At 37.6% G+C, this 72089-nt stretch overlaps 1 long non-coding RNA gene across 1 annotated transcript; it reads right to left on the reverse strand.

Moving 5' to 3' along the window:
- Window positions 1–31768: 31768 nt before the first annotated feature.
- LOC307129470 lies at window positions 31769–40688 on the reverse strand. The gene is made up of 3 exons (XR_013816905.1): window positions 40586–40688; window positions 36093–36178; window positions 31769–34915 (listed from the first exon to the last, which is right to left on the reverse strand). It is a non-coding gene; the product is annotated as an uncharacterized lncRNA (long non-coding RNA).
- Window positions 40689–72089: the final 31401 nt, after the last annotated feature.

Below are 72089 nucleotides of genomic sequence, written 5' to 3' on the forward strand. Positions count from 1 at the left end.
GTCATCATATGGGACAATGTTAGTTTCCATAGGGCTGCTTTGGTCCGCAACTGGTTTACAGATCACCCACTCTTCACTGTACTCACCTCCCCCCAAACTCTCCATTCTTGAATCCAATTGAAGAGTTCTTCTCTGCCTGGCGCTGGTCTATGACCGTCATCCCCATCAACGCATAGCCCTTTTACAGGCAATGGAGGAGGCATGTGGGGATATTGACCAGGCATCATGTCAGGCCTGGATACGGCATTCCAGAAGATATTTTCCCCGGTGCCTTGGACTAGAAGACATTGCACGTGATGTAGACTCAATTTTGTGGCCACACCCAGAGAGACGACACGATGTAGACTGAATTTTTTTTTTTTTTTTTTTTTATGTGAAATTACTATTTTGACTTGGAAAAAAATACTTGTGTTGTTTTGATGTGTGTAAATAAACACCAGTACTTGGAAGTTTGGATCCCTGTATGTTTACAGATCTATAACAAAAGTATGACCTCAAACTGACATCGCCTATGCCTTGTGCACAGAGAAACCAAAAGCCAGATGTGTTTTTTATTCATACCATCAGTGTGTAGTTGGCGCATTGTGTGCTTATTAATGTGATGGCTTGTGTTAACTGTTTAATACGAAAATACCATTTTTACGAAGGTTTGAAGAGTTAAGCCAGGTTTATTAGCTTTTGCAAGAGAACTACAATGTTTTGCTGATTCGGTTAAGTGTTTTCTTATTTGTGTGTAGAGTTTTGCAAAATTAGCCAATAGTTACAAAAAAATGTGCTTAAGCCATCAGAAAAATCTGTAACATCAATTTAAAGTGTTAAGTATTCTTTGAGGATTTGGATTAACATTACTGTTTTAATCACTAGTGTAGCTAGCACATTGACAGCTTGCCCATCCTGTCAGATACAGGGAAATAATTTTTTTTTAATAAAACGTTTAACAATTCTTCAATTATTGTTTTAAATGTGATTTATTTTGTCATGCATTAGAACTCTATTCTAATATTAATAAAAATATGCTAATTCGTCTCCAGTTACATCACGCCAGTAGTAATGTTATGTTCGCGGCAATAAGCGGATTCGAATCCAACTAGCAGCGCATTTTTTGTCATTAAAAAAATGGCTAACTGTCAGTTTAAGAAAGAAACAAAGATGACAGGACACCATAACACTTTTGTCGTTTGAAAGTGAACTAAATGATAAGTGATATTATCAACATCTTCAATTCAAAACCCAGCCAACTCCGACTTGTTTAGAACAGACATCAGCCATACAAGGTAAGCTATGGGTAGGTTTTTATTCTGGCCCGCCGTGGCATGGCAATCATATATTTGCATGTAATATTTGTGAACACGTTTATAAATGGCAGGTTGTCGATACAGGACATTGTGATTTCTCTTCGTGATATAGTTATCAGGTTAGAGCGTTACACGTTATAGCCGTACACACTTTGATTGATCGCACGGAGCTTAGTGCTTATAGTATCTAGTTTCTGCGACACTAGTAGCACTAGAGGAATTTTAAAGCAACCTTGCAAACAGTCCATCCACGCGTCGTGCTCAAACATTAAAAACACAGCTCGTACGGGGGCTTGAGAAGGCATCAACATGTAGAAGTTAACTATATTAAAAGACAATAGACAATAAAAGGTCCAACATATAGGCTACGGAATACTTAAAGCTATGTTTCAGTTTGATTTTTCTTCCAAATTAAGGGGGTAATGCAAATTATTCCGGCCCACCCACACTATTGGAGACCCACCCATAATCAACTTTCTGCCTACACCACTGGTTTTAATAAGCATTGTTTTTTTGTTCTGTTAAATTGACAAACTGGTTTATTACACATTTTGGAGTTCAGAGTGTTTGGCTGTCCACATGCTGAGGTTAATTCAACTTTGGGAAAACATTTTCTGGACACTTTTTTTTCTTCTTCAGATTAGGTTAATGGCTGGTGGCATTGCTAACATCTAAGAAACTACTTTAAAGTAAGTTAACTAAATGGATACACTTCTGTGGTGAAAATTATCCTTTTATCATAAGTGTAAAAGTTGAATTTCACTTTTGTCACATTTTAGTTCTTGACTTGGAGGAAACAACTTGTGGGCCTTTGTGACACCAAAGAAAATGGTAAAATTATCTATTTCAAAAGTTTATTAATTAATTAATTTATATTTTACTTTTAAAGATATATCTTTTTTGCCATATCTGCGTTGCTGAACTGCAGCAGTAGGGATCAACAGGAAACTGTGTAAAGAGACCAGGATTGCAGCACCAGGCCTTGCATGGAATTGAACTTTGGTTGCTGCAATATGTCTTGTGTTCTACCAGGTGAGCCATTTGTGAGGCAAAGCTTGTTTGTTTTTCACTGAATTTACAAACTGTGCATTTAGAAGATTGAAAGACACACTTGAAACAAATTTGTCTTATTTAGGAATATATTTCTGACATTGAATTTTATTTTAATCTTCTCTTTCTTATGTCTACAAGAGGTTGTACATGGACCTCATCAATCTCTTTTTCCTGCGAGTCTCCTTTTGGATTAGATGCCTTTAGAGTATAATTAGCAGTAAGTTGTATTATTCAGCATACATTAATGACTTCCTTACCAAACAGTTTTTAAATAATACTAAAACATTTAACCCTTTTCTTAATATGGCATGGAAGTAAAATGCAGTGCTGCCAACTTTGCAGAAATTGGGGATGGTCAAGTCTCAGATTTTTCGTAAGCTTCTCAGGCGGGGCAGGAGAATGATTTAGTAATGACTGAAGTATTCAGCAAATTTACTGTGGCAGCTTCCACCTGAGATCAATTGCCCATTGAGAAAAAGAGGGACTGGGCATCCTGCTTACCACAGGTGCTGTTTTGCTATAATACCACTCCCCTCCAGGCTACCGGTGAGTCGCCCTAATTTTTTATGTTGGGCAAGAACCAAGGTTGCCTATAGATTTCTTGCTTGGCCAGATACAAGAGCTTGTGGCAGGTCGAGTACATAGGTGGATTGAGGAGCATGAGGCGCGGCTGCAGGTTGCCGTCGAGGGTGCTCGAGTACGGCTACAGGTTGTGGCAAGCCATCGTAAGGCAGGACATGATCAACGGGTGAAGGAACTACCATTGAGTGAGGGCCTATTGGTCTACCTGCGAGACTATGGGGTCCGGGGTCGCCAAAACTATAGTTCCACTATATATCAGGTAACTATCTATATATATCAGGAATACGACTGGCGGCTCGGTGTATACAGTGGCCCCGGTAAGTGACCTGAATCAAGTGCGGTATATCCACCGTTCAGCATTGAACCCTCTAGCCCAGTGGTCGAGAACCTATGGCTCGCGAGCCACACCTGGCTCTTTGACAAAAATAATGTGGCTCAGGTCTCTCACCCTTTACCAACAAATTATCGATAAAAAAAATTAGACGCATCAACTGAGATCCGCTCTCTGCAGAAAAAAGCAGCCAGTTACAATTCCCTTGTACAGCCTACCGAAGTTAATGAAACATATGATAATAGCTAATATTCAAGTTGTACCGGCCGTGCGCGTTCAGTGCTGTTCACGAGTGTCACGAGTCGCGACAGCAATCAATAACCACTTGCGTTTCTGTGGTAACAGCTTCTGCACTGGGATTCAAGCAGCTGTTGCTTGTTAAAGGTAACTGAAAACCATTTTTAGAACAGCAGCGAAAATGTAAAAGTAGGCTATATAAACGTTAATATATCCTTTTATTGAAACTGGTGCTCTGCTGTGGAAGAGACATTTCGAAACATCACCCGCGGGTACTTTCGCTTTTGCCGCAGAGACCCTTGTGATAAATAAATGTGTATTTATGATAATCCACGCAGATTTCAGTTGACGAAAACAAATGATAAAAGCGTGATAAGTCACGAAAGACAACTGAATTACTGACAGGATGCTGTGCACGCGCTCCGAGCGCAACACGGACAAGCACAGCTTTGTCCTCGGCTGCATGTCAAATTAATAGGCTACAGAAATATATCAAAATGATATGTCGAGTATTCACGTTAACACAGTAGATGTAAGCACTGTGTGCGTTCACAAACACGAAGAGGATTTATAACTCAACCTCACAAAGCCCTGCACAATTAATTCCATATTGCAACTTATTTATTGTTTGCTGCATATGTGTTTTTTTTAGTTATGGACCTAATAATTACTATTGTTGAAATTTTATTGGGAAAAAAAGCTTGTTTTTTAATAATAATTTAATATTATTTTTTCTGTGGCTCTTTTGGAAAAATGCATTAACCAAAAATAAAAAAAATGGCTCTTTGGTCCAAAAAGGTTCCCGACCCCTGCTCTAGCCCAAGGGAAGGCAGTATCGGTTGACCTCCCAGTCGCCGGTGCCCCTGGAGACAGAGGTAGAACTGGAAGATGGGGATCGGGTCTATGTGGTGTCAGAGGCTCCTCCGCTTGCTTGGGAAGGGACCACCGTAAGCACGTCTCCATTGGGAGTAGTACTTCCTACTGCCTCTCTTGAAAATGATCCTGAGGTAGTATCAACAGCAGAGGCATGTCCCGGTTTATTACCTTCGATAGGGCCATCTTTCCCAGGACTGTCTAACCCTTCTCTGGTGGTCCCACGGAGTTTCATTTTCGTCATAATTTTCGTCAACAACCTTTTTTCACTGACGAAAACGAGACGATAACTAAATAAAAACAAGTGTTGGATGACAAAAACTATAACGAAAATAAACTGTCATTTTCGTCAACAAATAAAAACGAGACGAAAATGTTATTTTCAGCTGGTTTATAATTAAAAGTCATGCATTATACTGTATATTCGTTTTTGCTTACACAATAAACTGTATTTAATTTCATTCCCATTTAATTCATAGTCAGGAGGAAAGACCAGTATTTGACACATATTCAATAAAGTATAATAGTTAACTAAAACCATTTAAAAAAATCTTTGTTACTTGAAATTAAATAAATATTAACTGAAATTAAAAAAATAAATAAACAAACTTATTTGAAGCTTTAGCTTAACATGATATACTAACTAAAACAGAAATACAAAGTTATAAAAACTATATAGATGTTTTTAAAAACAAACAAAAAAGTGAAAATAGTCATAGATAATTCTGACTAAAATAAGACTAAAATGCTCAGACTTTTAGTCGACTAAAACTTGACTAGACTAAAAAGAGTATGATTATGACTAAAACTAATAAAAACTAAAATGACAGCTTGACACAAAGACTAGACTAAAACTAAAATTAAAACAGGCCGCCAAAAACAACACTAGGGGTGACCTTCCCAGGCAACTAAGCTGCTGTCGAATCACAACACGGGAACCGCTGGCACAATCAGAACTCGTTACGTATTTCTGAAGGAGGGACTTCATAGAACGAGGAAATTCTCAGGCCGTTTTGAGGACAGTGAAAACAGCGGTATACAGATAAGTAAATTGTGTGAAAAATACAGTTTTTTTTACACATGAAACATGAACATATGATATATTGCACACTGTAAACACAATCAAAGCTAAAAAAAAACACGAAAAACGGGACCTTTAATTACCCTCCTGGTTTGGTAGCATATGAGTGGCCGTAATTACACTATGTGTGTGCGTCTTCTCCATGTTAGTGAGTACTTCCGGCGGGGTATATGCATGTCTGTGAGGGTAGACTGAGGAGCTTTGTGGGATGCCTTCAGCATAGCCGTTCCAATGGAAATGTGTTTAACATGCATCAGTTTCTGCGCTATATGAGTCGCCAAACAACAGGTTTGGGCCAACGTGCAGGGGATGTTGAGGTGGGCTTGGGGTCTTATTCAAACAGTTGTTTGGATGCCTAACTTAGCGTGTCTGCTTCATTTACATCATTGCTTGGGAATCAAACTGCTACAGTGACTTCTCCTGTTCCTGAGAGATGAGGGTTATGGGAGTGTGCACAATTCACATTTACAAAATCTGATTCGTAAATTCAAAACACAATTCATAAATACACAAGTTGTTATTAAGTTGTTACGGCCCTGGACGTAAGTTTTCTTGTTGTGTATTCTTATTGTTATGTTGTGATGTGTATTGCGTGCATCTCTCTCTCGGCCCCGTTCACACCGCAAGTCTTAATGCTCAATTCTGATTTGTTGCTCAGATCCGATTTTTTTATTTGACTGTTCACATTACCTTTTAAAATGTGGCCTATATCTGATTCCAGTGTGAACTGTTTGAGGTTTCAAACTAACCCGCATGCGCAAAAGAAAAATAACAATGACATCAGACGCAGCATGCTGTTGCACTAACGTTCGGGAGGTTATGGAGGAAGCAAGCATTTTCGCTTTTATTTCAAAATCTTTGTGTAATGGAAGCCGTAACATTAATGAGCAGGTGCTGAAGAGGACAAGAACGAAGAGAAAGAGAGCAAAATTGGTTATTTTGGCCTTTTGCAGGTTTAACGGCTGACAGCTGGGTTTATCGCCCATAACACGGCTAATCTCGTTATAAAATTGGGCAGGTGATGCGACCACGACCGCTTCGGTTGTTAGAATCATTTGCTTCTTTAAATTAACCTTTAAGACTCTTTACCTTCCTTTGGCACTGAAGCCACGTTCTTCTGTGTCCCTGTTCTTCCATTTCGTGTGCTATTTTTTTTTTTTTAAACGGAGCGATTACGGTAGGATCCTTCTAGTTTAGCTTGAATTGAAGTATCTCCCTATATACTAATTAGGTCTAACACCTCACTCTCCCTCCATTGACTCGCTCCATCGCTGTTATCCATATCTAGTAAAGTTATTAATGTTACTGTCTGTGTCTGTTGTGTCTAGGGCTAACTCGCCGGCGCATAATTGTGACAAATGTCGACGTAGATTGACTTAAAAGTCGCATCAAATCCGCCTTGGTTGTTCACACTGCGGCCGCATTGAAAAAAATCAGATCTGGGTCTGATTCAGGACCACATATGTATGTGGTCTAAATCTGATTTGAAAAAATCAGATCTGGGCAAGATTTGAGTGTTCACACTACCTCTGAAGAAGTCTGACCTGGTCACTTGACCCCAAAAATTTGGGCCACTTTTGCCTGCAGTGTGAACGGGCCCTAACTCCATCTTCCTCTGTGCAGTGCGTAATTGGGCTCAGCTGCAGCGGATTATGTTGATGAGCGGGAGTGCTGAAAGGCTGAGAAAGATGGCAGAAGGTAGTGATGGCCAAATGAGGCTTTCTGAACCACTGAGGCTTTCCAGCCCATTGGTTCACCAAAAGGTTCATTTAGCCGAAGCCTCATGAAACAGTGTGCTCCCTAGTGACACCTGCTGTGCAAAGCAATGTATTGCACACAAATCTATTCATCCTGAGCAACCAAATTGTCATAGTGTGGGCACACCCTTTTTCTATTGCCTGTGTATTAAATAAAGTATTTTACTCTGCTTGTATTAACCTATGCACACACAACTCACACAAACACACAACTTTGTGTTAAACTATTCAGTAGTTCTTTGGGTTAGTGATGACAGTGAATGGCCCAAATGATTGTAAAGAAATTATTGTGTGTGCAGTGCTGATTGGGAGTGCAATAGTGCATGGAACTGGGAGGCTATACAATAATAAATTATATATATATATATATATATATATATATATATATATATATATATATATATATATATATATATATATATATATATATATATATATTCTATCTGTATTGTCTTTATTGTTTGATGAAACTTTTATCTTTTGTGTGAACTTTGTAAGGTGTCCTTGAGTGTCATGAAAGGCGCCTATAAATAAAATGAATAATATATATGTATATATATATATATATATATATATATATATATATATATATATATATATATATATATATATATATATACGTATTATAGGTATTACAACTAGATATAGGCTAATTTACTCTAATAATCTACTGAACTAATTTACTCTAATAATCTACTAAACTAAGTATAATGTAATATAATATATAATACAAGCTATGATATATAATGATAACTATGCTACTACAAACACGCTACTACTCGCTACTACGTACAACCAACACCTCAACACCAATGCAAACGCCTACTGCAAACCCCACAAGAGGCGCGAGGTTTCGAACCACTTTTATCCGGAAGCGATACTCAGAATGAAGCAATGACATATTCAACAGAAACCGAGGCCTCGTTTGTCATCGTCACGTGATTTTCACGGAAACGATACAAGCCTCGAATCGGGGCTTCATCTGGAACGCCCCTTTTTGCTCGACACAAGCTCCGGAGCCTCGCTTCAGATGTCCCATCACTAGCAGAAGGAGAGCTCTGTACACGTGTGGAGTTTCACTGGGTGGACGTTGTGCTGTTCCGTGTCTCCTGCCCCAGACAGCTCTTTAATGCGGCAGTGGTTGGTGTGCTGTTGTTTGAGGGTGAGTGTTTCGTTGTGTCGTGAGATGGTCCTTCTTGTGATGAGACTTCTCATTCCCTTTTGTTTATATTATTTTTGTGAGTTAAGATACGTACTATTTGAATGTAAATTATATTTCTTATTGGAAGTCGTAGGGAGGAGGTTGCCATTTTTCTTTATAAATTGTTTTCTCAGCTACAGAAAAGCACAGGCTAAATGAGTGAAGTACGAAACAGAAATCGCTGTGTAGTTAGTAAAACTGTAAACTCTTTGTTCAGACAAAGAAGTTTATTAATGGTGGTTCTTACAAAGTTTCTAGACTCTCTGCATAACTTCATCCATCTGTTCTGACCCTTTTCCCTCCAACCACTTTAACCTTACCTCTTGTCATGTATGTATTGTGTTATGTATGTTGCATGTTAGTTTTAGTCTTGTCCACGCTTTAGTTAATAAAAATTTGTGCACAAAATATGTTGGTCCTGACTCCATGGCTGCAAACAAATTGTCCCTTAAATGATCGATCTTGTTATGTGCTCTAGGCGAGTACATAAATTCAAAGATTTTTTTTTTCCTGTGACCATGAAAAATATCCTTTTCTAAGAATTAATTAATAGTCAGTACTGAACATCTATTTCTTGAGTAAACTATTTACTTTGATTTGACACTCGTCTGTGGTGTTTATGTGAGCTGGGACAGGAGAAGGAGACAGACGGTAACTTTATTTTCGGTACTATTTTTGTTTGTCACTGGCATTTCCCAACCTTAGACTGGGGAGGTTGTGACAAAAATGCTTAAATATTTCCCCAAATCCTCACACAAATGTATCTTACCTAAATAAATTTAAAATCTTTACACAAATGCGTATATATATATCAAGTTCTTAGATTAATTTCCATCACACATTTATGAATGTTGTTACATGTATTTATGGATCGTTGAATCTGCATTTGCAAATCGTTACACGTGCGTGGCCTGCTTTGAATTTGTGTGTGGTATTTTTGAGACCTTCCAGGGGTCCGTTCTTTGTAATTAAACAGGATTAGATTGCATATTTTTTATATAATTGATACTTTGCATTGATACTTAAAATGTGTCCCAACCACTGCTACTTTATTACAAGAGTTCCTTACTGAACCAGGTGCAATAATAATTTGAAATAATAATAATATTAAAACATTTGAAAATAATATTATAATGTTGTATACTATAGACACCGCCACTTGAATGAGAGATTTATTTGTGACAGAATAATTACTTTATAATGTTATTGCAGTCGTACACACATGCTGAGCAGTTAATCTGAGCCATGCATTAATTTCAGTAATGACGGATATTATGGGATGGCTTGATGCAGGGCAGGAGAAGCAAATAACTTGATCTTGACCCTTAAGAAACTTTAATACTGTCACATTACAAATCTGCTTCAAACTGAATAAAAAATTAAATGAATTGCTAATTACAACATTGAAATAAAAATGTAACGGGTGTACAAATACTATAAAATCGTGAATATAAATAATTGGGAATCATGTTGGGGGGAAAAAACTGTGCACATTTAATTTATCTATTATAACTTTTATGTTGGTTTGGTCATTTCCTTATAAAGGTCCAGAAATTTGTGTTTTTTTTTATTTGTCAAGATTTTTGCCAGGTGGCTTTTTTAATTATATGATGTCATTATGTTGCTGTCTTGCCACCAGCCAATTGCTGCATTACTGATCGTAGTTTCGAGTATTGATCATCTGCCCTCTTCAGGGAACACAAGAATGTGCAGTAATCTTAGATAACTTAATCCAGATATTTTAATCCAATTCGCAAATTTATTTGAAGAACCAAATTAGCTAGAGATCAGTTATCACGATTAGAAGATCTGGGATCTGTCAAATCATCTCAGATGTATTAAGCGAGGTACAAAAAACAGACCCCTGGCAGGTTAAGATTCATAAATATCTCAACAGGGATCCTCTGTTTAGCCAATCATGATGAGCTTTTAATCCACCAATCAAAACGCCCCTTTAACATATACTTAAAATAGATTGCATGGTTATTTGAAATAACGCAATGATGTCTTGTATGACAGATTTTTTGAAATTCTCAACTTTTGAGATGAGATGTTTTGGAAAACAGAATATGGCAATAGTGTGGAAACAAAAATATTTTTCCATATTTATCCATACACTAAAATCAAAGTTCACACACTGCGTATAGGAACCCTGACAATATCACACTATTGAAATGTAACTGATGGACCTGAACATGAAACATTGCTCACTTAGACTCCTTCGGGCAATGATTTTTCTTATGTGTCTGTAGACTAGATAATTGGGAGAAACTCTTCCCACATGAAGAGCACTGGTACGGTTTCTCTCCAGTATGAACTCTCTCATGAGCTTTCAAGTATTCTGACTGAGAGAAACTCTTTCCACAGTGTGAGCACTTGTACGGTTTCTCTCCAGTATGAACTCTCTGGTGTTTTTCAAGGCACTGGATGTAGTGAAGGTATTCCCACAGTCGGAGCAAACATGAGGTCTCACTCCTGTATTAATACTCTCATGCTGTTTTAAATGTTGTATAAAACAATTTCCACAAAAAGTACAAACATGAGGCTTAAAACCAGTATGAACATTAAGGTGTGATTTTAAGCTTGATGCCAAAACAAATGTTTTATCGCACTGATCACAGCTGAATGATCTCACTCCAGAGTGACAGCGCAGATGATTGTTGAGAGCGCTTCTGAAAGTGAAACTTTTTCCACACTGCGTGCATGTGAACGTTTTTTCTCCAGTGTAAGATTTGATGTCTCTTAAGGTCCGATTTATGCATGTAAAACATGTCACACTCTGAGCAGGTGAAAAATCCTTTGAGTCCAGATTTTCCAGCTTGTTTTTGTGCGAAATTATCTTCAGTCTTTGAAATGACCGTATTTCCATCTTCATTTTTGAAATGATGAGGTTCTTGAAGTGGATGTTGTTTGTCTTCATTCACTTCCAGTGAGTCTAAAATCAACATATTAAATTCCCAAAATATAAATAGAGGACGACAAATATAAAAAAACATAAATATAGATGAACAAAGTTTTGTTGAATGTCCGTTTTCATCTTAATGTTTCTCATTAGAAAACACCATCCTGTTTGTTCCTCTGCATCTTCATCTTTTATTCTGTGGGATTCTTCCTCAAACTCCATCTTTAAAATAGCATGTCAGTAGTTTCTCCAGCTGCTGCTTCTTCTTCTGTGGGAAGATGGGAATATTCCCCAGCATTTAAACTCTCATGAATGGCTGTGGGAGCGGCTTCACTGACTGAAGGTGTGAAATGTGGTCGTTGTTGCTCATTTAGCAGATGCTCATCACACTTAGTCGCTCTGAATTATTCAGGTGAAAATGTTTGCTTAAATAGTCATTAGGAAACAAATCCACTCATTTAGCTGATTTGTATGTTGCTCTCACATGCAGAGGTCAGACATTACACACAAATAATTAAGTTCTTCCTTCCTGATCACAATACAAATTACATTCGATTCAATGGACACAATTTAAGCACTTAAGAGTTTATTGTGCAAAAACGGTACTCAAATTATAGGCTACTAGATGTTTTACACTAATCAAACCAATGATATTCAAATTCTGCATCCGGACCCCGGCATGTTTCCACCCGAACCGTGAGACAGAACGATAGCACCATTTTCCTGTTTCTAGTTGAAGTGAGCAGATTGTCAAAACCATCATCATCCATCGCAAAGTTTCACTGTAGACATCGTCTGATGCCAATTTGGGAGACATCGCCCAACCGCAGTTGATGCCGACTGTAGTTAACAACCCTCTACACACACCTTGGGCAATAGAATCGCCATTGGCTAGTGCCAGACTTATATACTATATTATTTATATTAGACAAAAGCTATTTTTTTCCATTTTCCATCTAACCACAGAACCAGGTCCCGTCTGAAGATCCAGTAGTGTCAGTTACTTTTCAAACGTTCTGTGGTTAGATGGAAAAAATAAACAGCTTTTTGTCAGCAAACACTCAAATTGGGTTTGGTGCACACAGGTATAAAAAAAGTACCCCATGTGTAAAATGAAATACTCTGCTGTATCTTTAATGTTGTGGCACTATCTTTCTTCCAGAGATCCTGGACATTTTGTTCAGATACATGGTATCATAGATTCTAGCAAATACCAACAGAAATTAAAGCTGCAAGCAGCATTTAGCGGGGTTCAAGCCTTTAAGGCCTTTAAGCACACAAGCATCAAAAGACATGAAGTTTTATTTAGCAAGATTTTAAACACTGAAATAATAGATGTTAAAGTCAATTTTCAGGCAATATAGGCTATTTACCATAAGAAACATATGGTTTTAAGTTCAAGTTCAAGTTCAAGTTTATTTATTTCTAAAGCACATTTACTACCGGCTTTTGGCCGACCAGAGTGCTGTATTTCATGCTTGAACCCCTAAAAATTAAAACCTGACTGTCCCAGCTAGAAATCATATAATGGGCCATGGTTGTATCTTCCAACAGGACAGTGATCCAAACAAACATCAAAATCAACACACAAATGTGTCACTGAGTACAAAACCAAGTTTCTGCCATGGCCGTCCCAGTCCCTGACCTTAACACTATAGAAGATGAGTGGGGTGAACTGAAGAGAAGAAGCACCAACATGGATCTGGGAATCTGAAGGATCTGGAGAGATTCTGTATGGAGGAATGATCTCTAATCTCTGGTCAGGTGTTCTCCAAACTCATCAGGCATTATAGAAGACGACTCAGAGCTGTTATCTCTGCAAAAAGAGTTTGCAAAAAGTATTGAATAAAAGGGTATGATTAATTGTGAGCAATGTGTATTAGAGAAAAACATTTATTTCATAATAAGATTTTCCCCCCATTTCAAATTCTTATTCTCCAATGAAAGGTTATAATTTTATACATTTTTTAAACAAAAGGACATTAACAAAGCAGATTTATTTTCACAGCCTTCTTTGGTCATATTTACCAAGGGTATGAGAAATTTCAGGCTTGACTGTGTATGTATGTATGTATGTATGTATGTATGTATGTATATATATATATATATATATATATATAGGGATGCAACAATACAGTTAGTCCACGGTTCAATACATACCTCGGTTTTTACCCACGGTTTTCGGTTCGGTTCGGTTCGGTTCTGATGGCTTGTCACGTAATTTTTTTGTTATTCTATTCTTAGGCCACAGGAACCGCAAGAGGTTAAAGAGAAAAAAGACTATTTTTTTATTCTTTCTTTATTTTACTTAAAAGAATTGAAAAACCTTACTTAAACTTAAAACTTTACTTAAAAAAACCCTTGTACACAGTCCCAGTGTATTGGATAATATAAAATAAATATATATAAAGATTTACACTGGCAGGTCAGAGCTGTACAGCAGCTTTTAAGTATGAAATTGAATGAATAAATGTAAAAATAAAACACTACATAGAATTCACTATAAAATATACACTGATTCTTATTAAAGCTACTGTATTAGTTTTTCAGTCAAGAGCAATGAGTGATTTTCTCTTTGTCTTTTGTTGTTGTATTAACATTAAAGGGATATTTCACTCAAAACTGAAAATTCTGTCATCGAGAAATTAATACAGGTTTGAAACAATATTAGAGTGAGTAAATAATGACATAATTTTAGAGGTGAACTGTCCCTTTAAGGACAGCGTGTTCACTGGCTGCGCTGCTGTCAGTTTAAGACCTCGCTCTACACATCTAATATACAGACACGATTGCGATTTTACTTTCACTATAGACATAACGGACTGTGTTTATGTTAACCTTGCGTGTATTTGACAGTATTAATGCAGTAAGACGACTACTTAGTTCAGTAATCACGTGTTTGACAGGCTTTTAGTGCGCGCGCTCTGAAAAGCGCATGTTAAAACCGCTCACGCGAATGAGCCGGCAAGGCTTTAAAACGCATGCAAATAATTAACTTAAGTGATTGTGAATAACTATAGTGTCCTGTGAGTATAATTCTACCACTGACCTGTGATGTGAATGTATGTCGCGTTGTTCAATATTGGGATGGAGGCAAATTATAGAATTTGTAGAAAAATAATTAATTAAATGCGAAACCGAAAAAAACGCAATTCACAAGCACGTATTGAACCGTGAATGCCGTACCGAACGGTTCAATATTATATTGAGAATTGTGGCATCCCTAATATATATATACTGTGTTATTTACTGTTATATACTATATACTGAACTGTGTTTACGTTAATACTCACCAAGATGGGCATTGAACAATTTTTGAGTGTATTTGACCATTAATAAGATGGAAAAAGGAGCTAATTTTTGCACTTGTATGTCAGAGGCGGCTTTATTGCGGTATGTGTGTGTGCGCTTCAGATGCGAGCACGAGAAAATGAGTGTCGTATCGTTTCAGATATTTCAGTATCGATACATAGCGAAATATGGATATTTTTGACAACACTAGTAGGCATACACACAGGTTCGAAGACTTGTTCTCTCGCCCCTACAGTGCAATTCTGCTAGGTATACATCCGCGCTAAAATATCAAGGTGAAAGTCATCATAGCTTGCGTAGTATAGACCCAGCTCCCAACCCAACCCAACCCAACCCAACTGAGAATAGATTAACAGCAATATTTTTTTTTATCGCCCGATAAGAGTCTCACGTTAACGCAGCACGTTAATGTCGATAACGGCCCACCACTAATATATATATACACACACACACACACACTTGATATTTTAACTTAACTTTGTGGTACTGACTGGTGGTGGTGCTTAAGATATTGTTGGTCATTCCGTGTTTCCGTAAAAAAATTATAATAGCAATAGATAATACTACTACTACTACTGCTAATTCTACTACTAATAACAATATACAATGCACTTGATGAGGATTGATAAGCTGCTGGGTTCGTGAAAATTAATCAAGTTGTCTGCGTTCGCTCAAACTGATTTGCTGAAATCAAAACAGTGACTATAGATGATAGATGAGCACCGAGATTAAATGAAATTGCCGTTTGCGCATTTGTCCCGCCCACTAACGCATATCTTCTGCTTTGGAGTAATTCCAAATGAACTCTGTTGTTTTTACAGGAAAATACAACAAAGAATATGGTTTACATATAGTGCGTTGATTCTGCATGGTATTTAAGACTCTCTCTTTTTGCATGCGTGAGAGAGAGAGAGAGAGAGAGAGAGAGAGAGAGAGAGAGAACAGCACTCTCGGCAAAGCGACGCCGAGTTGTGCACCTTCACACTATAGCTTACGGTACGTCAGATACAGATACTGTTGAGCTGAACTGGAATAGACCGATCGCTTGACGGAGAGCTAAACTGTGAGTGTTGAGTGAGTGAAAATATATCTATGCTAAACTTATTCTTAGCCTCTAACACACACTGGCGAGTAAAATCTAAGCATTTATTAGCCAATGGCTAATGATAGACATTATTTAGTTGCCCAGAGCGAACATTTACTCGCATATGCAAGTGTTTTACTCGCATTGTTGAGGGTTGGTTAAACAGTGTTCAGCCGTACATTGATTATGGGTCAATGACGTGACGCCTAAATGTTTGTGTCCAATTGCATTTTTCTCAGTTAAAAACTGGTTTAAATGCATAAAAAGATACCAAATATATGTTGTACCTCTCCCATTTATGTACACAAAATTTTCAAAATGTAATTTTTCAAAAAAAATATTAGGCAAGTTATTTGTAATTTTTCTGTTATTTAAACTGTCAAAATATCATGTGGTGCAACCGTCTGGCCATAACTTTTGTTTTGGAAACATCTTTGAAATTACTCTAAATTTATTCAAATTTATTTTCTATAGTATTTGGCATGAGTGTTGTGCAATTCCTGCACAAAATTGCAAGGCATTTGTTTTTTTATTTCTTTCAAAATATACAAACAATAGGAGTGTAACGGTACACATATTCGTATCGAACCGTTTCGGTACAGGGTATGGTTTCGGTTTGGTGCACACGTGTACCGAACGGTTTCCGAATGCAATCTTTAACAGTTAACAGTCGGCTTGTTTTAAGCGTGGATCACACTTCAATATGAGTTCCCACTGGAACATATTGAGTATTCAGTCCATTTTATCATGAAATTCAAACTATATTTTCAATTCCACATTGAATTGTTCTACCTTCATTGCAGGACATTTAATGAAAATGCAAACGCAAGTATCTTAACTGTGAGTGTAAATGCAATTAAGAAAAATAACATTTAATGATCATTTTGCTTCAATTTTTGCTTGAACATGTTAAACACATCTAATAATTTCTGTAATTCATTTTAATTTTGCAACTTATAAAGCATTAAAATGTTTAAATTATATGTTTAAAAATAGTGTAGGAAATAGCAAATGTAAATTATATTATTCAATTTGAATTATCATTTTGCTCTAAATGTTGAGAACATGGTAGGGAAAATGTAAATTTAAATATTAAAATGCATTGCCATTTTACATATTGCATTGTCATTTTGCATATTGCATTGCAAATTGAATATTGCTACTCATATGCTTCCATAAAAAACAAAAAACTAAATATTATTCAACATCCTAGCTCTTTACAGGAAATATTCAGATATTTAAGTATATACATTTAATTAAACATTTTTTCTCAGTTCAACAATTTTCCAAGGAATGTGGTCGGTCGAAAGTTTACTTGATAAAGTTATAAATATGAATATTTTTCTTACACAAACGCGTCGATTCGCTTCAGAAGGCCTTATTAACACCCCGGAGCCGTGTGGAGCACGTTATTTGACAGACAGATGCACTTTTTATGGAGCGACTATGAATCATTGTTCTAATGCTTGGATTAGCCTGGACTTTTGTAATATAACTCAGATTTTATTCGTCTGAAAGAAGAATGTCATTTACACCTGACTTGGGGGTGAGTAAATTATGGGCTAATTTTCATTTTTGGGTGAACTATCCCTTTAAAGTGAAAGTTGCTCATTTAAAGAGATGCCAAGATATTCTAGCCGATATTCTTGCATATTTAATAATTACACTTTCATGAAAACATTCACAACTGTTTTGTAAAAGGATTCTGAAGAGCAGTTTTGAAGCGTAAAGTAGGGTCAAGCTGGCCGTTGCCATCTTGGCAGTGCATCATCACACGTCACTCCTGGATAATAGAAATAGGCGGGATGTGGGTGGAGCTGAGGTGATGCGATGACTAACAGACAGCAGGCAAACGACAATCCACCTGTCACTCAAAGTGGCCACACCCTTAATTATGCAGAACTTTAAGGCTTTATATAATGCAAACGAATGAGTTATAAAAAAAAAATCAACCCCCTCACAGTTGTTATGAAGGGCATAATTAGCCGCATAAACCAAAACCACAATTTGTACTAGGCTGTAAACATGTTTTATTCTGCTGTAAAGTTGGGAATTTTAACATGTGGCTCAATTACCCCTTTTCCACCAAGGCAGTGCTGGTGCTAGTTCGGAGCCAGAGCCTAGTTTCAAATCGGTTCTTTGTCTTTCCACACCCAAAGCACCAACTCCGAACCAGGAAAAGTGGTTCTTAAGTAGCACCACGGGCGGATCTACAGGGGGGCAAGGGGGGGCAGGTGCCCCCCCACTCTAGAGCCTTGCCCCCCCAGCTGCCCCCCTAACTTTGATGATCCAAAAACTGTACTTGTAAAAACAACCCGCCAGTATGTCCAATACATTTACCAAAAGTAAACCATTTAATTTTTTATTTTAAATGTATTAAAATTAAAATACATAAAATACCCCTCCCCCGCCCCTCAAATACTTAGCTACGTCCCTGATTCAAGCGTGCAGAGCGGCGTTCGCTCAGTCTGCCTCACACACAGCGAGTCTGCTGCGGTGCGGTGGCCCTACAAACCGACTGGAGAGACTGAGCTGCCCCAGAGCCCCTGAAGGTGAAGTGAGTTTCCCCAGGTAGTTTAAACACACGTTTAACTTAAAATTACATTTGTAATGAATGTATTGTATGCTAAAGACGATTCAGCATCAGCAAAAACAGAGAGTCTATTACGTTAGCCGGGTCATTCTTACTATTCGGTGCCATTTCAGCTTGGTAACTTTCTATTCAAAAATGTAAAAATGTCTATGTGAATTTTTATCTGAAGAATGGCTTGTTACACTACAGTAAAAATATATTGGTCCAGCTCAGGATATTATTGTTTAATAATTTTGACCAAATTCTTCACACATGCAAAGGCCAAATGTCCACCCTGTTACCGGACATTCTCATCTCAATTAATACGTGTTTTAAATGCATAATTATTGTAATATTTACATATTCTAAGAGCTAAAATGTCCCTCACTCTACCCTGCAAATGTTTTAACAATGTGTTCATAAACAAGCATTATCTTGAGAAAAGTTTTTTTTTTAAGGCACAATGGTAATTTCAACATATTTCATTTAGAATAAAAATACATTTAATTGGAATTTTGTCCCCAACTTAAATAATTAAATTTTGCCATTTCATTTTCTACAAGTAACCACAAAGATATGCATGACATTTGTTGAACGTATTTTATTAACATAAAAAAAACAGAGGTAACAGGGTGGACAGGACATAACAGAGTGGACATCACGGCACTGAACAACAGGACATCACACCACAAATCAACTAATTTACCCTGCCACCCCCTTTTTTATTCCTTCCTCTCTGTCCTTTCTCCACCTCTCTTTCTCTTTATTATGGTATATCTGCCTTCTTTCTGGGTCTGCATCACGACGTTCCCTGTAGCGTCGCTGCTTTTCTGCAGCAGACAGCGGCGCCATTTCCTGACAAATACATGCATACTATTTAAGCTACTATTTCTTGAGATTATGTAAATTATTAAATTATTATTAAAATAAATTCCTTATAAATTGATTATAAATACAAATAAATGCTATAAACACTTATTTATCTAGGTATTATGTCCACTCTGTTACAATATGTCCACCCTGTTACTGCAAAAAAGTAACAGGGTGGACAGTAACAGGAGGGACATTTTATGCTAAAGTTAGCCATTGCTACTTATGTGATGAACAACAAGCTAGTGCGCAGTGATCACTGAGGAAGATTTTTAACATGTTTATTAACCATATTTTCAAAATTACAATCAATTATCAGTTTCCACTATAAATAAGCATAACAGGGTGGACATGTTATGCTTTACCACATGAATGAATTGTTGTAATACATTGAAAAAAAGTGTAAATTAAGGAGAGAGAATTACTTTGATTCTTGTAGATAGTTTGCCGCCAAAAGGTATTCTACTTCCTGAGAATCATGTGATTAGAGGAACAGTCAAGGGGTGTGTTCAGATGGATTTTCCATCAGAGTAACAGGGGGGACATTCAGTTCAGGGACACAACATATTTTACAGACTTTAAGCATTAAAAAAATTTTAATAACAAAAAATATATATTGGTGAGGAATATTATAAATAAGAATATACAACAATATTGAAAAATTTGGAATTTGTTTGATTTTTATTACTTATATTTGTGGCTGAAGTTAGGCAACCTTACTTGGGGACATGGCAGTTTAGAATACTTGCACTAAAATCAGAGTAATTATTTTTAATTAATTAATCCTGGGTACATATTATTGTGTTCTATGGTAAAGGGGGATTAACTCTGTAAGATGAGCCTTTAAATACAATTATTAGCCCATTTTTACTCAAAATATACCACATTATGTCATGGGGACTCAAATGGCACCGAATGCTAGGAATGACCCAGCCAAAATCAGCGGTTGTGATTCATAAGAGCACTCTTCCCTTTGATTAGCCTAATTTTGATTTTAGTAAAGACAAGAACAGCCTAATAAAAAATATTGTATCCATAACTGCCAACTCTCACGCATTGACACTTTTCACGCTGTCACGCCACACATACATTTTCTCACGCACAGAAAAATCGCGAAGCAAGAGGACACGGAGACCGACAGACTAGACAGAGCAGGTTACTTATGATATATATAACAAATCTCAGCTCTCAGATTCTGTCACTTTTATTACGAAATTCAAACAATAAATGCCGTTTTGGCGCTTGTAAATGTTACGTGACAGATCCCTAGCTGCACGTGCACCGATCATCTCTACTAGCTAATAGTAAAAAAGCACGAATGTACAATGTTGAAAGAAACAGTAGCCTACAACTTACCTAAATGTAGGCTATATTCCTCATACATAATATCGACCAATCAATCTAACAAAGGGGTCAATAAAACAACTGGAGAACAATTATGTCACATAACATTTACCTCAGGAAAGCCATTTAATGACCATAATAGGCTATAGCACATTAGTTGGCTGGAAAAAAGAGCTATAGAGAGTATTTTGCTAAATATGAATAGTGTAATATTACATATTTATTATATTTTTATTTATATCATTAAATAAAGTTGTTATTATAATAAAAAAAAACGCATTATATGTAATTTGAGTTATTTTAAACCTTAAATAACACTGCCAGCTGGCTCTCTGTATGTTTACAGCATTAGGTGAGTTGTTTTTTCTTGAGATTAGGTACATCTTGTGTGCCTAATATTTATCCAAATGAGTCAATATTAAATCAAATCACAATAATTTAATTGAATTGAAATAACAAAAAAGCGTAGCTTACCAGAAATTGTACCATGTAAACACTGTAACATGTTGTCACTAAACCTAATAAAATTCAGTTGTTACTAAAATGTTAGTGACAATCACAATACACTTATTGTGATGCAATTATTATTATTTTTTACATTTGATTTAGCTAAGCAGTCCTATTAAATCCAATTCCTCTCAGATATCACAGCAATGAAACCAGGTTACAACTGGGGAAATAACAAATACAATAGGATTAAGTAGTCTAAACATAACTGGTGTGTGCATGTGATAAATCTTTCTGATTTTATATTTGTTATATAGGCTACTTATTAGCTACATGGCCCTACAGTGTAATGTAATACAAGGATAACCAGAGGTTTTCAAATATTGACTTTTGCAGGCAAGAGTAGTTGAAGAAAGTAGCTGAAGTATACAGTAGTATACTGTTTTGTTTTGTTTGAACACTGGGCTTATTCCTGTTGTGAATTAAAAACCTTTGTAGTGTGTAAGGGCATGATTAAACAATAAGTACTGTAGTTTAAAAGTGGTTTTGTGTTTGTTTTGTTAAAGCAATTCACATATAGGGATTTCCATGTACCGTCTACCCCTGCCACCCTGCCAAGACCTCTTGCCACCCCTTTGCCCCCCCATGTAAAATTTTCTAGATCCGCCACTGAGTAGCACCAAAATATTGCTGGTCTAGAAGTAAGAACTGATTACGTCAGGCACTGGGGGCGGGGTCAACAAGACGAACACAAACTTGAGATCCGCCATTTTTGAAATAGCAGCTAATGGAGCTAACAGCTGCTGCTCGTTTGTAATCTCCGTCTATACAAATTACTGCGAACTGCATGAATGCGTTGGATTCGCTGTGTTTTCGTTGTGTTTTGATGCCGATGTTGTAAAGCCATGTGAATCAATAGTAACGCAACGTTTGCATTGTTGATGGATGGCTTGTTCGCAGCCGTGCTGTGCAGACCGATCGCCGTATGACAACGAGTCCAGCGAGAGCATATGCCTCCTTATGCTTTTGATTCACTCATGCGTTTTTTTTTATATCATAAGTGGATCGGTCTGCGCAGCGCCAATGCATCTCAAACAAGCCTGGTGTGTGTGTGTTTCCCGCTGCCTCGCTAGCGTTGCTGAGAAAGACGTGACGTATATACAGAGACGTAAGACCTGGCTCTGTTGTGGCTCTCAGCATGTGGAAAAGCAAACGGTTCTTAGAAGGCTCCTCAGTCGAACCAACTATGAACTGGGACTAGCACTGGCTCTGAACTAGCATCCGGTTCATTCTGGTGGAAAAGGGGTAAAAGAGATTCTGCTCCCTTCTGGAGCCAGTTGTTAGTGGCCAGGCGATGAATTGGAGTTTAAGTCACTTCCGTATTGGCTTCAAGAGAAACTGCGCAAGGTTGCCGCAGGGCTCTCAAGTTCAGAGATTGAGATTCTGGCGGTTCTGATCTGAAAAATGACAATTCGTACAAATAAAAACATTTTTAATTCAGCATTTCTTAGTGTGTGTGTGTGTGTAAGAAAGAGATAAATTTGAAAACCTTTGGCCTAGGCTATTTCATTATATTTTATCCAGATAATGCATAGTAGGCTATTATAGCATTTGTGTGTTTCAAAGATGTCAGAGAGGAGGCAAATGGCAAATTAATATTTCATAATAATTTTGAATATTTCATTTTTTCTTTCCTTCTGAATCCAATGCCTGTTTACATGCTTGTCATTCACTTGTCCGACTAAAACATTTGCTTGTCCAGAAAAAAAGATTTTGTGTGTGTGTGTGTGTGTGTGTGTGTGTGTTGTAAATATAATTTATTCTCAAGCAATATTCTCACCATTGTTCAATCAGCTTTGACATATTTAAATCTCCCTTTTATCTGCATAAAAGGGCATTTTCCATAATCTTGTTAAATATAGGCTATGCTTCAGCTTTCATTTTATATTCTTAAATTTGATGAATAAGACACTACTCTGTGCTCAAAGTGATGCTCGGAGCTCCAGTGGTTTTAAACGAGAATGATGGTGAACAATTCCAGGATATGCTCTTTTTTCATTGGTTGTTGCCTTAAATCTTACCCAGATACAATAGTGCCATTTTTTGATTTGCTATCTGTAGCCTCTTTCTTTTTTTTTGAATGGCTGAACTCCAGGGGAGACGCGCTTGATTCCTGCCCGGTTCCATAGAGAGAGCGGCGCGGCCAGATACATTTTTGGCGCTGCGGCATATTAAATATATGATAAATAATTTTTCTGCGTGAGAAATACGTGTGGCGGGAGTGCGTGACAAAAGACCGAAATGAGTGACTGTCACGCTCAATGCGTGACACTTGGGAGCCCTGTTGCCGCTTGGGCTACACGTTTGGGTTGTACTGCCGTTGCATTTACACTATTTTGACCAGTAGGTTTCGCCAACGAGCAGCATTTCGAAAGAGTGAATCATTTTGGAAAAGCTCAGTTTTTCTCAAATACATACACTCTCAGAAAAAAAAGGTACAAAAGCTGTCATTGGTAAGGTACCCTTTAGAAAGGTTCTAATATGTACCATTAAGGCACTACTATGTACACTTTTGGTACCACTATGTACTTTTGAGGTACTAATATGCACTCTTTAGGTACAAAGGTGTAACTTTTGAAACTGTACCACTGCAGTGACAGATTTTTTACCTTTTTTTCTGCGAGTGTATAAAATCTGGGGCTTGTAAGTGATTCAAATTTTGAATCTAATTACATGCTGTGCATGTAGTTTGGTTATCAACATTCTTAAGAATACACTATATTGACAAATTGGGACGCCTGCCTTTACATGCACATGAACTTTAATGACATCCCATATGGAGTTGGCCCACCCTTACTGTGCGTTCACACCGCCGCCGGCGAGAGCGTCAAAGTGGCCGGAAGTCATTCATTTTCAATGGGAGCCCGGCGGCGAGCTCCGGCGAGAGTGGCGCGGCGCATCTTGGACTATTTGGGCGTCGAGGAGAGTTGAAATCAGGTCAACTTTATGGTAATGAGCTCTGACGCGGTTCGGCGGCAACCAATGGGAATGTAGTAGTGCTCCGCTTGAGATGATTCTAGAGAACGCAGTGCTGTAAACTTTGGTTCCGACCACATTAGTTCCCAAGCAAAATAGAGGAGAGGTTGATCAATGCTGGTGCGGCGGGTTTTATAAGAAGACGCGCAACTTTATTTATACACCACACAAATGGCTTTTAATTGGTTCATTTCGTTAGCAAACATGTAACTATAATTGTTAAGTTCTTTCCATCGATCTGCTTTTTTTTTACTTTCACATTTAAATGATTTCATGAGGTTATATTATACGGTTATACCCTACCTGTGGTCAGTCTGCAAAAATGCAGATCAACATGATTGTTTGTTTGCAGCCCCTTTAAATGCAGTTTTAAAAAAGACCAAGCATTCGATCTACAACAGAGCGGCAGCGCGTCCACGAATCTTTCTACAGCGTCGATGGCAGGGCGGCCAGAGCGAAGTTTGATGCTCTCGCCGGCGGCGGTGTGAACGCAGTTTGAGTCTACAACAGCTTCAACTCTTCTGGGAAGGCTTTCCACAAGGTTTAGGAGTGTGTTTATGGGAATTTTGGATTCGTCACTCCAGAGAACACGTCTCCATTGCTCTAGAGTCCAGTGGCAGCGCACTTAGTTGTGTAAGGCTTGGATGCTGCTGCTCGGCCATGGAAACCTATTCCTTGAAGCTCAACGCGCTGATCTTGAGCTAATCTGAAGGCCACATGAAGTTTGGAGGTCTGTAGCTATTTGATTTTATACACCTTTGGCCATGGAAGTGATTGGAACCTAAATTCAATAAGTCAAGTCAAGTTTGAAGGAGAGTAAACGATGACAGAATTAAAATTTTTGGGTGAAATATCCCTTTACCACATTAATATGAAATATTAAATTATTTTTAATGAAATAATTTGTTAACGGAGCCATCAAGTCGGACGGTTTCTGCTTCCTGTAGTGACACTCATGCTCAGTTTCCATACATAATCACAGAAACTAAGTGGATGAGACGCAATATTTGTCAAATACAGACGTTTCTGACATTTTCACGAGGCAACCGAAACACTTTTCATGCTTAATAGCACGATCTGTACAAGAATAAAGTTCAACATAAGCCTACTATTTAAATCTAATAAAGTGGGTCTATATGTTTGTTTGTTTTTCATTGAAAATTTGTGAGCATTACCGGAACTGAAGGTGTCAGAATAAACACGAAACACATCATTGTCATCAGTGATTCGGCCAATCGTGGAGAAGCTGTGTCGTCATCAGAGCTTGTGCAGCCGCTCTGGAGAATCTCTCTTTATGAATGGGTCATTGAATCATTGCTCACCTGATTGATTCACTCAAAATGCGGATTCATTCAGAAATGAAACACAGCTGTGTGCTGCTCAGAGACGTACAACAGGGGCCCGTTCTTCGTACCTCGCTTAATACATCTAAGATGATTTGACAGATCCCAGATCTTTTAATCGTGATAACTGATCTCTGGCTAATTTGGTTCTTCAAACGAATTTGCGGATTGGATTAAAATACCTGGATTAAATGATCTAAGATTACTGAGCGTTCTTTTTTCCCCTGAAGAGGGCAGATGCATCGATACTCGAAACCACGATCAGCAATGCAGCGATTGGCTGGCGTCAAGACAGCAACGTAATGACATCGTATAATTAAAAAGCCACCTGGCAAAAAACTTGACAAATTACACAAAAAACCCCTACGAATTTCTGAACCTTTATAAGGAAACGACCAAACCAACATAAAAGTTATAATAGATAAATGATAAATGTTTTTAAAATGATTACCAATTATTTATATTCACGATTTTATACAGTATTTGTACACCCTTTACATTTTTATTTCAATGTTGTAATTTAATTTTTTATTCAATTTGAAGCAGATTTGTAACGTGACAGTATTTAAGTTTCTTATGGGTCAAGATCAAATTATCCTCTCTTGCGCTGCATCAAGCCACTCCCATAATATCCGTGATCACTTAATGCACGGCTCAGATTAACTGTACAACATGTGTGTAAACGAATAAAAACAAAATTATATTCCATCACAAATAAATCGCTCAATCAAGTGGCTGTGTCTATAGTATTATACATTCTCATATAGGCTACATATACAATATAACATTTTTATATTACTATTTAAAATTATTATTATTGCCCCTGGTTCAGTAATGAACTATTGTAATAAAGTAGCAGTGGCTGGGACAGATTTTAAGTATCACCTCAAGATGCATTCTAATCCTGTTTACATGAAATAAGCCTGCTCCCGAGCAGGTTTAAGCTTACAGACCTGTTACTATGACAGCAAATCCAGGATGAGCTTCGAAGAACCAAACAATCGGAGATCATGCCAAATCGTCAACAATCAAATCCAGCTAACTGAGTTAGCGAGGTACGAAGAACGGGCCCCAGTTCTGCTGGGTCTTAATAGGTAATATTTTCATTGGCAAAACGGAGCAAAAATATTAACACATTAGCACAATATTAACTTATTTATTGAGCTGTTGTATAAAACCACATTTGCACTTGTGCTATTCAGGACAAAACGGCACTCATGTGATGCTTATGTGATATTGCTTATAACTGAAAACTTTTTTCATGACTTTGTATATGAAAAAAATTAGCTCATGAAAAAAAAAAATCAACATGCAATGTAAGAATAGATATAATGAATGACATTAATGACAGTGCATCACCAGTACATCATCTCTTAAAAGCCATACTAAATGCATTTGTACAGAATAAGGATGGAGATCATTTGTCACTATATTTACTCCCTAAAATAAACATCAACAACAACAAAAAAAATCCATTTAAAATTGGAGGTGATATAAATTAATATAAATAGCCTATATAAATGTTCATCCAAATAAGCTTTAAAATCAATAAATAAAGCTATAAAAATTACTACATGTGAGCTTAAATGTTCAGTTCTCTCTATATATCAACTAAACTAACTTCATACCTTTTACTTGCACTGACGTAGTAAAATTTTTCTTAAAGTTGTCCTCTTTTATAGACAGCTCTTTTCTTCCTGTGTAAATTTGTTTAAAGGGGTGGTAAACAACGATTTCACTATTCTAACTTTAGCTAGCATGTAATGTTGCTGCTTGAGCATAAACAACATCTGCAAAGTTACAACGTTCAAAGTTTAAAGCAAAGGGAGATATTTGCTTTTAAAGAAATCAGTTTCTAAGAACTACAGCAAACGGCCAGCAGGCGACTACACACATTCCTCCAGGGTTGGTGACATCAACAGGCTCAATATTTACATAAACCCCTCCTCCGAGAATATTAAATAAGGGGGGGTGAGGCCATTTTGTATCGCGGCGCTGTTGTGGTATAGTTAGGCTGGAGTGTTGTTGCCGCGATGCCGAGGAAACGCTGTTATTTTCATCCGGATTGCAGGTCTGGGGTACTTGCTCTGTTCAGCCTTCATAGGGACAGGGGTGCGTTGCAGAGCGTTTAACATACAGCATGTTATATGCAAGTGTGTTTGAGACGGAGGTAAACAGGCGCGTGCGGGGCTCCAGCAGCACATCTAACAGAGGAAAACATCCACAATGTTCGCGAGTTCAATGCCAGATTTGCACAACGTCAGCTGCGTGAGACAAACGCGGCCAGTGCGTGAATGCACGACGCGCGCGGGGCTCCCTCCCGCAGCCCATTTCACGGAGGAAAGCTTTCACAATGTTCGCGAGTTCAATGCAGGAATCACACAACGGCTTGTCCTGAAAGCTGGATTTACAAACAGAAGCTGTTTACGGGCCACAACCTGTAAGTCTGATTTATAGTTCATCGATGTGTTTTCCTGTAATATGTTGTAGCAAGGAAGTAAACAGATGACAACACTGTTCTGCAAACCAGTCTGTTAAATGCTCATTCATACTTAACGTTATCCGATGAACACCTAACGTTACAAACACTAACGTTAAAATCTCAACAGCGAACTTGGCATTAGTGTAAATGATTCTTTGAGTAGAGCTTTTATGTATTGTTTATCTACAGGCATGCTAAACATGGTTCTGTGTGTGATTTGCCTAACTTACTAGTAAAGCCAGTGCTTAGTGTTCGTTTTGGGTTAATAGTTCTTGCGACAGATATTTGGCTATAATCGTTCTAAAAATACAAAAGTAACAGTGCCATTCAGTAGCGATCACTGTAGATCCGCAGTCTTTACTCTTGAGGAATGAACAGGTTGAACAGGTTCTGCTCGATCATCTTCACTAAAATGTTCTGGGTCTGATTTGGGCTCAGATTGGTATGTTTTTATTGACGCAATGGTTTAATACTGGCTAATACTGACCAAACCACAGTCTACCGGTAAAGGGCGTGGCGTTTCCGACAAACATGCACTGCGGTTAGCGAATCAGAACAAACTAGGCCAGCTAACCAATCTGAGCCCATCGCGTATTTTTGAGGGACTGGCTTCATACAACCCGGAAAGCATCAGACCGTTTTACAAGGAGGGACAGAGCAGTGTAGAATAAAGGTCAAATATATGAAAAATACTGCAATTTTTTTTAAAACGAAGCATAAACACATGTTACAGTGCACCCCACAAACACAATCAAGCCTTCAAAAGAATGTGTTTTACCACCCCTTTAAATTCTGTTTTTCAATCATGTAATATTCTGCAGAAGAGATAAATGAATCTCGGTTTCACTGATCCACAGCTTGTGATTGGCTGTTCACTACTGATTAGGGCTGTGCAATTAATCAAAAAACAAAAAAAAAAAAAAAAAAAAACACACATGCGATTTCTAAACCGCACAAGGCTGCGTTTTTATTTATTAATTTTTTAATTCAGAATACTACAACGTTCTTGTGCGCATGTTTAATATGTTACCCAATCAGAGCTCCCTCAGTGGCAGTGCACCGCAGTTCTCTCACTGCAGCGGACACAGCATGAGATATATGGTGGGGAGTGAATTAGGCTATTAAGGAATGATATGCACCATGCGTTCTGAGCTTTTACAAGCGATAACTTCCTGTACGAACTGAAAAAACAGATCATCAGCGGAACATGGCTGAAGCCCAGTTTATTAGTGGCGCGCAAATCAACGTAGCATACTCTGTGCACGTTCACCAGCGCGCTCCAAAAGAGTGATGAGATTTACGCCAGCCGTTCCTATCGTGCTAAAGTTAAAAAAAAGAAGAACAAAATGTAAGTTAAGTTAGTTTGACTTAAAGGGTAACTTCGGTGATTTAGCATTAAGCTTTGTATTTAAACTGGGTCATTTATGCAGTAGAAATATGAAATTATTTTTGAATTTGGTGCCTTCTAGACTGAGAAAAGACAAAAAATGTATTTTTGTCTCATGTGGATGAAAGACAACTCCCAGAATGCACTTGCTTCGCTGCCCTACGAGCCCACTTCTTAGACCGTCGTTTTGATCTTCATAGTAATACAATCGTTCAGTTAGAGAATAAACACTACAATTAAAAACTTAACGTGTCTTTTCAATAAAGTGTGAGTGAGCCAAACGAAAGTCACGGCACAGACGCAGCAGTGTCAGATTTCATTTATCACGCAGAGCTGATCAGAACTGAGGTAAACGGCAGTCTGGCATGTTTTCAGATTGCATATGGAAGCTAAACTACCACAGGAATTCATTAAAAAATTGAAACACTCACTTTACTCTGCACCGCACTCCATTATTACGATTGTCCATGCAGCCGTCTGTGTCTCAACGTTACATTCTGTGCGTGAGATCGCTCCCCTATGGGCGGGTTGATAACATGCGGAACAGCGCCATCTAGTGGCTGTAGTCTTTGCCTCTGGCCAAAAAATCCCCAGATGACGCAACATGACGATATTTGCGTCATCAGAGGAATTTTTCCAGAAATAAAATGCATAATTCTCTCGTCCCAGGGGGATATGAGGGGGGAAGTACCATAATTTGAATATACTACCGGGTTTCTACTGATACAAAGCCTAATGCTAAATCACTGAAGTTACCCTTTAAGCAACAGTAAGCAAGCAATGGCCTCACGCAGACACTGCATGAAGTGCAGGTTTCCTTACGGGTAGAAGTGAGAGGTTTTACAAGCGATGGCTGAGGGAAATAAGTCTATATGAATTAAAGTAGGAATTCATTCTATTAATGTATCTCTGAAGGGAAATGACTACCCTGAGCAGGGTACCCGCGGGATCTTAAAAAGTCTTAAATGTCTTTAAATTTCAAAATCAAAATTTTAGGCCTTAAAAAGTCTTAAATTCGCTGAAGTATTGAGTTCTAGGTCTTAAATAATTTTAAACGGGTCTTAATTTTCCTACGCCCATGTAACGCTACCTCTTGCTCATTGAAATGCTCCCGCAACCCGCAGCGTTTTAGAGAGAGAGAGAGTGTGTGTGTGTGTGTGTGTGTGTGTGTGTGTGTGTGTGTGTGTGTGTGTTGTAGTTCGTTCTTTCGCAAGTCCAACTATAGTTTGCCGTATTACAACTACAAAAGAGACCAGCATGCATCTTATATTGCAGCCAATCAGCTTTGCTGTTATTGGCGCGAGTCTCTTTCGGATTGTACCACAGACACATCAAACAGATTTTATTCTTCAGCTTCAGTTCTCCAGTTCTAATAGTTCACGCGATTGTGAAAGCGATTCTTTCTTACCTGCCATCTGGCATAATGACCAAATAAAAGTATGACATGCCCGATAGCACTAAAAAAAGCGATGTAAACCCCGAACTGATTCGCTACTGCCACACGGACAGATGTCAGACTGGCTGCGGATTCTGTGCACGTGTTTGCCGCCTGTCAGCGCTCGCGCGAGTGTACCGAATGTGTCTATTTCTAGGCGCATTACTGTAGGTCTTAAAGTGAAAGCCACCCAATATAGCCTTGCCTTTACCCACTCCTGTCTGTGTAGTTAATATTAATCAAACCACAACAACGGGGAAAAACAAACAGAAGCCTATCCTTAACTTAAAGCACTGTTTGTATCTGTATATTTAAGTTGTATTTGTCCTTTTGTCAAACAAGATTCATGCATTTTGTTTGTTTTATTGCCATGTGTGACTATTGTGCATCTAACATATGGTAAATTTAGCAATCCTAATAATGAAAGAAAAAAAACATACACATTTCTGAAAATGACCACCACAAAATCAGCAATTTTGATCTCACAAAAAATGATTATATATATATATATACACACATACGTTTTTGTTTTGTTTTTTGCGTTATATAGGTCTTAAATTTAATTCAATATACATCTATATATATACATCACACACACACACACACACGGTAAGATTTTTCAAATGTTTTTAAAGAAGTCTCTTCTGCTCACCAAGGATGCATTTATTTGATCCAAAATACACCAAAAAAACACTATATTGATATATTTTTTCAACAGTTTAAAATAACTTGTCTTATATTTGAATATATTTTAAAATGCAATTTATTTCTGTGATTTAAAGCTGAATTTTCAGCATCATTACTCCAGACTTTAGAGCCACATAATCCTTCAAAATCTTTTATTTTTATTTTTTTTATTTACTTTCTATTTCAGATGAATGCTGTTCTTTAGAACTTTCTATTCATCAAAGAATCCCAAAAATTTTTTTACACAACTGTTTTCAACACTGATAATCATAAATGTTTGTTGATCATCAGATCCTCATATTAGAATGATTTGTGAAGGATCATGTGACACTGAAGACTGGAGTAATGATGATGAATTCAGCTTTGATCACAGGAATAAATTACACTTTACTATTGTTGGGGTAACAGCTTAGGACCCCGGACCAGTAGTGAAAAATGAAGACCAGGAGTCAGGAGTCAGATTAATTAAAGAAAATTTACTGAAGAATAGTTTGCAGTTTCATCAGCAGAAGCCAGCTTCAAGAGGAGTTCGTAGGCCGCGCTTCCTCTAACAGTCTCCCCGCCTCCGTCTAACGAACATACAATTTTCTGAACAGTTATACTGTTTTCAAGGTCTAGACACGTCATTACTGCCATGTGGAATGATTCTGATTGGTTCTAACAACATGCAAAGTAAGCAACTTTCCACCCGTAGACAGATAGGGACATATATCTCTCAAAATGCGTAGACTCTGTGTCACCCAGGCCCAGATTAATCCTCAATGACCTCGGAGGTCACAGAAAAGACGCCTCAAAGTCTGGAATCGTTTGCAGAAAGGACCATCTCCAATACTGGATTTGCACAGAATCATGAAACGCACACACAAAGTTTCCCAGAAAAACAGTCTCCATCAAGGTCGGGACATCTTAACTAACTATCAACAAAGTCTTTCTCCAAACATGCTGATACTAACTCTAATTCAGAAGTGACTTTATTCTATTCTATAAAGAAAGAAGATATATCAAAGAGGTACATTTTTCCCTGAGTCCCCAAAGAATCCCATAGATGTTTCAGGGATGACCCCGGGGGGTCACTCAGGAAGACATACAGTTAACATATGCTGATCGTCTTGACCCAGACATCAGAGCAGCACCTCAACAATAGGAATTCAAAAGCACAGCAAAAACACTTCAATCATCAAAATCACTCATTGAATACAGAGAGGATTAAATATAAATAGGTTATATGTGAATTGATTTAGTAAATGTAGGAAATGGTTATAAATTGATTATCATTAATTCTTATTTTGATATTAGATCATAAAATCATTCTTGAAGGATATGTGTCTGATGAAGAGACAAGTGATGTTTGGCTTGACCCTTGACCCTTCACTATATATTCACATAGAGAACAGTCACAACAGAACTGTCAAAATATTACAGCTTTTTTTTTGTATTTTTAATAACATAAATGCAGCATTGGTGAGCAGAAGAGACTTCTGTAAAAACATTAAAAATCTTACCATTCTGAAACTTTTGACCGGTAGTGTGTTTGTATATTAATCCTGGTAGGATTGAGCTATGAGGAAGTGCAAGTTTACTAATACTTTGTTCAATTTGAATAAATTAATTTGCTACGTTTTTTTGTTTTGTTTTTTGCGTTATATAGGTCTTAAATTTAATTCATAATGGTCTTAAAAAGGTCTTAAAAAGTCTTAAATTTGACTTGGTGAAACCTGCAGATACCCTGCTGAGAAAAGAGTCATTTTCTTTTCTTCTTCCCTCCGTGTACAGTGTTTTATAAACTCAGCACTTCTTTTTTTACCGGGGAAACGGGATTTACATTTTCATTCAGCCTGTTTTCGGTTTTTGTTTGTGAAACTCAGACCTCATTTTTATTTGCTGTTGTAATTTTTTTTGCCAGCTAATACTAATAAGCTAATGCTCAAACCATAGACTGTACCAAAACTACACTCTTAAATAATTAGCTTTTATATTGCCACAGCTAATTTTTCCAAATTACTTGGAAATATTTTTCATATTACGTTTTTTTTACCACCCACTTGCATGATGAATAACTAATTTAAGATTTATCACATTCCACAATGAATATAATTCCAAAGCAACATATTTAAATTATATTCAGAAATGTAATTCAGTCAAAAATTATCTGAAAAATAATCGGTCAACCAATTTTAGAATGCACTATTTATTTGTTTTTAATGAAACAAATGTTACTAGTGAACAACAACATAAAAACACATTTACAATGCCATGACCACAGATATGTGGTCCAGCAGAACGATGAAGCCGTATGAGTTTGACGGTTTTGAAGTTTATTGATTTTTATGACTGGAATTTAGGTTAGTTAACCTTAATATATTGTATGTTGTCTGTTTTAAAGACAGTTTATTACAGTAGTGTTTATCAAGCTATTAATAATGTTGTTAATAATGTTATTTCATTGTGAAATGTTATGTTATGCACTTCTTGTGCACTGGCATGTTTGAAAAAGCAAAAACAATTGCCAAAAGCACAAATAAAATCGCAATTGCAATAATCATTAAAAAAAAATATAATCGCAATATGATTATTCTGTCCATATTGCACAGCCCTACTACTGATGTCACAGCTAAACTCCTAAACTCAGGATCAAAGCCTGAGATGACAGAGAAACTTGATGATCAGCATCACGAGACCAACAAAGCCTGAATAGATTGGTTTGGTTTTGTCAACTCGAAACTAATCCTGTAACCCTGAGTTTGTTAACTACCATCATGGTACAGGCCCCTGAACATGAACTTTGCTTATTTAGTAAACATTGGGCAACACTTTTTCTTATGATGCAGTATAATAGACAGGAAGCGGAAACTCTTTCCACACTATGAGCACATGTATGGTTTCTCTCCGGTATGAATTCTCTCGTGAACTTTCAGGGTTCCTGACTGAGAGAAACTCTTTCCACAGTGTGAGCACTTGTACGGTTTCTCTTCAGTATGAATTTTCTGGTGTCTTTTTAAGGCACTTGATGTTGTGAAGGTCTTCCCACAGTCAGAGCAAAGATGAGGTTTTACACCAGAATGAATATTCACATGCTCTTTTAAAGTATTAAGATGTATAAAACACTTTCCACAGAAAGAACAAACATGAGGCTTCACACCAGTATGAACTTTAAGGTGTGTTGTTAAGCTTGATGCCAAAACAAATGTCTCATCACACTGATCACAGCTGAATGATCTCACTCCAGAGTGACGGCGCAGATGATTGTTGAGAGCTCTTTTGGTTGTAAAAATTTTTCCACACTGAGTGCATGTGAACGGTTTTTCTCCAGTGTGAAATCTCATGTGCTCATTAAGGTTCGATTTGTGTCTGTAACTCTTTCCACACTGAGCACATGTGAATGTTTTTTCTCCAGTGTGAATTCTCATGTGCACATTAAGGTTTGTTTTGTGGGCGAAACTCTTTCCACACTCCGAGCAGGTGAAAGATCCTTTGAGTTCAGCTTTTTGGATTTGCTTTTTTGTGAATTCTTCTCCTTCTGTGAAATTACGGCTTCCATCTTCATTTGTGAAATGATGAGGTTTTTGAAAACGATGACATTTGTCTTCATTCATTTCCATCAAGTCTAAAATATAAACATATAACATATAAAATTATCAAAATTCAAATAAATTAAATAATTTTCATCTTAAAGGGGTACTTCACCGCTGGAAAGATGAATGTGTATTTAAACTGGGTCATTTATGTAGTAGACATGTGAAATTATTTTAGAAGTTTGTGCCTTCTAGACTGAGAAAAGCCGGAAAATGTATTTTTGGCTCATATGGATGAAAGACAACTCCCAGAATGCACTTGCTTCGCTGCCCTATGTGAGGCCACTCCCAAGCCACGCCTACCGGTTACATCTCTTGCCCACCGCGGCACCACCCCACCGTCATTTTGATTTTTATAGTAATAAAATAATTTAGTTCAGTTAGAGAACAGACACTTCAATTAAAAACTGACGTCTGCTGATGTCTGATGTCTGTTTAATACAGCACGAGCCAAACGAGAGTCACAGCACAAACACAGCAGGAGTCAGATTTCATTCATCAGAGAGTGAGGAGCTGACAGACCAGATGATCGCGGAAGATTTGGTTTCACAGCGAAATGGGCCTATTTAAGTGAGTTTGTCATTGTATTGTTTTGTTGTTGTGTTTTCATGAACCCACAATTCAAGCAACCCGGCCCCAGATTGGCGCTAATTTTAAACCGAAACTAAAATGAGCACAGCCACCCGGCATTCATTCGAGGCTGCATTGTCATTCATTCACGGCTGCATTGTCATTCATTCACGGCCGCATTGTCATTCATTCACGGCCTCACAGTCATTCACGTTTCAGTTCATGCCTATGAAAGCTTAACTTTCATAGGAATTCATTGAGAACACTCGCTTTGCTCCGACCGCTCCGTTATGAATGCCCGAGCGGCCGTGCACATTTACACTCTGTGAGTGAGATCCCACCCCCTATTGGCGGGTTTAAAACATGCCAAACTAGCTCCTAATACTGGCTGTAGTCTTTAGCCTCTGGCCAAAAAAGCCCCCGATGACGCAAATATCGACATTTTGTGTCATCAGAGGCTTTTTTTTTTCAGACATAAAATACATAAATCTCTCGTCTCACGGGGACATGAGGGAGGGAAGCACGGTCATTCTAATATACTACCCGGTTTCTACTGATACAAAGCTTAATGCTAAATCGCTGAAGTAACCCTTTAATGTTGCTCATCAGTCATTAAAGAGAATAAAGGAAAACACCAACCTATTTGTTCCTCTGTATCTTCATCTTTTATTCTGCAGGATTCTTCCTTGAACTCCATCTTTACAATAGTATGTCAGTAGTTTCTCCTGTGGGAAGATGGGAATATTCCCCAGCATTTAAACTCTCATGAATGGCTGTGGGAGCGGCTTCTCTGACTGAAGAAGGTGTGAATTGGTCACTGACGCTTTAGCATATGCTCATCACACTTACAATCACTCTCAATTATTCAAGTGCAAAAGTTTTGCTCAAACAAAACTTCATAAACAATTAAATTATTCATATTTTTACAAAATTTAACTGCTGTCACACTAGGTCACATTTAAATAACTCTTACGGAACCAGCAACATTTTTATGATAAAAAAGAGGGATCATAAAATTTATTTTTTATTTAGTACTGCCCTGAATAAACAATTTCATATAACAGATGTAAGGACCATCTTAGGGCTGGGTAAAAATATCGATTCATCAATGCATTGAAATTATTTGTTTCTCAATTCAATATCGATTCATCAAATCCTATGAATCGATTCAGCCCACCGGCCAGTGGCGGCGCTGTGGGTAACACTCTAGTGAGAGCGTTCAGCGCGGTTCAGCGTTGTACAAGACGCGATTTACAAAAACAGCAAGATGGCAGACAGCAGCTGCGCTCCGTTCAAGCCTGCACCGCCAACGTTAAAAGCCGACGTTTGGGCTCATTTTGGATTCCACTGTAATGGCCGTTTCACACCGCATGCGTGAGCAGCGCGCATTTTTTTCGGTGCCCATGTTAATCAATGAGTGCATTCACAACAGGAGCAGGAGCAGCACGTGAGCGTCAAGCAGGAGCGTCGCGTGAGCAGCAGTGAAGCGGGGTTTCGGCGCAGAGCCTATTTTTGCTGCGATGCTGACGCTCAATTAAAGTGAAAGCACACTTTTAATGGACAAAATAAATATGATTTCACAAAAATGGTGCTCAAAATGCACACAAGAAGCACATGCAGTGTGTTTTAACAAGAACTGAAGATTGTCAGAAAATAAAATAAAAAATAAAAAGATATTTGTAGAAGATTTACCCATTTAACCGTTTTAATTAATTAGAATAGAATAGAAAACTTTATTGTCATTGTACAGCTGTACAACGAAATTGTCTCATTTTGAAAGTGCATACACATAAGAAACTATACAATTAAACAAAAGTAACCCGTGCAAATATGACAGATATGTGCAGTAAAGTGCAGATATGTGCTGACATTTGATTGCATACCTGTGTATACATTGGTAATGTAACATTTGTTAGGTGGAATTTAGAGCTTGCACTGCTATTGGATAAAAACTGTTTTTGAGGCGGTTCGTCCTGGTTAGCTTGGGTGAAAGTATATATATATATATATATATATATATATATATATATATATATATATATATATATATATATATATATATATATATATATATATATAACATTTTAGGCTACACAGACAGGTCTAGGCTCTAGCAGTATAAATCAAACAAGAAATTACATTTTTTGTTAAATTAAACAATGTCTACGGAGTTTGCTGTCTTCTAAACATATCGATGTATGAATGAAACCACATGATCGCAGTTTTCTTGGTTGTGTTTGTCGTTTACCATTTACATGCAAATGTTGCAGCCTACACCTCCCCATGTTAACAAAGTTTCAAGACTATCAAGTTTATAAATGACCACCTTCTAAAAACAAATATAGGCTAGTTGTCTTTATAAAGAAATGCTCACATATGATAGCCTATAAGTGAGCATTATATGTAGTATTGGAGCCGCTGCTGTTGACGCTGTACAAACGCTTCCAGTGTGAATACTCTTGCGCGTCTGCAGCTGCAGTCACGGTGTAGTTACGCTGACGTGACGCTCACGCACTGCTCACGCTTGCAGTGTGAAACGGCCGTAAGCCGGGAACAAATTAAGAGGTGGATAAAACCAAAGTGGTCTGTAAGCATTGCCACACCGTTCTTAAACTTTAGAGGTGTTAATAAAGCACCTGTTTGTTACAGTTGTGGTTTGTATTCAACACATGTACAATATTGTACGGTTTGTTCTGCTAAATAAACCATGACAGGAAACATGCTGGGGTCAATTTGTTCTTAAACATTGGTAATACTGCACACATTATTAAAAAATATACTCAGGTACTTCATTACTTGCATATTTACTTATTATTGAATCAATATCGAAGCTAATAAATCAAAATCGAATCGAAGCCTCAAGAATCGAATCGAATTGTCAAATTCCTAACAATACCCAGCCCTAGACCATCTGTAAGCACGATGGAATCCAACGACGGCGTGAAGGCATAATGCGTGTAGGTCACATGCAGAGGTCGAATTGATAGGCGTAATTTGCGAGTGGGACATGTCCCCACCAGTTTTTTGCCAGAGTCAATATTGTCCCCACCACTTTTTGAAACATCTCACACAACAGAAACATCTCTAGTTGATTAGCAATTTTGTTTGTTTGTGTTGTGTTTGGCGCTTAATAAAAAAAATCTACCCCTAGACCATTGGGCAAACAATAATTCAAAGCAGATCTAACCATTTATTTACTCATGTATACTTTCTTTAAAGTCTAACAATATATTGTATTATACACAGATCATAACATTATGTCCACCTTCCTAATATTGTGTTGGTAACCATTTATTCATATCAGATTCACATAACTATATAGTTTACTCTATTCTTCTCCCAGTTCTCCGGTCACTTACTTTCATGCATTTCGTGAGACGTGGATTAATTTACATGACGTAAATCCGACAGATCCAATTCTCTGAATTGCGGCACAAACTAACATGGTGGCGCCCATCGTGCATTATCAACTAACATGATCATTATAAAGCTTTTTAAACGACAATACACATTCACTTACACATATTTGAAAATCTGAATATCAGATAGTTCATGAAATAGTTAACAAGTTTGTGAATATTATGAACAAAAAAATAAATAAAAGCGATGCATCTGTCATACAGCACTATTGTGGCTGTCACGTGAGAACCATGATGCGTCACCATGGAAATAATAATTAGGCGATATGTTCTAAAATATTTATCCAGAGAATATGGTCATATTTCTGCAAAAGAATTGCTGGAACTTGAAGCTGGTTTGTAGCATACCAAGAAAACAGACTAGTTTACTGTGCGTTCACACCGCCGCCGGCGAGAGCGCCAAACTTCGCTCTGGCCGCCCTGCCATCAACGCTGTAGAAAGATTCGTGGACGCGCTGCCGCTCTGACGTAGATCGAATGCTTGGTCTTTTTTTATACTGTATTTAAAGGGGCTGCAAAGCAAACACTCATGTTGATCTGCATTTTTGCAGACTGACCACAGGTAGGGTATAACTGTATAATATAACCTCATGAAATCATTTAAATGTGAAAGTAAAAAAAAAGCAGATCGATGGAAAGAACTTAACAATTATAGTTACATGTTTACTAGCGAAATAAACCAATTAAAAGCCATTTGTGTGGTGTATAAATAATGTTGCGCGTCTTCTTATCAAACCCGCCGCACCAGCAGTGATCAACCTCTCCTCTATTTTGCTTGGGAACTAATGTGGTCGGAACCAAAGTTTACAGCACTGCGTTCTCTAGAATTATCTCAAGCGGAGCACTACTACATTCCCATTGGTTGCCGCCGAACTACGTCAGAGCTCATTACCATAAAGTTGACCTCATTTCATCTCTCCTTGGCGCCCAAATCGTCCAAGATGCGCCGCGCCACTCTCGCCGGAGCTCGCCGCCGGGCTCCCATTGAAAATTAATGACTTCCGGCCACTTTGACGCTCTCGCCGGCGGCGGTGTAAACGCACAGTTACTGTTATTAGTACTGTAACTGTTATTTAGTGTTAAATCAGGCCTATTGTAGTTGGGTTAGGTGGCTTAGGTTTTATTATGAATTTGTTAAGTACATTTCTTGTGTTTTGTATTTATTTATATAGGGTGATTTCAGGGTGTTTGGGACACTTTTTGCCATTGAGATGACTCGGAAAAAGTGTCCCAAACACCCTGAATTCACCCTATTTAAGTATACTTTAAACTCTTAATTAATTCTTAAATTCAAAGAATAAAAAAAATCTATAAAAAAAACACTCTTTAATGTCATCCACCATCGTTTTGTGACTCCTTTAAATAAAATAAAAAAATATCAGTTCAGGTACCAGTAACGTTACCATTTAAAAGTATCAGTTTGGCACTGGTATGGTAAAAAAAAAAAAAAAAAGATACCCAACCATATCAACAGCTGTTATAGTTTTTGCATGATAAGTTTCACATAAAAGGGGATGGTAAGGCGGGGGGTTGTTTTACAGAGGCGAAGTGTTTTGTAATTGTATCAAGGGGGATGCCACCCCCACATCAAATCGAGCACTGTTTAACTTGCATGAGATATGATTTATCATTAAAAACGGTCCTGTTCTGAGTGATTCACTAAATGAACTTGGTCAGTTGGATTTCTCCTAATAAATGATCAAATGTACTCACAGTCTGAAAAACACAGCAGATGTAGATCAGAATGAACGGCTGTGTTCCACTTCACATGTTTATGTTTGCTTCCCTCGCTCACTTCTCTTCTTCTCCTAGACTCAGATGTGTCATTGCTTTGGTCGCACGAGCGCCCTCTGCTGGAGGAACTCCAGTGATGGAAATTCTTTGGATTTTGATAACAGGCAATGCATCGCTGTCAAGTGACAGTAGCTCATTCAAAGATATTCTAGCCGACCAACCTGTTTTTTGAAAAATGTGGTGGCTTAAAATTTTTACTATCTTGTGACTTCAAATGTAGCAAACTTCCCATCAAATTATCTAATTTTCACAAACAATCATTAGAAGCATGGAAAATAGCATTTAAACATAATTTCTCTCCACACTCATGCATATTATGGAATAACCAACATGTGTTATATAAAAGAAAGAGTATATTTAAAAGAGAATGGTTCGATGAGGGAATTATATTTATTTCTGACTTACTAAATGGTGATGGTGAGATTTACACTTATCAGCAATTTAATTCTATGTTAAGGATTGAGTATTCGTATAAAGATTTCCATATGGTGGTGAAAAGCATTTCCACTAAATTACTTCACCTTATGAAAGCTCAGTTACAATTCGGCGTGCCGGGAGACTCCAAAACTTGTCATTGGATGTGTTCATATATTGGATACGAAGTGTAATAACGCTTACATCAGAAATTGTATTACTCGAGACATCAGTTGATACCCAAAAGCACTTATGAAATGGAAACAATTTTTCCCTATAACTTCAATTGAGAAAATTTGGTCAGTAAGCAATACATTTTTATTGCCAAATAAGGTAAAGGAAATTCATTTTAAAATACTTCACCGGTATTATCCATGTAATATGTTTCTTAAAAAAATTAAAGAAGATTTCTCACCACAATGTTCTTTTTGTAAAATTGAACCTGAAAATCTCATACATTTATTTTGTAATTGTAAATATTCAGAAGACTTCTGGAAGCAAATTTCTATGTTGATTTTTGATACATTTTACAAAATAATCAAAATAGAAGAGTCTATGATTCTTTTCTTAGACTGCAATACTGGATCTGATGTTATTAATAACACATTGAAGTTAATTACCAGGGTTGCCAACTCTCACGCATTTGGCGTGATACTCACGCTTTCAGGCTCTGTCTCACGCTCTCACGCTGCCCAACTTAATCTCACGCCAAATTGCCAAACCTGCTTTTGATATTAAACAAAGTCTAAGCTTTTAAATTCTTTTAAGTTTTAATGCGAAATTCAAACAATAAATAGCGTTTTGGCGCTAATACATAACAGTTAAAGCCAGAGTGTTGAAAAACGGAGTTGCAACGCTCTCTCATCTCCCAGCGATGCGCGCTGTCACGTGCTTCACGGAGCTCTCAATATTTCTAGCACTGTGTCAATACATTTGAATGGCTTGATACACAACAGCTCCACTTTACAGGTGTTTGCAGCAAGTTTTGGTAAACAGTACAGCATCGTGTGCATTGATTATTACGTCAACCATACAGGATCGTTTTATAATGGAGAGTGATCATGGAGATGCAACATTGTTCACATAATGTTAATGTTTTTTATTGTATTTAACCCTCAGGTATTCCTTAGCCTACTAATTGGTCACACTCGACTCATACACAGTGATGGTCAAATGTGACCATACACCTTAACTATTTTTCAATTGAATAAATGTTCTATATTTCAGTTCAATAATAGGCTATTTATTGAATATTTTGAGATATTTTGGAGATATATATATGTACTATTTGTGAAATAATTATGGTCCATTAATGAACACTTAAAATGTTTTTCTTCTAATATTTTTATTATTTATATTAGAATTAGTGTAGTAATTAAGGTTAAATTAGAGAATTCTTATTCAAAGAGGCAAATTAGAGTCATTTTGTGGCTCGAAAAAAAATACTTTCAGTAATGCCATTACCCACTGGTGCCTTTATGGCTCTTTAATCAATATACATGTATCTAATCTAGTTGCTCAAAAAAAAAATAGCAGTTTTGCATTTGAATAAATACTTAGATATGATCAAACACTGGATTTCTTTAAATGTAAAATTTAAAAATGTTAATAACGTACATATCCTTATTTCCTTATATGTACAGCAGGCTATGAATTGATACTGAAATCGAAATCGATATACCGTCGTATACCGTTAGCCCCCCCAAAAAAGAAAATCTCACTCCAACCTGATCTTAAAAGTTGGCAACCCTGAATTACTCTTCTTGGGAAGTTTCATATTCATAAAGCTAAAGTAATGTCTATAAAACCTGCATTTAAGTTTTTCTGTAAAGATATTAAAGGTCCCATGGCATGGCATTTTTCTATTATTTTATAGTGTTTTCTGAGGTGTACTTATATTATTAGTATGATTTTTACATCATAAAATGTCATAATTTAGAAATAAAAGGCATTTTTTCTATACTGCTGTTTGCCCTGTGGCTGAATGCCCTGCTTCAAGAGGCGTGTCTGCTGTGAGACTTCAGTAAAAACGCCCACTGTTGTGATTGGCTGACATCTTTACATTTTAAATGAGCGGAGGGGGCGTGGTTTAACGAGGCACGAGCAGGCACGAGTCTGCCAGAGAGACGGATGGACCTGTGTTCACTTCTCATCAGTTCTCTCAGCATGTCTCAGTTCAGGGTGAACTGTTGTAGTTACTAGCATATACTTCAGGTTATTAGTTTATTTCTAGTCGGAGGGGCTGTCACTCATGTCAGAAAGTTAGTAACTTTAGTAAATTATGGATCAGCGCTGACTCGAGACGCGAACCGTTTAGAACGATTCAGTCCGATTTGGTGAACTGGTTCGGTTCACTAAAAAGAACCGATTCAAAAGAATGATTCGTTCGCGAACCGGACATCACGGAGACGAAGCGATTGCTAACAAAGTTATTTATAGTAACTACTGAGTTATGAGAGCGCTGCCTGTCAGCGCGAGTTTATTGTGTTTGTATCTGAGAGTTCTGAATAAACACGAGTCCCAGTCACGCCGACCCCGTCTTCATCATTATTCTACCAACTTTGTAACACATGCAATGTACCATTACAGTGAGATGAACGAGTTAGTAAGTGTTGAGTAAAGCATTATTTCTAGATATGTTCCAATCATATGAATAGCGTCATTGACGCGCATTGAGTAACGTTACACAGCGCAAACAAAGACACAACAGCTGTAATCGAATGTAACGTTAATCCAGTTTATTGTGGGGAAAGCTGGCTAGCCTAGCCGGATACCCTCACGCTTACCCCCCTTCTGCTTAAATCTCACGCCGCGTTTGGCTCCTCCGCTGTGGACCAGATGCAGTACTGGGGGTCGGGGATGTTGGAGGCCGAGCTTCGGCATGCGTGAAGTTTATCTCTAAAGATGTGGCTGCTGATGTTAAACAGAAAAGACTGTATGCACATTTTAGAACAGATAGACGCGACAAGGACGTACAAAAACACTGACACACAAGATAGAAAACACGAAAACACCGTTCTGTCGGGAGAGAGAGAAGCCGCTGCGTGTCCACAAATAATAAATAATAAGCTACACATAAGAAATCAATGATCACAGATCAGAAGGAACTGAAGAAAGACTTCTGTTTTCATTTGTACATCCAAACACTGAGAAACTGCCAGTGTTCACTCGTTCACAAGTAACGTTAATGATCTCGAGTGTTTGCATGGGTGTGGCAGATTCTCTGGGCGGGGGAAAGGGAGGAAACCGCTCCTGCTTGGACGTCAAACCAGGAGACTTCAGGATTGGCTCGTCTGGCCTGTCATTTTCTCAAAGGCAGAGAAAGACAGCCAGAACTCGGGTTTACACCGATCAACATTTCTATCCACTTGGGGACAATATTCAGGCTAGGGGAACTCATATTAATGTTGAAATACCTCATAAAATGAAAATTTCATGCCATGGGACCTTTAAAACTTATTATGACTCACTGAATTTAATTACTAGAAATAAGAAATGTATTAAAACATCTCTCATACTGGAAAAAGTAATTAGCAAAATGTAATGTTTTACCTTGTACAATGTAAGATCTGTTGTGCGTATCCTCCCCCAATTTCTGTTTGTTTTTTGTTTGATGTTAAATGTCATTGTATATTTGTTTCTTTGAAAACTGAAAAAATAAATATATATATATATATATATATATATATATATATATATATATATATATATATATATATATATATATATATATATATATATATATATTCTAGCCGATCTTGAAAAGGTAGTAGGAAGCAATATTTTTAACTCCGGAATGAAATAGAATAGATCTTTAGCTGTGTTATTTATTTTTCCTTTATTCATTTTATAAATGTTTTATTATTTTTTCCTTTATGAAACTCTTTACACATTTTTTAAATGAAATTCTTTTTAGTCAAATTTCGTCTTTATCTGCGAAATTATGAGTTAAAAAAAAAACTGCTTGTATCACTTCAACTGGGTCTCAAATCATTAAATTTCCATAATTCATTTAAAGGGCAAAATAATGTGCATGACGATAGACAGCTGCATCATCTGATGTCCTTGCAGGAGTCGTCTCTTCACTGGTGATGGTCATCTGAAGTCTTCATAAGAGGCTGGATCCAGACTGGAGCTGACACAGTGGTGGAGGAAGTGCTGAATCTCAGTACTTAAGTGAAAGTACAAATACCCAGAGATATATTTACTTTAGTAAAAGTAGAAGTACCACAGTGACAACCCTACTTAAGTAAAAAAGTACCTGATTTTAAATGTACTTTAAGTATTAAAAGTAAAAGTAGCCTACCTGCATAACAATTTATTCTCTTAATGTCTATATTCTAATAATTAAAAAAAAAAAAAACACATTATGGGCTGTGGCATTTTAACTAAGTTAGTTTTGGGTTAATGTAATTGTGCTTACCATCTGTGGCCCAGTTTACATTCAGACTTAAAATTCTGGTTATCTATCAGTGATCTGAGTTAAATATCATTATTCTGAAGCAATATGCCAATAATAAATCTGCATATTTATGATATTTTTACCTTTTATAAAGGGAATTTTTCCACTAATCTTATTAAATATAGGATATGCTTCAGCTTTCTTTTTATTTTCTTACATTTTATCAATACATTAAATTAGAATAAGACAATAAAGGGCTGTTACCAATCAAATTAAATAATTTACACTGAAAAATTACAACTTAATTTGTTGTAGAACAATCGTACAGTATCAGTGAATGACACATTTTGGCTGTGGTGTGTGCAGTAATGTGTGTGTAATTCCTGCTAATTGCGTTGTTTATTCCAATCACTTATATTGGGCACTTTTTGCACTTCAATTAGTTTATTCTTACTTTTGACATTTGAAAATGATCATCGGTTAATTTCGTGATTTGGACAGTTTCCACTTGGACATTTTAGTCATGCATGACTATTTGAATGTATTTGCCCTGTTTGATCCATTTTCCTGGGAAATGTATTCATTAACATTTTATTTTGTCATCAATATTTTGTTTTAAGGAGATAAAATGGTGCTAATCAACCTTGATTGACATGGCAATATAATTATATCACATTATTTGGGCAGTTTTTTATTGGATTGGGCGGGTTTTAGGCGAGCTTTTGTGCTGGAAATCGTCAACCCAATCTGGCAATACTGGTCATAATGCACACATGCGACTCTGCTTACATCTGCCTGGCATAGAAATTACATAATCAAGATCACCAACCTTGCATTTAATTGTATAAGGTTGAAAAATATGCATTTTGTCCATTTGGAATGCGAAAAATTAACCCTCTTTCTGTCTTTTTACAGCTGGATAGCTATCCGATCAGAGAAAACACATGAAGTGACCGAGTACATTTCTTTTAAAAAATTTTTACATGAACATGCATCACAGTCATTTCGATGTGTGTGGAATGTTTAATAAGAACTCTACATACTTCTTTGAATATCTCAGAAATGTATAGCATTGACTATGTTGTCTTGAACAAGCTGTAAGCTGTCAGTCAGTAACTTATGTGCATGATGCGCAGTAGTCGCACTAATGGTCTGCCCCCTTTCATTTACTTGCGCAGTTTAATGCTCAACCTTTACAACTCCTAACTTAATAAAAGCTGTGTTACTATGAGGAATGATTAGGCTACACTATATTACCAAACGTTTTGGGAATATAAACTTTAATTTGAACTCCTAACTTAATAAAACAAGCTGTGTTACTATGAGGAATGATTAGGCTACACTATATTACCAAACGTTTTGGGAATATAAACTGTAATTTGAACTTTTTATGAGTTTGCATGTATGTTTGAAGTCATAGAGCCTCTGCTAATGTGCCAATAAATCAAATGAGATGGGTTAAACAGGAAATCAGTATTGTATGCAGTATTCTAAGCACAGGACCAAAATCAGTCTAATCAGCCAATGTACACTTGCTATACACTGTCATATGTGATGCGATCTGGGAAAACCCATCGGATGTCACGCTGGAACGTTTTCAGCAAAGTCGAAGAATAGGTTGAATGTCCATTTTTTTGTCAAAATTGGGTTTTCATTAAATGATTATTCTATAACATCTTGTCCCACATTTCTAAAAATATCTTGGCAAAATTCACTTGTTTAGTGCAGAAAAATAGCGATTTATAGCGTCTTTCTCTTATGTTTTAGATCATGACTGGTGGAGGTGCAAAAAAAACAGCCATAGTTTTCGCTCTCTTAACACCACAAAGACAGTTCACCCATCAAAATAAACCCATTACATGTAGAATAAAGGTGTATCAAAGCACATTTCCCGCCAGTCCTATGTAAACTACGGCACGCAAAGTTTTTATTTAATACGTTATCGTATCGTGAGATGGCGGACTCTGAAGTAACTGATCGCTTTTGTGATCTCGCTCACCTCAATCTCAAATCAAATACTCCCTATTCTACTTCTGAATAGGATGTCTACTTCATAAAATGTATGAAAATTATGGAAAAATATGGTTCAGATCACTCAAACCATATGGAAATGGAGGCACCCTTATGGTCAGTAATGGAGTTTAGCTGTCATCAAGTGAAAAACTTTGGTACTGCACCCAAACAAAATCTTACTGAAAGCTAATTTTTTGATATATCAACCTAAAACTTTGAACACAACTTGTTCATATTTCTGGCTTTTATCGTCTTTGTAGTTTTAGAGCAAAACATGTTTTGTAAAATACATTTTATAAAATATATATTTTTACATTTTCATAAACTTAAACTTTTATAACTTTTTCCTATTTTCCTTTCATAATTTATTTGACATCTACAATAATCTGCCATGTGTCTTCTTAAAAACAAGACCAACCTTAGGTCTTTATTTCAAAGCATGCTTGAATTACAGCCATTTAAGATTGGATAGTGCATTTTCATGTCTATGCGAAAGAAAGGGGGCGACAGTTATTTAAACCTGTTTTTCTCAAAATTCCATTCCTATAAATCATAGCGATCAGCCCACTTCAGATAACCATAACTTTTGTTTCAGACAAGCCATAAAAGACATAAAAAATATATTTGAAAAGGGCTTGACTCCAGCTTGTGTAAGGTGTATAAAGCTGTAAAAGGTAAAACTTCACCATGTGATGGGTTTTCGTAGATAACATCACATATTCCTTCAAAAATATCTTCAGGAAATGTTCTTTATAGAAAATAAAATAGCAAATGGCTCTGATGAATCTGTTTTTAAAACCATCTATCTATTGGTAACTTTGACACATGATGGTCATTAACAAGTAACCTGCTGATCAAGCTTGTTGAAAAGATTCAACAAGCATTTCCTCTACCATGATGAGCCTTTCCTCCTCCAGAGAATCATCAGACTTGCCTCTAGGATGATCTGGCAAATAATTCACCTCTCCTCGTTTGGCCTTTTTTTTGGCCACAGTACTTCTCCTGTCATCTCCTCCTCTTTTCCTGTTGATTCTGACTTTGTTGCAACCAGCTGAACACAGTTTGGATCTGTAATTGCCAAGTTTGTACTTAATGCTCGTTTTCATCAAATCCTTTGCCATTACCTGACTCTGTAAGGCAGGGATGCTTCAGTACGAGTGCAGAAGCAACATCTTCAATTTCCTCAGGGTGTGGATATGCTTTGAAAGCAAATAATGTCTCTGCATTTTTTTTCCAAAATGTGTGACTTTTCTCTTGTACACTTAAAGCTTTGTTTGTTTGATTATAAAAGTAATTTCCTTTGTGAAGCCTCAGCTCAACTTCGGACGAGAAAGTAGGTAATGGAAAGGGTGATTGCCACTGTGATGTACTTCTCATATTGATCTGAATGATGGCTGATGGGGTCTGAGGAGAAGCAGATGACGACACACTGGCAGTATCAAGTGAGGAAACAGATTGTGCATCCAGTGATGCCAGTAACGCGTTACTCTAATCTGACTACTTTTTTCCAGTAACGAGTAATCTAACGCGTTACTATTTCCAAACCAGTAATCAGATTAAAGTAATTTATCCAAGTCACTGTGCGTTACTATTTTTGTCATTTTCCTTACTAAAAATATATATTTTTGCTTTCTTGTTGAGTCTCAGCAGGGGTTTTCCTGCATAGAGGAGAATTACGAGGCGGCCGCTCCGCTGTCGACAAAACTCAAGACAGGCAGTCACTTGCTCAGATTAGGCATGTCGTGATAATTAAATAATCATCAGAAATATATATTGTCACATTATCCTTCAGCAATCATTATTCGCATATTAGTATTTGCTAGCAGCTTACAAAGTCATCTAAAGCCATTCCATAGCTGAATGTCTTTCCTCCGCTGCTCTGTCATTCTCCGTTCAGCAAAACTGCGCGTCGCGTTCGGTTACAGTCAGCAGCAGCAGCACGGTAAAGCTCACTCCATATGATATATTCCCGTTATAATACTTGATATGTTGATAAAATAATTTATCTTGCTGGAGTTTATCTAGCGGTTTCTAAAAGATGTTGTGCTCGAGCTACCCAGGTGACAACACAAGGACTATTAATTAGCATCAGACGCACAATAACCGGAATTTAAAACTGTGAAGAAACAAATAATCAGTGAATGTTTGGACCGATATAGGCTACATAGTAGACTAGGATTTGTGGGCTCAACGCTCATCTTCTCTTTATGCCGTGAACTTTTCAATGTGCACTCGCGCTGCGCTGCACTGCGCCCTCTGATTCCATGTTGCTTTAAGCGCATCATTCTGCACCCGGGATGCGCATAAGCGCTTTGTTGCCGCTCTGTTTTGAAGCGTTTCATATATTTTCATAGTTTTGTGCACTTAAAGATTATTAAAAAATATATTGTTCTCTTGTATCGATCATATAATTGTTGTCCCTTTACAGAGCTGCACATCAGGTTTACAATAAACTATAAATCTTGTAATTTTATATTATTTGTGTAGGCCCATATAATTATTTACATTCATATATAAATATAAATAAAAAAATTAAATATAAATTGTTTTTCATAAATGTATTTAATAAGAACACAAAGTAATTTGTACCTTTTCATTAACATGTTTAGATTTTATAAAATTAGTCAAAATATTTTTTTTGGAGATACAATTTCAGGAGATACATTGTTGACGTTACTATTAAAAATGCACTTCCAATAAAGTGTTGGCAAAAACGGTTGTCATTTTTATGTTGAGGCTGCAGAGGTGTTGTCGGCAACTGATGAATTTAACTAATAAAGTAACTTGTAATCTAACTTAGTTACTTTTAAAATCAAGTAATCTGTAAAGTAACTTAGTTACTTTTAAAATCAAGTAATCTGTAAAGTAACTAAGTTACTTTTTCAAAGTAACTGTGGCAACACTGTGTGCATCAGACTGATCAAGAACAGATTAATCTTTGTCCCACGCAATTTTTAACACAGTCTTTTCAGCAGGCAGTTCAGAAATGTCTGATAAATTGCACAATTAATTTCCAAAGTCGGGTTCCTCATATTGTAGCAAAACCTCATCCTGAAGCTGTAAAGATTTCAGCTCTGACTGTAAATCATCCACCAATTCATAGTGTTTGGAAGTTTGCAGAGAAGCTCACAGATGACTCGGTTATGGGGCTTGAGTGCACTGATACCTACTTCTTATGTGTGTTGGATTGTGCCAGTGCCTTATCTAGGATTTAGGATTGTATATATTCATTGCCTGCTGGGACTTTACAAAGACTAGGACTTCTACAACACTCAGATAAAAGACTTGCATTGCAGAGTGTATATCCTTTTCCCTCTACGGCATTTTGAATTGTTCAAACTGCATTGTTCCACTGCCCAGGGGGCCCCACTAAATTCAGTAGTTATGTTATATATTCCTCTACTCTTATGAATCATTATAATATATACATTTGTATGCCTGATAGTTCAATGAAAACCACAAAAACATGCAATTAAGTTAAAGAAGTATTCCAAATCTCCTCTCTCCCTCCTCCCTAAAAATGGTTTAGTCTGATGGTTATTAATTATTTCAGCTTAATCAGTGGAAAACAGCAGAGAGACCCAATAAAACCGCAAGTCCCACCCCAGCTAGTAAACAGAAAAATCCATCACAGTTGAGGCTGCTCCGAGAACAGTTGAAGTTAGAAGCAAAGTTACAGTGGAAGTGAAACTGTCTGAAAATGTTAGGAAAAAATCTTGGTACCAGTAATATCATGAAAAGGAAAGAGATCGAGGCCAGAAAAAATGGAAAAGTCTATCAAAACATTCTTTAACAAGACTAGTCGGTGTGATGGGATGCCGTGCCCCGATATTTTTGCTGCCGATTTACTCTGTGGGAATAGGACGCCGCTTGTGCACTCCGGTAGGGTCACATATCTGTATACCAGCACGGTGCACACCGCCCGAATGATTACGCGCTTAAAGTCCCCGTCTTTTTTGCACTATTATGTAGTTTTGTTGGTTTGTATAACATGCAGAAATATATGCGTGTCACAAGGATTACAGACCAGCCGGCTGCTGATGTGAAATATTTAGCAATACTGTCAAGAAAACACAAATACAACTCACTGCTACTGATGGATACATTTATTAGCTTTATTTAATAAAATAGCACATTATCTTCATCAAAAATGAAAACAGTGAGAAACTTCAGTGGGTTTTTTTTTACATTTGACTGCATTCTTTCTCATTTCTGAATATTTATCTCAGCTGTTAGACATCAGACTGACTGGAAATACATTCTATAGGCCTACTATATTGCTGGTAGGCCTACTTTTAAAAAAAAGTTTATTTTATAATTTTATCAATTTCTTGTATTTTGTTGTTATTTTCTGTTTGTCTTACATAATTGCTTGGTGACTGTAAATTAAGTTATTAATCGCTTAATGCCATTTTTATATAATATTTTTAATACAACTTTGTATATAAAATAAGTAAAAGCAATAACCTTTATTTGCATTTATTTATTTGTCTGTTTAGTTATTTTGCAAGAAATCCCTATTAGGTGCATGGCACCAGATGTGGGCCTCCATGCCCATATCTTAAAGGCCTACCGATACTGTATATATACTGTATATGATATGAGTGAAGGGCATTGGGGGCCCACATCAATGTTTTTTCAGGGGGCCCAGAATTCTCTAGCTACGTCCCTGGTGGCGACTATTATGAAGGCATGTGTAGAAATACATATGATTGAGCTGACGAAGACATAAATGTTTCTACATTTCTGATTTTCTAGTGGTCTCTAGTGGGAAGAATTTTTACTTTTTATTTTCATTTAACTTTTTTAATTAATTAATTCATAATTTTTTTTACATTTTATCTGTCACAATGTACAACACTGTAAATTGCACTTCTGAAATACACAATGGTAAAACAAACACTACTGTATGTATTAAAATGTTAAAGAAATGATATGTGGTGCAGCAGCAGTGCTTGGTGGTTTCAGCTGTGGTGCAGCAGCGGTGTGGGGCGGTTTCAGCTGTGGTGCAGCAGCGGTGTGGGGCGGTTTCAGCTGTGGTGCAGCAGCGGTGTGGGGCGGTTTCAGCTGTGGTGCAGCAGCGGTGTGGGGCGGTTTCAGCTGTGGTGCAGCAGCGGTGTGGGGCGGTTTCAGCTGTGGTGCAGCAGCGGTGTGGGGGCGGTTTCAGCTGTGGTGCAGCAGCGGTGTGGGGCGGTTTCAGCTGTGGTGCAGCAGCGGTGTGGGGCGGTTTCAGCTGTGGTGCAGCAGCGGTGTGGGGCGGTTTCAGCTGTGTTGCTGCAGCGGTGTGGGGCGGTTTCAGCTGTGCTGCAGCAGCGGTGTGGGGCGGTTTCAGCTGTGCTCCAGCAGCGGTGTGGGGCGGTTTCAGCTGTGCTGCAACAGCGGTGTGGGGCGGTGTCAGCTGTGCTGCAGCAGCGGTGTGGGGCGGTTTCAGCTGTGCTGCAGCAGCGGTGTGGGGCGGTTTCAGCTGTGCTGCAGCAGCGGTGTGGGGTGGTTTCAGCTGTGGTGCAGCAGTGGTGTGGGGCGGTTTCAGCTGTGGTGCAGCAGCGGTGTGGGGCGGTTTCAGCTGTGGTGCAGCAGCGGTGTGGGGCGGTTTCAGCTGTGGTGCAGCAGCGGTGTGGGGCGGTTTCAGCTGTGTTGCAGCAGCGGTGTGGGGCGGTTTCAGCTGTGCTGCAGCAGCGGTGTGGGGCGGTTTCAGCTGTGCTCCAGCAGCGGTGTGGGGCGGTTTCAGCTGTGCTGCAACAGCGGTGTGGGGCGGTTTCAGCTGTGCTGCAGCAGCGGTGTGGGGCGGTTTCAGCTGTGCTGCAGCAGCGGTGTGGGGCGGTTTCAGCTGTGCTGCAGCAGCGGTGTGGGGCGGTTTCAGCTGTGTTGCAGCAGCGGTGTGGGGCGGTTTCAGCTGTGCTGCAGCAGCGGTGTGGGGCGGTTTCAGCTGTGGTGCAGCAGCGGTGTGGGGCGGTTTCAGCTGTGGTGCAGCAGCGGTGTGGGGGCGGTTTCAGCTGTGCTGCAGCAGCGGTGTGGGGCGGTTTCAGCTGTGCTGCAGCAGCGGTGTGGGGCGGTTTCAGCTGTGCTGCAGCAGCTGTGTGGGGCGGTTTCAGCTGTGCTGCAGCAGCGGTGTGGGGCGGTTTCAGCTGTGCTGCAGCAGCGGTGCCGGGCGCTTTCAGCTGTGGTGCAGCAGCGGTGCCGGGCGCTTTCAGCTGTGGTGCAGCAGCGGTGCCGGGCGCTTTCAGCTGTGGTGCAGCAGCGGTGTGGGGCGGTTTCAGCTGTGGTGCAGCAGCGGTGTGGGGGCGGTTTCAGCTGTGGTGCAGCAGCGGTGTGGGGGCGGTTTCAGCTGTGGTGCAGCAGCGGTGTGGGGCGGTTTCAGCTGTGGTGCAGCAGCGGTGTGGGGCGTTTTCAGCTGTGTTGCTGGGCGTTTTCAGCTGTGGTGCAGCAGCGGTGCTGGGCGCTTTCAGCAGTGGTGCAGCAGTGGTGTGGGGCGGTTTCAGCTGTGGTGCAGCAGCGGTGTGGGGCGGTTTCAGCTGTGGTGCAGCAGCGGTGTGGGGCGTTTTCAGCTGTGTTGCTGGGCGTTTTCAGCTGTGGTGCAGCAGCGGTGCTGGGCGCTTTCAGCTGTGGTGCAGCAGCGGTGCTGGGCGCTTTCAGCTGTGGTGCAGCAGCGGTAGGGCCGGACAATTATGACCTTAAATCGAAATCTCGATTAATTGAACATTTTACCTCGATCATGATTAATGAACGATTATTTAGTTTTTTGGCCCTCATAGTTCACGGACACGTTTTGTACTGTAAATATGCTCAACTTTTTTTCTAATGAAGTGCATTTCTTTTAAAATAATTGAAGGAAACACAAACTGTTTGTATTTATGGTTATTTATTTCATATTTTGAACAATTGAAATCAAAGTACACATTGCTTGAAATGAAAACATCTTGTTTCCTAAAAAAATATTAAATATTGTTTTATTTTAAATATTGTCATGTCAAAAGAAGAAAATAACCAGAATCCCTTGCAAACAGAAACATTGTAAATATTGACATGTAAAAAAGTAAACTTGTATCTCTTGTAAATAAATATTACTTTAAATAATGCAATGCGAAAAGTACAAAACAATAACTTGGATCTCCTGTAAACAAATATTTTAAATAATGCCATGTTGTGTATCCTGCATGCTCAGAGTAATAGATGTGAATCTGACTCATGATCGCTGTCAGATATGATCATCCTCTTAGTGATCTGCCCTGTCACTCTATATGCATTTACTCTAGTATTTACTCTAGGTTCTTACTATGAAACACTAGCATGTTTACCTTTTTAGGTCTCAGGCAGGATCTAAGACATGTAACAATGTGGTTGGTATGCAGAGATACTTTTTTGCTAACTTACTGAGAGTGGGAAAGTTACATGATGCTTTCTCCACCATTCCAGTGGATTTTCCTCACTACCCAGCAAGGGGGACACCAAGTAACTACTCAGCTCTGCTTATACTGTTTGCTGAAGTGACAAAGTGGGTACAGTTGAAGGAGTTGCCAGACTTCCTTTGAAAAAAACTTAATGACCTCTTTGGCTTCTTTGCTTCTGATGAAGTTGAGGGCTCTGTACTCTCTGTGGGACTTTCCCTGTGGACTGCTGTTAGGGTGGTGCAGAGACAACAGGGACCCAAGAGCAGATCAATTGAGAGTAGAATTTATTGTCCAAAAGATTGAAGGAAAACAAAACAAAACATAAATTAATTGGTAGCCGAGCCACCAAGTAAGAGGGCAAGACAAAGGCGAAATCCAATGGACAGGCTGGGGTCAAAACCAGAAGCAGACCCGCAGTTACAGGGACGAAGCCAAGGCAATAGTCCAGGACGAGAGCAGGGGGTCAAAATCCAGGTGAGCAAGCTGAGGTGAGATAGGGAACAGGAACTGGGCAAATAAACAACAAAACAGGATTAAATCATCAGACAAGGCGTTAAAGGTTTAGAAGCAACCAAAACAAGGTTTTCAGGCAAGGGAACAGTGGTGAAGTGGACGGAAACCAAGACACATTGACAGAGAACCAAAGAAAGAGAGAAGCATGTGTAGTGGAGAAAATCAGTGCAGAAAATGGGAAACAGGTGTGTGAGTAATGAGAGTGAGAGCTAGGGGTGTGCTCAAAATATCGATTCTTAGATACATACCGATATAATAAAAAAGATACAGTATCGACATTCTAGCCCTTAGTATCGATACTCCGCCCAGCCATTAGGGGGCGCAGCGGCGCCCGCGAGTTTAAAAAAACTCATGGAAAATGTCGAAGATTTTAGAAGTGCCGTTGTCCCTAAAGGCAGATGTTTGAACACATTTTGGTTTTAAAGCAAAGGAAGGAAACCAAGGGATCGATAAAACAAATGCAATCTGCAAGCATTGCCAGGCTTCTATACGCTACACCGGTAATACAACAAACCTGCGCGCCCACCTGCAAAGACACCATGCAGACAAGCTAGCTTCGCCGCAGCCCAAAAAAACACGGGACCCCACGCAAACTACTTTGGACAACACAACATCCAAGCTTCCATCTAACTCAGTCCATGCACAGAAGATTACGGAGTCTGTGGTGCATTATATTTGCAAAGGTTTATGTCCCTACAGTGTTGTCGAGAACACAGGCTTTCGCTTTATGATCAACACATTAGATCCCCGTTATGTGATCCCTACCCGCAGCTACATGACCGACAAAGCAGTACCGAGGATGTATGTCAAAGTCAAAGACAATGTTAATTCAGCCCTGAGTTCTGCCCCACGAGTGGCACTGACTTGTGATGGGTGGACATCGCGAGCCACGGAAGCTTTTGTTACAATCACTTGTCAATACGTTAACGAGGAGTGGGAACTGATGTCGCACGTTTTACAAACGCGAGCCATGCACGAGAGCCATACGGGGTCAAACATTGCAGAGTTACTGAAAGCGGTGCTGGAGGAGTGGGACCTCATCCATGGAACTGATACGCAGAAGGTTGCTGGTTCGATCCCAGCGGTCACCACCAGTGTGTCCTTGAGCAAGGCACTTTACTCCATGTTGCTCCAGGGGGATTGTCCCTGTAATAAGGGCACTGTAAGTCGCTTTGGATAAAAGCGTCTGCCAAATGCATAAATGTAAATGTAAATGTATCCAAAGATCCAGCTATTGTAATAATAATAAGAAGATTTTGTGCTTGTGTGAGCTCAGACTGTACCCTTGGAAAGTTAAATGTTGACTTGTGGTAATTTCCAGATTAATACAATTTGTGTACAATTAATCAGAGCACTTAAAGTTGCAAATATTTAAGCAAAATGCACTTTGTTATAATGCACTTTTGTCTTCAATAAATTGAAGAACAATGCAGAGTTCTGTTTGTTGAGTAAATGTGTTCAGCATTAACTAATTGGCTCTGGCCCATGTATTTTTATTGAATCGTATCGAATCGTGTCACATTGTATCAAATCGTATCGAGACAGCTCTGTATCGAGGTACGTATCGAATCGTGACCTGTGTATCGAGGTATGTATCGCATCGCCAGGTTCTCCAAGGTATACAGCCCTAGTGAGAGCCCTGATCAGGATGTGATTCAGCTGTGATGGTAGAGTGAGGTGAACTGACAATCAAGACAAACAACAGAAAGGCTGAAGATCAAACCAGAGTCCTGACAACTGCAGCTGCTGACATCACTGTTTTCATTTTCTCCTGAATGGTGGGGACATGGTGCGCAGAAATGTATGTTGTTTTAAATCTGGGATCAACAAAATTGTCCAGTAGCTCTTCTGTGATGGGGTCTGAGTACTTCCCCTTAAGGGTGCGTTCACACTTGTAGTTCGGTTCGTTTGGTCCGGACCAAAAAAACAAAACAAAACATATAGTCCTGGTCCGCTTAGCGTTCACACTGGCATTTTGAACAGCGAACCAAAGGCATAGGGATACGGTCATAACCTGATTGGTCGGCTTTTATGACGTATATTTCGCGACAGAGCTTGCTTACCGAACATTCAAAACAATGCTGTGTGCTGAATTAAACACGATCCTTTTTATGCGTGTACATATGGTTTTATTTTTACCATGGTTTTTTCTAGCATTTTCGAAACATGCTCGTCGGACCAAATATTGATGAGGCACTTTACCTCCTCGTTGCTCCACGTTTGCCCTCTAGTCATTTTGGATACACGGATCTTTCCGCGTCGTCAAATCAGCTGACTTGTGACATCACTTCCTGTTTTTGGTTCGTTCACATGTCTTTGGTCCGTGTTGCGGGACCAAATATATAATTTCGTTTGGAAGCGGACCGAGACCCATCTTTTTAGCGGTCTCGGTCCGCACCAGGGTTCGGATGGTGTGGTGCAGTCCCCTTCTTCTTCTCTCTCTGAAAATGAACTTTGGTACGACAGCAACATTTTAAAATTATAGCAATAACAAAAATGTATACAATGAGTATTTAGATTACGAAATTATAACTGGATCATTTGTAAAACTGATACATTTCCCACTCTACAATGAATGGTTGTAAGTATTATACATTTATTTAAATTTAATGCAATAAATAGCAAGAATATAGAAGAAAACTAACTTTTTAATACTGCTTTATAGACTATCTTTAACCTCTGGAGGAGATCATCATCTAAAGTATGGTCACCACCTAAAATGGCATCAACCACAATTGTGTTTTCTGTATTCTTCCCAAGAAGCAGTATGGGATCGAGGTCAAGGGCAGCCAACTCGTCAAGCTGAAATTATATATATATATATATATATATATATATATATATATATATATATATATATATATATATATATATATATATATATATATATATATATATATATATATATATATATATATATAATGCATTTAAATAATTTATACACAAAATTCAATAAGAAATCAGTTTGCTTGAAGTGGATACTTCAATCTAAAGACAAAGGGCATTATCCACGAAAATGGGGAAGAACAAAACATTTAATGTAAACTTTTACATTCAAGGAGACGGTTTACAATTAAAGGGGTCATGAATTGAGAAATCAACTTTCCCTTGAGCTTTTGATATATAAAAGGTCATGGCAATATAAGAATGTCTTGTAAGTTTTTAGAGCTGAAAACTTCCTTATTAGTAAAAGAAGAGCTTTTATAGACACCAGGCCCATCCTTGACGTCATCATGTAGTGAATCACCGCCTCAAAAGAAAAAGAACAACACCTGATTCTGTAGCCCCGCCCAACGACGCCACTAACATGACAGCTAAGAGCAGCACAGAGCTAAAGCGCATCAAATTTCTAAGCAGTAAACATACCAAATAAGCTTAATTCGGATTCCAATATTATGAATGCATGGATGAACTTTATTTTTAATGAATATCCAGCTCACGTGGGGAAGACATTGCACGTATGTTCATTTAAACACGGATTTGTTTGAAAACAAGAGACTGGATTTGCAGACAGGATGAGATTACATGAACGAATAAAGCAACACACTAATGTGAGTAAAAAAATGTTTTTATATGTGATAGTATTGCATTGTTACAGATAGTATTGATTATGAGTACATGTCTAACTGAACATACCTTAGCACGCTGTCACAGGCTGGAGAATATTTTTTGAGGTGTTCTTGGTTCATTACTGTCTTGATCAGTGTTGGGCACGTTACTTTAAAAAAGTAATTAGTTATAGTTACTAGTTACTTCTTACAAATAGTAACTGAGTTAGTAACTGAGTTACATCATTATAAAAGTAACTAATTACCAGGGAAAATAACTACTGCGTTACTTTTTTTTTTTTTTTAAATGTTCAAATATGTCAAATAACTTGGATGCCCCCAATATTAAATATGTTAAATGAATGAATTGGACACTAAATAGAATAAAGTACTATTATAAATCATTGTACATTAATGTACACTATTGTAATGTTGCTGTGGGACAATGTGAGAGACACCTATCAAATGCAATACATTATTGTAAATATTATCAGTAGACCTACTATAGTGTAAATATTGTGTAAATATTATCAGTACTATACTACTCCTTTGGTAGTGGAGCTCACGTTATCACCTGGGTTTTTATCCACTAATTTTGTGTCGTCATGTGATGATGTAGAAGAAGAAGCTTGATATTTGAAGGGTGTGTGTGTGTGTGGTTCGCGTTTATATTCATTGATCGGGCAGGCCAAGTAACGTTAATAAAAAAAATAACAGCCCTGCCCTGGCTGTGGGCTGGGCGATTCATTCCAGTTGCCGTTTGCCACACGCTTTCACTGACAGGGGGAGCAGAAGTTCATTAAATGTGCAAATCTTATCCAATCCTAGCCGTGGGCATTTACTTCCAAGTCTTCAGTGCAGCACACCCATCCAAACTGAGCGTGTCTTGAGAGAGCCTCAAAACCAGGGCAGAAAATAGCCTATTACTTATTCATTATGATGTTTTTAAATGTAAAAAACACACAAACGCAATAAGTTGACCTCAGACAACAGTATAAAAAAATAAAAAAAGCCAGTTCATGACACATTTAAATGATTTCAGTAATTATTTAAAGAGAAATTCCCCCTCCTTGTGTCACAAGGTCCACTGTCTCTATTACAAAATGTTACTTATAACATTTAACATGTTACTGACATGTAACATCTCACATATATATTTTATTAATTATATTAATATCGCTTAGTAATAAGTGTTCACATCATTACAAACCTGCAGTTAAAACACTTACCAAACAATAACTGCTATAACTGCAACAGCCCAATCTGATTTCATTCAATTGCAGGTAACACAGTTTCAGCCAATCTCATGTTAATCTTGAGTACCTACAGAGTAGCATTGCATACTTCATATCTCAAAAGTCTTTAGTTTTATTAGATTTATAAAAGACTCTTTACAAAAACAGCCGAACTCGTGGAGGAGTGCAGTGGGCGGAGCTAAAGAGACAAACACACTTGCGCGCGCGCACACACACACACACACACACACACACACACACACACACACACACACACACACACACACACACACACAATAAATTCATGGCCTTATCCCTCCCTGGATAACTTTCTATTCACTATACATTTGTGTTGTTTACATTATATGCACTTACGTGCTGATTGCCAACAAAACACAGACATTTGATGCAGTTTTGACTCATGACCGGGAACAAACAAACACACTTGCAGAACTCCGTTGCTGCTCCGGAAAAACAAACTGCATCCAATGTATCCTTAAAGCTGGGTTATTTGGGAAGCTGAACAAGGTTATCTTTCCCTCACAACCAGAAACACACTTCTTTGGTGACATTGTTGATGTTGTGGTCTAAAAAGAGCTGCCGACGGCTCCTGTAACCCGAACGAAGCACATTGATGGGCGCACTCTCGCACGCACTCTTACGGCCATTACATACTCTGCATGAACAGAACCTCTCATGTGTTTTCAATTTAAATATGTAATGATGCATTTAAAAGTTAATGGCCAAACGTGTCATTACAAAAGTTCACAATGCTGCTGCAGGTGAAATATAATGTGGATAATATTGAATAAATATCTTTTCGTCTGGTTAAATACTGATAATTGCTCACTCAAACCCCTTTATCTAACCCTCTCTACTTAACCGTCGCATAACCATCATGTTTGTAGTTTTTTAACACTTTTTATCCACGTTTGTAGTTCTAATCGAATCCTCGTCCATCTCGCAATGGGTTGTGGGCAATATCAGCCATTAGAGTGCGCATCGATCTGCACTTCGGATTCTGACCGGAAATAGTAGACCATCCGGGAATCTTTGGAATACTCTTTTCAACAGAGCCTACTACGTTTTTGGACATACTAAATCTTTTTTCGAAATACTATTTAGTACGGATAGTATGCGAATTGGGACGCAGCGATAATCTGAGCAGAACTTTTTTTTTTGTGGGTGTCCGAGAACTATTGTGTGATTGGCCAGAAACTTAAAGTAGGCGGGGTTAATGCGGAGAAACGGAAATGTTCGGCACCTTCTTTTCTCGTGAAGTATGGAATATCCTGGCCAGAATTAACTTTGTTCTTGTTCTTGCCACCTCAAGAAAACGAACACATTTCTTTGTTCTTGCGGAGTATGTACCAAGCTTTACTGGAGAAGTGCCCATACAAGGAATTCCACCCATTTTGACGTAATACATGGCCATACTCGAACAAAAACTTTGTATTTGGCACAGAAATACTCTGTCATATGTCATATGTGTTTTGAAATTTTGCCCATGTTTAGCATGTGAATCAAATTCTATATCAGTGTAAATAAGTCAGAATGCATGAAATGGCATTAGAGCCCCCTTTAATTGAAACCTTTCCCTTTTTTCTGCAGTTTTGCCTTGTATGGCAGGCAAGTCTTACATGCAGGATATGTTTTGAAGGCCATGGTGATAATGGCCTTACAACTTGTGCCCGTCTTTTTCGTGCTCCCGGGAATTCCTGGAAAGAAAAAAAGATTTTTGTATTACAAATTGGGTGTATTACCTTTGGTCATCGAAACTGTCTTTCTATAGTGTTTACATTTAACTTCATTTTGTTCTGTGTCTTCTATACTGAAGCCAAAATGTGTCCAAATGATGGACACTTAATTTTTACAAGCTGCTCATGTTGTTCAGTTGACTCCGTGTTTAAGCTCGCCTCCATGTTGTTTCTATGCCGCTGACTGGATGGGGGGTTGTCACGTGACTATGCACGCTGCGCTGCAATTCGTTTTTAAGGGGAAATTATAAACAGGATTAAAAAAACAAAATAACCGAAATGGGAAAATTAAGTCGGTTAGTGCTTCTGAATCCCGGTTTCAATTACTTTTCGATTAATTGTCCAGCCCTAAGCAGCGGTGCTGGGCGGTTGTAGCTGTGGTACAGTCCCCTTCTTCTCTCTCTGAAAATGAACTTTGGTACGACGAAAAAAAGTTTAATTATAGCAATAACAAAAATGTATACAGTGATTATTATATCAGTCTTTAGATTAAAAAATTATAACTGGATCCTTTGTAAAATTGATACATTGCCCAACCTAGTGCACATTTACAAATAAATGCACTCTCTACAATGAATGGTTGTAAGTATTATACATTTATTTAAATTTAATGCAAGAAATAACAAGAAATTCAAGAAAACTAACTTTTAAATACTGCTTTATAGACTATCTTCTACCTCTGGAGGAGATCATCAGCTAAAGCATGGTCACCACCTAAAATGGCATCAACAACAATTGTGTTTTCTGTATTCTTCCCAAGAAGCAGTTTGGGATGGAGGTCAAGGGCAGCCAACTTGTCAAGCTGAAATTATATATATATATAAATAAAAAAAACATTTAAATAATTTATACAAAAAATGCTATAAAAAATCAGTTATCTAAATCTGTTTTTAAAGTTGGAACTGCGCCATCTTTCAGGACAAGCCGTTGAGTGGATCCTGCATTGAACTTGCGAAGATTGTGGAAGCTTTCCTCCGTAAAATGTGCAGCACAGAGAGCGAGATAACCATTGATCCCTAACTCCCCCGTCCCTAGGAAGGCTGAACAAAGTGGACGTGCAATCCGGATGAAAATAACAGCGTTTTCGTCGGCATTGCGGCAACAACACTCCAGCCTACTAACCAGATTTGCTTTTCACAGCCCACAGCACAGCAGATAGACGGCATGTTGCAATTCAGTCCTACAAATGGCGCCCGCGCCACTGTGTGACGTCACATGAAATCTAAGAATACCACAACAACTCTTCTCCACAGCAATAAAAAATGGCCTCACCCCCCTTATTCTCGGAGGAGGGGTTTATGTAAATATTGGGGCTGGTGAGTCAAGCTGTCATACAAGTCCACTCCTCGCGTTGTCCCCTTAATGGACTCCATGGCCAAAACTCCTCCGTGATCTCAAAATTATCATCAATCCCTCTGATGAAAAATTAAGAGCTGCGCTGTTTTTTATGTCATTACTTTCGTCCAGTGCTAATGAATGGAACTTAAACGACTCTACTTTTTTGTTCAAGTCGCTGGGCAAATCTTCGTCAATTAGTTGTATACGGCGAGTCACTGTTCTGCGTGATAAACTAATTAGTTCAAATTAGTTTTTGCTCTCTAGACACAAGAGACTCGCAGTCTCGACCATGCATTCTTTAAAAAACTCCCCATCGGAGAAAGGCTTGTTGGCCTTTGCTAATTTGAATGCCAGCAAATAACTTGCCTTGGTGCTTGACTCCTGAATAGTAGCTTGTCGAAGTAAAATATTTTGCTGAGCTTGTAAATTAGCTGCTAACCTCTGAGCAGTAGCTGTCTTTTCTTGCTCTGACTGGTTTCTTACATAGTTAGCGTGCTTGGTGGAAAAGTGGCGGCTGACATTGTATTCTTTGAAAACCGATATGGTTTCTTGTCAAATAAGACATACGGCCTTCGATCGGACTTTGTGAAAAAATATTTAGCTGTCCACTCCTTATTAAAAACTCGGCACTCACTGTCCACTTTTCTTTTCTTTGGTCCACTCATTGTTAAAAAGGGTTTGATGTAATGGCAAACGTGAAGAATAAATATCTGTGTGTACAGATGTCACAGTATAGCAAAGGTCGTTAGCAACGTTTGGAGTGTGCCATCTAGTGGAATCATTGAAATGCAAGGTATTGCAGGAAAAAGGAAATTAACCCTCTGAACCCGAGAAACGCGCTGGCGCGTTTTGCTTGATTTTTCCTAATGACAGTATAAAACAACTTTAAATACTCGTCATTTTTGGCCTCACAGACATGAACGATATGTCTTTACAAAGCTTAAAGTGTCTACTTTTATTTGTGTGCACTCAAAATAAAAACCAAATGTTGTGCTTTTCGCTAAATAAAGAAATAAAAAAAAAAATCAGGATGCACATTCTCCCGTCTGTCTCCCTGTGATGTCCATTCTGAAATGTGTCTGAAAATGAACTGTAACTCCGCGAAAAATTGCCACACAGACACGACAGATATTTCTTTATAAAGCTTGGAATGTCTACTTTATATGTCTACTTTTATATATTTAAAAAAAATGCTCTTTTTATGTAATCCGTATGAAAACAGCGAGAGGCACGGTTTCTCCAGCGGAGCTTCATTATGTGACCACACCCACGCGCCCGCAAAGAGATTCACATGCAAATCGTCCACGTGAAGGAACGCGCCCCATCACCTCAAAACAAAGACTCTTAACCATTCATGTGCTTTTCATCGAGTTCGGAAGACACGCAATGAGTTTACCTTGGATTTACCTGAGAAGAAAAAGAAGAAGAATGTGATTTTAAGATGAGATTTAAGGTAAAACATTTATTCTCACTTATATTAGTGTTATTGATGCATAAAATTGATGCAGTCTTTACAACAAAATTTTTTTAATAGTGTGTAATGTTGCTGTTTGAGGATAAACAACATCTGCAAAGTTACAACATTCAAATTTTAAAGAAAAGGGAGATAATTGCTTTTAAAGAAATCAATGTCTAAGGACTACACCAAACGGATAATTTCGATAATTAGATTTATTTAATTTATCATAATCATGATGTGCCCCCTCAAGTAAAGTCATGACATAGTCATACAGTAACAAGCCATGAGTTGATGTTAGTGTATGGTTAGTTAATAATGAATTAATCATGATGTGCCCCCTGAAGTAAAGTCATGACACAATGATGCACTAACAATTCATTCATTACAAAATGAATAAACATATACACTAAGAATCCTTATTCCTTTACACCCTTGGTACAAAAAAAAAAACTAAGATAAAAAGTATTTGTAGGCTAGTTCTTTTATTTATATTTATATAATTAAACATATATGGACTTAAAAGAAAGCCCAAACATACCTGTAAAGACCCACATAAGGCATGTTTACATGTAAAACAGGGCGCATCCACCGGCTAATGCTAATCGAAGCATATAAGTTACATTTAAACAATTAAAAAATACAGTTAATTAAAGTACACACCTCCAGAAATATCCCAATACAACAATCATACAAACATGTCTTAAATTATTATTTCGGTTAACCAAAAGCAGTCGACATATTATTTGATGAAAATGCCAGCAATACCGAAGGAACACAACTAACGCGCTAGGAGCACCGAGAGCGCCACTAATGAATATCCCACCAGAAACAAACCCTACATACTGTAGTTCCGGGAAGAAAACTAGCTGTGACTAAACGTAGCCTAGTTGAACTATAAAAATCTGAAAACGGTTTATATCAAATTAAAATGATTAGTGATAGTTATTTGTCTATTTTCCATGTTTGATTAGACAAATGTGTGTAATTAATGGCTCACAAAAATGGCTAAAAATCACAAAGCTGCAGATGGCAGATTATAATACACTTGTGAAAAAAAAGTGCACTTTAGTGTACTTTTTTAAAGTGTACTTATTGCACAAATAATATACTTTAAAGGTATACACTTAAGTGTGAATTAAATGCAATGTTTTCGGCGCACTGAATGCACATTAAGTGTAATTGATTTCAAATGTATCACATATTAAGTTGAAATAAAATGTAATAAGTTGCCATTAAGAGTGATTTTTTGGCACAACTTAAGTGGGACTTTAATACAACTTTATATGTACTTTCATAATTGCTTCTAATGTCTTCAAAATATAGTTAAAGTGCACTGCTCAATCTATTGAAAGCAATTAATGTGAACTAAAATATACTTTAATGTCAGCTAAATATACACTTAAGTGTGAATTAAATGTAATTTTTCACCGCTTAAGTGCATTTGATTTGTAATTAATTTCAAATTTATCACAGCTTAAGTTCATGTTAAAATGCAATTAGTTGAGACTTTAGTATATTTTTATATGTACTTTAAAATATGGTAAAAGTGTACTTCTGAATGTACTGACAAGTAATTAATGTGAACTAAAAATATATTTTAATGTCAGCTAAAAATACACTTAAGTGTGAATTAAATGCAATGTTTTCGGCGCACTTAATGCACATTAAGTGTAATTGATTTCAAATGTATCACATATTAAGGTGAAATAAAATGTAACAAGTTGCCATTAAGAGTGATTTTTTGGCACAACTTAAGTGGGACTTTAATACAACTTTATATGTACTTTCATAATTGCTTCTAATGTCTTCAAAATATAGTTAAAGTGCACTGCTCAATCTATTGAAAGCAATTAATGTGAACTAAAATATACTTTAATGTCAGCTAAATATACACTTAAGTGTGAATTAAATGTAATATTTTCGCCGCTTAAGTGCATTCGATTTGTAATTAATTTCAAATGTATCACAGCTTAAGTTCATGTTAAAATGCAATTAGTTGAGACTTTAGTATATTTTTATATGTACTTTAAAATATGGTAAAAGTGTACTTCTGAATGTACTGACAAGCAATTAATGTGAACTAAAATATATTTTAATGTCAGCTAAAAATACACTTAAGTGGGAATTAAATGCATTGTTTTTGGCGCACTGAATGCACATTAGGTGTAATTGATTTCAAATGTATCACATATTAAGGTGAAATAAAATGTAATAAGTTGCCATTAAGAGTGATTTTTTGGAACAACTTAAGTGGGACTTTAATACAACTTTATATGTACTTTCATAATTGCTTCTAATATCTTCAAACTATAGTTAAAGTGCACTGCTCAATATATTGAAAGCAATTAATGTGAACTAAAGTAAACTTTAACGTAATTTACATATACACTATTATATAATTAAATACATTTGTAATTACATTTTTCAAATAATACAGCTGCAATTTATTAAAATAAACAAATCCAAATTGAAACCCTCTACATTTATTGACAAAACAATCTGTAAAACAAATACACAAACCTTTTTGTTGATGCACAAGAAAATCCCAAGAAACAATTCACAAAAACACAAATTCATTTAGAAAACGTCTGGAGGACAATGAGGATTATATGCACAATCTTCCTCATACAATGGTACTTAAATCTGCCCATCACAGAAAACATTCTGCCTTTTTACATTTTCAGAAAACATTATTCTGTATGATTTATAAGATTTTTTCCTCATGGGGACCTAAAAAAATGTCCCCACAAGGTCAAAATTTACTGGTATTACTATACTTTTGGGGTCAATTGGTCCCAATAACATAGGGATTACCAGTACACACACAGAAGTAAACACACAGTACCTCACACACACACAACACATGAATTAATACAAACAAAATGTAAAGAAAAGTATCATTCCATGTACAACACTAAGATTCAAAACTTTGGGTAACGCTTTACAATAACGTTTAAATAGTTAACTACTTCATTTAACATAAACTTAGAATGACTAATACTTTAAACAATTATTAATCTTAGTTAATGTTTATTTCAACATTTACTAAATAGGGGTGTAACGGCAAACGTATTCGTAATTTCGTACCGAACCGTTTCGGTACAGGACTTCCGGTGTGGTGCACGTGTGTACCGAACAGTATGATGGCAATCTTTAACAGTCGGCTTGTTTTACGCACAGAACACACTTCAATCCAAATTCCTACACAAACATATTAAGTATTCAGTCCATTTTATCATGAAATTCGAGTGATAAATGCCATTTTGATGCTCTTTAATGTGACGTGACAGATCACTGTAAAGGCACGTCAGTTCAAGCGGCAGCGCAGAGCGAGTGAATGCAATCATCTCATTATAGTCAAAGAATAAACATGAATTAACATCAGAAGGTGTGTTGAGGATACATTACAACTTACTGAAAGATATCACATGTTGTGTAATCGCTCAATCAGTGTTTCAACGGCGGAAAGACGTCAGTAAAACAGCTTGTAAACAATGTCACGCAGCATCGTATTTACTAGAAGTCATTCAGTGTCCACAGCTGTTAGTTCACTAGAAAAATCTACTTTTTCACTAAATATATGACCTATATTAGCCTTTATATTCATTATAGTCTACTGAACCTGTTAGTGATGTCTTGATTATTTAATGTATTGGAGTAATGTACGTAATGTTTAAATACATCTGTCATGAAAATGACAGCCACTGTGTATAAATGATTATGTTTGCGTACTGTGCAAGTGCAAGTAAGGGCTTCCTATACTGTATAGTCTTGCAGAGATAATTTGTATGTCTTTAAGAAACTTTTAGATATAATTGAATTAATTTAAGGACAATGACAATTTGTTCAGTAAACCACTTTTTAATTGAAAAAAAAGCTATTTTATATTTAGTTTTCTCTCCCTGCTGTACCGAACCGTCAGTTTTGTGTACCGTTACACCCCTATTACCAGAGGTGTCAAGTAACGTTCCCTTACTTAAGTAGAAATTTTGAGTATCTATACTTTACTGGAGTAATTATTTTTCAGCCTACTTTTTACTTCTACTCCTTACATTTTCAAGCAATTATCTGTACTTTCTACTCCTTACATTTTAATAATAGCCTCGTTACTCCGATTCCATTTCGGCATGTTTTCATTCCGGCTTGTCATAAAAAAACTATCCAGATAAATCGCGCCATCCAGACAGAGTGAATTTGATTGTGGTTGGATGAGAAGGATAAACTCAAACCATTCCGACACCCTATTGGGTTGTAGGCGATCAATCACGCCTGCACCTGCACAAATCACACACCATGCTGCCAGATAGGGCGGGTTCTCGCCGACGAGCACGCACTTTCAGCCAATCAGCGATCAGCAGGCAGACGTGCTCATTCATGACTTTAGCCGTGTTTTTAGCGCGATAACTCATAGCTGTATATTCCAGTGATCGCTATGCCAGTGGCATAAATATACAGTAAGTTGTATCTACAGTAAAGAGTGGGAGAGTGACTCAACTCTCAAACGTGAATTACACCTATGACTCGAAGACTCTTTATAAATATAACCGTGACTCCTGTCCATCATCATATACACACTTAGGACATCTGACTGCAACTAGCAACCCGACAGCTGCTGAAAGAGGTTTAGATCAACGATTAATCCGTTTTGACTGTGCTAAGTGCATGTGCAATGTACTTCACGAAAGACATACTGTAGTTTTGTCAAAGCAAAGTGCAACACAAAGGTAAGCGCATTGTTGTTATTTTTTTTGTTGACGGATTATTGTACAGTATCAATGAATTACGCATTTTGGCAGTGGTGTGTGCATTAACGTGTGAAATGCCTGTTTACATTGCTTTTTCCAATCTCTATATTGGGCACTTTTTGCATGTATATTGGCTTCTTACTGTTGACATTGAAAATGATGCATGTGTTTTTCTGAGGGATAGCCGTTTTGACAGTTTCTACCTGGACATATAGTCATATTTGATCCGTTTTACTGGGAAATGTATTTTTTTTAATCATCAATGTTATGTTTTAAGGAGATAACTTACTTATCAACCTTGATTGGTATGGCAATAAAATAATATCACATTATTTTGGCAGTTAAAGTTTTGGTCTTTTTTCTTGGAGTGACTATTTGCCTATAAGTATTGTAAAGGTGCAAAAAGTCAACATTGTTATCAATAACCAGGCATGTTATCAATAACCATTTTTTGATTATAAATGTACATTTGGTGAGGTTTTTGGGCTGGAAATCGTCGACCCAATCTGGCCACACTGATCACACATTCAAAAAATGGTTATTGATAACATGCCTCTGAATTTTGACTTTTTGGACCTTTACAATATTTATAGGCAATTAGTCATCAAATCTTCCGCTCCATGAAACACGTTAATGCTCAGTAGTATATGGTTCTTTAATGTATTTGCATTGTCCTAAAATGCGTTCATTTTCAATGGGAATATATGCGGCTGAAACGCGTAGCCAAGTGCATCTAAAAATTTTCAACATTAACTTTTTACATTATAGTCATTATGGCCTTTAGAAAAATGTTTTTTTTTTTTTTTTTTGAGGAGGTGGGGTATGCACTGTGGCGCGGCCTAATCTTTTGTCCTTAAAGGAATACTTCACCCCACAATGAAAATTCTGTCATCATTTACTCACCCTCAAGTTGTTGCAACCGGTATGAGTTTCTTTGTTCTGAAGATATTTTGAAGAATGTTTGTAACCAAGAAGATAGAGCAACCATTGACTGCCATAGTAGGGGAAAATACTATGGCAGTCAATGGTTGCATATAATCTGCTTGGTTACAAACTTTCTTCAATCTTCAGAACAAAGAAACTCATACCGGTTGGAACAACTTGAGGGTGAGTAAATGACAGAATTTTCATTTTTGGGTGAACTACCCCTTTAATGGCATTTCCCCCCCTTAAATTACTTTTACTTTTATACTATAAGTAGTTTTGAAACCAGTACTTTTACACTTTTACTTGAGTAAAAAGCTTGAGTTGATACTTCAACTTCTACAGAAGTCTTTTTAATCCCCAGTATCTGTACTTCTACTTGAGTAATGAATGCGAATACTTTTGACACCTCTGCCTATTACTAATGCAATCTTAAAATCAAAAGCTGTATAAGTTAATTAGTTCATGCACTGTTAACGTACATGAACAATGGCTATAAATGTAATTAACTAGCTTTGAACTATATTTGATTAACTAAGGTCAACAAATATTAATAAACACTGTAAAAAAATATTGCTCATCACTGTTAGATCATGTTGGCTAATACATTAAATAATGTTAACAAATGAGATCTTATTCTAAAGTGTTACCAAACTTTTAAGCTCTTAAACCTTGACTAGCACCAAAGTTAGGACCAAAAGGTTTATTCTAAAATCTTATTCCAGCATTACGGTGAATGAAAGTAAAAAATAAAAATAAATAAATAACCTGAAGAACTCCAAAGGCACAATTATTATTTTTTTTAATTGTTCATCACCAACTATTTTGAAGTTGTTGGAAAGTGCTGTTTATGTCAATGTTCCAGAAGCTCTCCATCGGCAGAAAACTTGCGCACCATCTCTCCACAGTAGATGAGAATGGACATGTTCCAAAGCAGGAAAGCAAAAAATATATACCTTGAGAAAAGAAAAAGAAAACAGAAAGAAAACAATTGTTTATAAAACAGATCTATCGATTATTATAATTGGCGATAGTGAATGAAAAAATGAAAAGCGATAGATGTACAGTTGCGCTCCAAAGTTTATATTCACACTGCTGTATCTGTTAAAAAAAAATTATTTTAGCAATAAGAGGGATCATAAAAATTAGCATGTTGTCTTTTTATTTAGGACTGCCCTGATGAAGCAGTTTATTCTGCAAGGTGTGAGTAAACTTTTGACCGCAACTGCATCACCATGTGATGAATTACCTCAGTCATCAGGGCAACATCACAGTAGAAGCTGGGAGAGGTTCCTTCACGTTTCCCACAAACACCAGATCCCACGGACCACATCATCTTCACGGACACTGGGCCTTAAAAATAGAGGACATTTTAATAATTGTTTTTATTCCCACTTTACAGGGAATTAAACATAACTTAAATATATATAAATAACCCAAGAACCATGCAAATTGAGAAAGCTATTCTTCGATTTGTCCTCATCTTGCCTTGCAAGTTTCATCTGACCATCTCCATGAAGGATGCTCCTGTATTTGCCACGGCTGGCACAGCAATGCTGAGGCCCCATTCCTTTGGGTTGTTACCTGTAAAATATATAATGATTCGGGGTGTAAATGCACAGGTGGGAATTTATTACTTACAAATGGACAAGATGCAAAGCATTTAAAAGCTAAAGCTTAAAAGACT

The sequence above is a fragment of the Gobio gobio genome (assembly GCF_949357685.1).
Source record: "Gobio gobio genome assembly, chromosome: 7".
Classification (NCBI taxonomy): Eukaryota; Metazoa; Chordata; class Actinopteri; order Cypriniformes; family Gobionidae; genus Gobio; species Gobio gobio.